This window comes from Triticum dicoccoides, chromosome 2A (assembly GCF_002162155.2).
Source record: "Triticum dicoccoides isolate Atlit2015 ecotype Zavitan chromosome 2A, WEW_v2.0, whole genome shotgun sequence".
Lineage (NCBI taxonomy): Eukaryota > Viridiplantae > Streptophyta > Magnoliopsida > Poales > Poaceae > Triticum > Triticum dicoccoides.
Window position 1 is genome coordinate 766,496,395 of NC_041382.1, and position 62,617 is coordinate 766,559,011.

Consider the following 62,617-nt stretch of genomic DNA (forward strand, 5'->3'; position numbering starts at 1 on the left):
TCCTTTGGCTTCGGCAGAGGAGTGTCAGTGAGTTGCATCACGACCTCAGGAATCTCAATCGCAGGTTCTTCAGGCTGAGGAATTTCTGGTTCTCCTCAGTGGCAGTCTGCATTGTTGGTTGTTCAGCAGCAGCAGTTTCTTCAGCGCTAGTGGCTGGAATTTCCTCATGGACAGATGCAGTGGGATGAGTTTCTTCAGAGCCCGTGTGAACAGTTTATGTGGGGGACTGAGGAATTTGCTGTAGAGGGGTGAACATTGGAGAGTTTGGATGCTGACTCTTCCAGAATTCATCACTGATTACAGGTGTGGAGCAGCCAATGTCCACATCTTGATCTTCCATTTCTTCAACGCCAGCCTCTTCAGCTGTGAACTGAGGCATAGGCGAGGAGATGATAGGTGTTGAAGGGATCGCATCCACTTCAATTTCTTCATTCAACGGTTCAGACAAAGCAGCAGAAGGAGTTTCTTCATCAGATCCGTTGGGGATCACATATTCTTCATCAAAAGGAATAAGGTCCTTTGATGGCCTGGTTGAGATGGGAACAGCATCGATCGGATTTGCAAATGAACTTGTCATAGGCTTCATTTTCTTCGGAGCTGAAGAATCTGAAGTAGTTGATGCTTTCCTTTTCTTCACTGCACCATACTCTGCAGCCTTGGTCTTCTTCACATCTGATGCAGATGGAAGGATTAGAGTTGAAGTTGGTGCAGGAGCAGTTGAGGAATCTGGTTGATTTTCTTCAGGCACAACTGATGCAGTTGCCCTGAGTTCTTCAGTTTCTTCAGGCACACCACTAGTGGGTGCCCTGGCAATTTCTTCAGCGGCTAGATTGCAGTCATCAGCCCTGGAACTCACATTATCTTCAGCAGCCTGATTGTCATCAGCGGTGCTGGCATTTTCTTCAGTAGGCTGAGCAGATGCTTCAGCCTGAGGAATTTCCTGTTGCGTTGGGGCTGCAACATTGGAGGTGAAGTTATCCACAAGTTTCACAAAATGAACCTTGGCTCCAAGCCAATCAGCGCGATATGCGTCAAAGTCATCACTGAGTTTCTTAATCTCAGTCTGAATAGTGACAAGTTCTTCAGTTGTCATAGAGACAACGTTTTTCTTCAGATAGCGCTCTTTCTTGTACTGCGCTTTCTTGATCTGCCTGGCCTTCTCAAATTTCCACTTTTCTTCTTGAATGAAGTGGGTCAGCATGTGACTCGGGCCAGGAGTCAGCTTGAAGTCAGGCAAGGGAGTGTTGGGGTCCTTCTGCCAATCATCAATGTAGTCGAGGATCAGCTTGGGATCCAAAAGCAGTGGCACTTCTGATCCTTTGTCTCTAGCGGCCCTGACTTGCCTGTCTCTGATGATTTCTGCAAGTTCATCATCATCAGCTTCGTCTTCATCAGACGGCACTTGGAAAGCGACTTCCTTCTTTTGAGGACTTGAGCGAGGACCTCATCCAGCAGTGGCCTTTGTCTTCAGCAGTGAGGGGCCAACTGAGAAACTTGGTGCAGCTGAGGAACTAGCTAAGATACCTGAGGCAATGGAGATGCCGGCAGTCCTTTGGCACGAGGCGAGATGCACAGGTGTTGAGGATTTAGGCAGAACAGCTGAAGGCTTTGGCGGAGGAGCTGAGGACTTGGGAGGAACAGGAGCAGCATGAGGAATTGGCCGTGAGGGCTTTGATGATTCTGGCCGTGAGGGCATTGCTGATTCTGGCCGTGAGGGCATTGCTGTGGAACTTGGCCTGCGTGCAGGCTTCTTAGACATAGCCTTCTTTGGCTTGACAGCAAAGGCCTCAGCAGAGGCAGCAGCAGCAGCAGAGTCTTCATTGAATTTCCTCACTGCTTCTCTGGCTTGCTTAGCCAACTTAGCTTGGCGCTTGGCCCATTCATCAGGATAGTCCTCACCGCGCTTGAGGCTGGTGGGATCTGCTATTTGGCCAGGTACCAATGGAGCCCTTAGGCATGGAGGATTGAGTGCGAATTTCTTCATGTACTTAGGAGTGACATATCTGTACTCCCTCCATTCTCTTGCCCATCTCCTCTCTATCCTCAGTTTGCGCACTTTGCGCTCATTCTTGGTTTCCTCAGTAGGTGTGCAGTACCCAGTATATATGTCATCAGGGATCTCAAACGCTGCATTTACCTCAGGCCTCTTTCCTCCTTTCTGTGGCCTTTTACCATCAGCCATTTTCTTCAGTTGAGGAATTTGAACAATCGAATTCTATGAAGAAGTATGCAACTTTTCTTCGAGGAACGCTGCAAATGAGTTAAGTTGATGAGAACCTAGTGATTCAGCAGCTGACATGTGTACCTATGAACAGAGTATAGTTGCGAGGAATTTGGAGAGGTCATATGCGTTCTCAGAAGGTTTTTCAAAAAGAACAAGTTTGAGGAATTTGACCAGATGAGTCTTGAAGAATTTCACTAAGCGTTCTTTGTCTTAGGTTCCAGAGTTGTATAGATCGAAGATCCACACAATTGAGGAATCTTGAAGAAAAATGATGCTTAGAGAAACGAATCAAGAACAGATGACTTGTGAGGTGTTCAGTGTGTGAAGGTATGAAGAAAAACACTTTTGAAGATTTTGTAGATAATCATTCGAATCAACGAGGGCAGTAAAAGTAACTTTTAATTACCCTGGACGAAGAACATGACGAACTGGAGTGAGGAGATGTGAAGTTCGTCTGTGCAGATATTCCACGCCCTAACTCGGCGGAGGAAGACGGCTACGGCGGCGGCGGAGTGAAGATTTCCGCGGTTGGCGCGAGTACGTCGGCGACGAGGTCGAGGCAGTGAAGCTCTTCCTCACCGGCGGCGATGAAGTAGCGGCGGCGCTAGGGTTTGAGAAGCTCGAGCTGGAGAGAGAGGTCGAGCGGTGTAAAAGAAGTGAGGAAGGGAAGGAGGGGTATTTATAGCCACGGTGAAAAACTGCTCGCCCGAAGAAATTGGACGAACGTGCCCCTGACCCTTCTCATTCGCATGACATGTGTCACCCACGTAGTGAGAGGTGGAGATCGTGTTGGGTGACTGGATAAGTGTATCGTGGGATGCGGAACGGTTTGAGCGGCAAAGCCAAAAATTTTGATAAGATAGGTTTTAAAGTTCCGTTCGCAATTTCTTCAGCTGACAAGTACACAGTGAAGATTTTGAACGAGTTTCAAATAGAACGCACATGAAGAATTTGTGAACAGATTGGGTTGAGTATAGCATAGAGGGGGAAGGGTCCGATCACATTCACTTAGCAGAAAACCAACTTGAAGAAATAGCAATAAGTGAATGTTGTAGAGGACATAAACTCATATATATATAGCCAATGAAGAAAAACGTCGGAACCAGTGAAGACTATGCAAAGTTGAAGAATATGAATAATTTGAGGAATTTTAACTTTCGGTGGTGGCGTGACCCACCGTATAAGAATGATGATTTCAGACACCGCGTACAATTATCGTAGGGTTCTGAGAATCAAATTCTTCATTAATTTCTTCACACTAAGAGTGTTATTCTTCATTGATTGAAGAAACACGTTTCTTCATGTGTTGCACATCTAAGTCATCAATTTTGCATAAGTGTTAGGATGAGTGTCCTTTTCAAAGAACATTCAAAGATTCTAGGATATTTAGCTCACACCGCAACTTGCTAAATCTCTTCTCATCCAAGGGCTTTGTGAAGATATCGGCTAGCTGTTCTTCAGTCTTCACATGCTCAATAGAAATGTCGCCCTTCAACACATGATCACAAAGAAAATGATGACGAATCTGAATGTGCTTTGTCTCCGAGTGCTGAACTGGGTTGTGAGCAATCTTGATGGCACTCTCATTGTCACAGAAGAGAGGCACATTCTTCATGTTGATGCCGTAGTCCTTGAGAGTTTGCTTCATCCATAGAAATTGGGCACAGCAAGAACCAGGGGCAATGTACTCAGCTTCAGCAGTAGATAGTGATACGCAGTTCTGTTTCTTCGAGGACCAACAGACCAAAGATCGTCCGAGGAAATGACATGTACTAGATGTTGACTTGTGATCCACGCGATCACCAGCATAGTCAGAGTCAGAATATCCAACAAGATCAAAAGCCGAGCCCTTGGGGTACCATAATCCAAGTGTTGGTGTGTGAGCTAGATATCGAAGAATATGCTTCACAGCCTTATGGTGTGATTCCTTCGATGAAGCTTGAAATCGGGCACACATGCAAACACTAAGCATTATATCTGGCCTAGATGCACATAAGTACAATAAGGAACCTATCATGGAGCGGTATACCTTATGATCGAAGTCAATACCATTTTCATCAGTGCACAGATGGCCATTTGTGGGCATAGGAATTTTGACGCCTTTGCAATCTTGCATGCCGAATTTCCTCAGTACATCCTTGAGGTATTTCTCCTGAGATATTAATATGCCATTGCGTTGTTGACGAATTTGAAGACCTAAGAAGAAGTTCAACTCTCCCATCCTAGACATTTGATATTCTTCACTCATCATATAGGCAAATTCATCACTATAACGTTGGTTAGTACAGCCAAAGATAATATCATCAACATATATTTGGCACACAAACAATTCACCATCATAAGATTTAGTGAAAAGAGTAGGGTCGAGTGAACCGGGTTTGAAGCCTTTCTTCATGAGGAGTTCCTTCAAGGTATCATACCAAGCCCGTGGGGCCTGCTTGAGGCCATGGAGGGCCTTGTTGAGTCTGAAGACTTTGTCAGGATTCTTTGGATCTTCAAAACCTGGGGGTTGAGCAACATAGATGATGGGGAACGTAGCAGAAATTCAAAATTTTCCTACGTATCACCAAGATCTATCTATGGAGAAACCAGCAACGAGGGGAAGGAGATTGCATCTACATACCCTTGTAGATCGCTAAGCGGAAGTGTTCAAGAGAACGGGGTTGATGGAGTCATACTCGTCGTGATCCAAATCACCGGAGATCCTAGTGCCGAACGGACGGCACCTCCGCGTTCAACACACGTACAGCCCGGTGACGTCTCCCATGCCTTGATCCAGCAAGGAGAGAGGGAGAGGTTGAGGAAGACTCCATCCAGCAGCAGCACAACGGCGTGGTGGTGGTGGAGGAGCGTGGCAATCCTGCAGGGCTTCGCCAAGCACCACGGGAGAGGAGAAGGACTTGGGAGAAGGGGAGGGCTACACCAGAACATTGGTATGGCTGCCCTCCCACCCCCCACATATATATAGGGGCAAGGGATAGGGGGAGGCGCAGCCTTGGCCCTTCCTCCAAGGAAGGGTGCGGCTAGGAGGAGTCCCTCCTCCCCAAGGCACCTCGGAGGTGCCTTCCCCTTTTAGGACTCTTCCTATCCCTCATCTCTTGGCGCATGGGCCTCTTGGGGCTGGTGCCCTTGGCCCATGTAGGCCAAGGCGCACCCCCTACAGCCCATGTGGCCCCCCGGGGTAGGTGGACCCACCCGGTGGACCCCCGGGACCCTTCCGGTGGTCCCGGTACAATACCGATGACCCCGAAACTTGTCCCGATGGCCGAAACAGGATTTCCTATATATAAATCTTTACCTCCGGACCATTCCGGAACTCCTCGTGACGTCCAGGATCTCATCTGGGACTCTGAACAACATTCGGTAACCACATACAAACTTCCTTTATAACCCTAGCATCATCGAACCTTAAGTGTCTAGACCCTACGGGTTCGGGAGACATGCAGACATGACCGAGACGTTCTCCGGTCAATAACCAACAGCGGGATCTGGATACCCATGTTGGTTCCCACATGCTCCACGATGATCTCATCGGATGAACCACGATGTCAAGGACTTAATCAATCCCGTATACAATTCCCTTTGTCTATCACTACGATACTTGCCCGAGATTCGATCGTCGGTATCCCGATACCTTGTTCAATCTCGTTACCGGCAAGTCTCTTTCCTCGTTTCGTAACACATCATCAGATGATCAACTCCTTGATCACATTGTGCACATTATAATGATGTCCTACCGAGTGGGCCCAGAGATACCTCTCCGTTTACACGGAGTGACAAATCCCAGTCTCGATTCGTGCCAACCCAACAGACACTTTCGGAGATACCTGTAGTGTACCTTTATAGCCACCCAGTTATGTTGTGACGTTTGGCACACCCAAAGCACTCCTACGGTATCCGGGAGTTGCACAATCTCATGGTCTAAGGAAATGATACTTGACATTAGAAAATCTTTAGCATACGAACTACATGATCTTGTGCTAGGCTTAGGATTGGGTCTTGTCCATCACATCATTCTCCTAATGATGTGATCCCGTTATCAATGACATCCAATGTCCATGGTCAGGAAACCGTAACCATCTATTGATCAACGAGCTAGTCAACTAGAGGCTTACTAGGGACATGGTGTTGTCTATGTATCCACACATGTATCTGAGTTTCCTATCAATACAATTCTAGCATGGATAATAAACGATTATCATGAACAAGGAAATATAATAATAATCAATTTATTATTGCCTCTAGGGCATATTTCCAACAGTCTCCCACTTGCACTAGAGTCAATAATCCAGTTCACATTGATATGTGATTAACACTCAAGGTCACATCCCCATGTGACTAACACCCAAAGAGTTTACTAGAGTCAATAATCTAGTTCACATTACCATGTGATTAACACTCGATGAGTTCTTGGTTTGATCATGTTATGCTTGTGAGAGATGTTATAGTCAACGGGTCTGAATCTTTCAGATCCGTGTGTGCTTTACAAATCTCTATGTCATCTCCTAGATGCAGCTACCACGTTCTATTTGGAGCTATTCCAAATAACTGTTCTACTATACGAATCCAGTTTACTACTCAGAATAATCTGGATTAGTGTCAAAGTTTGCATCGGCGTAACCCTTTACGACGAACTCTTTTACCACCTCCATAATCGAGAAAATTCCTTAGTCCACTAGTTACTAAGGATAACTTTGACCGATGTCCTGTGATCCATTCTTGGATCACTCTTGTACCCCTTGACTGACTCATGGCAAGGCACACTTCAGGTGCGGTACACAACATAGCATACTGTAGAGCCTACGTCTTAAGCATAGGGGACGACCTTCGTCCTTTCTCTTTATTCTGCCGTGGTCGAGCTTTAAGTCTTAACTTCATACCTTACAACTCAGGCAAGAACTCCTTCTTTGACTGATCCATCTTGAACACCTTCAAGATCATGTCAAGGTATGTGCTCATTTGAAAGTACCATTAAGCGTTTTGATCTATCCTTATAGATCTTGATGCTCAATGTTCAAGTAGCTTAATCCAGGCTTTCCATTGAAAAACACTTTCCAAATAACCCTATATGCTTTCCAGAAATTCTACGTCATTTCTGGTCAACAATATGTCAACAACATATATTCATCAGAAATTCTATAGTGCTCCCACTCACTTCTTTGGAAATACAAGTTTCTCATAAACTTTGTATACACCCAAAATCTTTGATCATCTCATCAAAGCATACATTCCAACTCCGAGATGCTTACTCCAGTCCCTAGAAGGATTGCTGGAGCTTTGCATACTTATTAGCATCTTTCAGGATTGACAAAACCTTCCGGTTGTATCACATACAACCTTTCCTCAAGAAAATCGTCGAGGAAACAATGTTTTGACATCCTATCTGCAAGATTTCATAAATAATGCAGTAATCGCTAATATAATTCCAACAGACTCTTAGCATCGCTACGAGTGAGAAAGTCTCATCGTAGTCAACTCCTTGAACTTGTCGGAAAACATCTTAACGACAAGTCGAGCTTTCTTAATGGTGATACTTACCATCATTGTCCGTCTTCCTTTTAAAATCCATATGTACCTAACAGCCTTACGACCATCAAGTAGTTCTTCCAAAGTCTACACTTTGTTTTCAAATATGGATCCTCTCTCGGATTATATGGCCTCGAGCCATTTTGGAATCCAGGCCCACCATCGCTTCTCCATAGCTCGTAGGTTCATTGTTGTCCAGCAACATGACTTCCAAGATAGGATTATGTACCACTCTGAAGTAGTACGCATCCTCGTCGTCCTACGAGGTTTGGTAGTGACTTGATCCGAAGTTTCATGATCACTATCATAAGCTTCCACTTCAATTGGTGTAGGTGCCACAGGAACAACTCCCTGTGCCCTGATATACACTGGTTGAAGAGATGGTTCAATAACCTCATCAAGTCTCCACCATCCTCCCACTCAATTCTTTTGAGAGAAACTTTTTCCTCGAGAAAGGACCCGATTCTAGAAACAGTCCCTTATTGCTTTTGGATCTGAGACAGGAGGTATACCCAACTGTTTTGGGTGTCCTATGAAGATGCATTTATCCGCTTTGGGTTCGAGCTTATCAGCCTAAAACTTTTTCACATAAGCGTCGCAGCCCCAAACTTTTAAGAAATGACAACTTAGGTTTCTCTAAACCATAGTTCATATGGTCTCATCTCATCGGAATTACGTGGTGCCCCTTTTAAAGTGAATGTGGTTGTCTCTAATGCCTAACCCATAAACTATTGTGGTAATTCGATAAGAGACATCATGGTATGCATCATATCAAATAGGGTGCAGTTATGATGTTCAGACACACCATCACACTATGGTGTTCCAGGCTGTATCAGTTGTGAAACAATTTCTACAATGTCTTAATTCTGTGCCAAACTTGTAATTCAGATATTCATCTCTATGATCATATCATAGATATTTTATCCTCTTGTCACGACGATCTTTCAACTTCACCTTGAAATTACTTGAACCTTTCAATAATTCAGACTCATGATTCATCAAGTAAATATACTCAACATCTACTCAAATCATCTGTGAAGTAAGAACATAAAGATATCCACTACACGCCTCAGCACTCATTGGACTGCACACATCAAAATGTATTACTTCCAACAAGTTGCTTTCTAGTTCCATTTTACTGAAAACGAGGCTTTCAGTCATCTTGCCCATGTGGTATGATTTGCATGTCTCAAGTGATTCAAAATCAAGTGAGTCCAAATGGTCCATTTGCATGGAGTTTCTTCATGCATATACACCAATAGACATGGTTCGCATGTCTCAAACTTTTCAAAACGAGTGAGCCCAAAGATCCATCAACATGGAGCTTCTTCATGCGTTTTACACCGATATGACTTACGTGGCAGTGCCACAAGTAGGTGGTACTATCATTGCTATCTTATATCTTTTGGCATGAACATGTGTATCACTACGATCGAGATTCAATAAACCATTCATTTTAGGTGCAAGACCATTGAAGGTGTTATTCAAATAAACAGAGTAACCATTATTCTCCTTAACTGAATAACCGTATTGCGATAGACATAATCCAATCATGTATATGCTCAACACAAACACCAATCTCGATGGTAGAGGGAGCGTGCGATGCTTGATCACATCAAGCTTGGGAAAAACTTCCAACATGTATCGCCAGCTCACCTTTAGCTAGTCTCCGTTTATTCCGTAGCCTTTTGTTTCAAGTTACTAACACTTAGCAACCGAACCGGTATCTAATACCCTGGTGCTACCAGGAGTACTAGTAAAGTACACATTGTAATGCATATCCAATATACTTCTGTCGACCTTGCCAGCCTTCTCATCTACCAAGTATCTAGGGTGGTTCTGCTTCAGTGACTGTTCCCCTTATTACAGAAGCATTTAGTCTCGCGCTTGGGTTCAACTTTGGGTTTCTTCACTAGAACAGCAGCTGATTTGCCATTTCATGAAGTATCCCTTCTTGCCCTTGCCCTTCTTGAAACTAGCGGTTTTACTAACCATCAACGATTGATGCTCCCTTTTGATTTCTACTTTCGCGGTGTCGCGAATAGCTCAAGGATCATATCTATCCCTGATATGTCATAGTTCATCACGAAGCTCTAGCAGCTTGGTGGTAATGTCTTCGGAGAAACATCACTATCTTATCTGGAAGATCAACTCCCACTCGATTCAAATGATTGTTGTACTCAGATAATCTGAGCACAAGCTCAACAATTGAGCTTTTCTCCCTTAGTTTGCAGGCTAAGAAAATCGTCGGAGGTCTTATACCTCTTGACGTGGGCACGAGCCTGAAATCCCAATTTCATCCCTCGAAACATCTCATATGTTTCACGACGTTTCAGAACGTCTTCGGTGCCTCAACTCTAAACCGTTTAACTGAACTATCACGTAGTTATCAAAATGTGTATGTCAGATGTTCGCAACATCCACAGACGACGTTCGAGGTTCAGCACACTGAGCGGTGCATTAAGGACATAAGCCTTCTATGAAGCAATGAGGACAATCCTCAGTTTACGGACCTAGTCCGCATAATTGCTACTATCATCTTTCAACTAATTTTTCTCTAGGAACATATCTAAACAGTAGAACTGAAGCGCGAGCTACGACATAATTTACGAAGACCTTTTGACTATGTTCAGGATAATTAAGTTCATCTTATGAACTCCCACTCAGATAGACATCCCTCTAGTCATCTAAGTGATTACATGATCCGAGTCAACTAGGCCGTGTCCGATCATCACGTGAGACGGACTAGTCAACATCGGTGAACATCTTCATGTTGATCGTATCTACCATACGACTCATGCTCGACCTTTCGGTCTCTTGTGTTTCGAGGCCATGTCTGTACATGCTAGGCTTGTCAAGTCAACCTAAGTGTTTTGCATGTGTTCCGAGGCCATGTCTGTACATGCTAGGCTCGTCAACACCCGTTGTATTCGAACGTAAGAATCTATCACACTCGATCATCACGTGGTGCTTCGAAACGACGAACTTTCGCAACGGTGCACAGTTAGGGGGAACACTTTCTTGAAATTTTAATGAGGGATCATCTTATTTACTACCGTCGTTCTAAGCAAATAAGATGTATAAACATGATAAACATCACATGCAATCAAATAGTGACATGATATGGCCAATATCATATTGCTCCTTTTGATCTCCATCTTCGGGGCTCCATGATCATCATCGTCACCGGCATGACACCATGATCTCCATCATCATGATCTCCATCATCGTGTCTTCATGAAGTTGTCTCGCCAACTATTACTTCTACTACTACAGCTAACGGTTAGCAATAAAGTAAAGTAATTACATGACGTTTATGTTGACACGCAGGTCATAAATAAATTAAGACAACTCCTATGGCTCCTGCCGGTTGTCATACTCATCGACATGCAAGTCGTGATTCCTATTACAAGAACATGATCATCTCATACATCACATATATCATTCATCACATCCTTTGGCCATATCACATCACATAGCATACCCTGCAAAAACAAGTTAGACGTCCTCTAATTGTTGTTTGCATGTTTTACGTGGCTGCTATGGGTTTCTAGCAAGAACGTTTCTTACCTACGCAAAGACCACAACGTGATATGCCAATTGCTATTTACCCTTCATAAGGACCCTTTTCATCGAATCCGATCCGACTAAAGTGGGAGAGACAGACACCCGCCAGCCACCTTATGCAACTAGTGCATGTCAGTCGGTGGAACCGGTCTCACGTAAGCGTACATGTAAGGTTGGTCCGGGCTGCTTCATCCCACAATGCCGCCGAATCAAGATTGGACTAGTAACGGTAAGCATATTGAACAAAATCAACGCCCACAACTACTTTGTGTTCTACTCGTGCATAGAAACTATGCATAGACCTAGCTCTGATACCACTGATGGGGAACGTAGCAGAAATTCAAAATTTTCCTACGTATCACCAAGATCTATCTATGGAGAAACCAGCAACGAGGGGAAGGAGAGTGCATCTACATACCCTTGTAGATTGCTAAGCGGAAGCGTTCAAGAGAACGGGGTTGATGGAGTCGTACTCGTCGTGATCCAAATCACCGGAGATCCTAGTGCCGAACGGACGGCACCTCTGCGTTCAACACACATACAGCCTGGTGACGTCTCCCATGCCTTGATCCAGCAAGGAGAGAGGGAGAGGTTGAGGAAGACTCCATCCAGCAGCAGCACAACGGCGTGGTGGTGGTGGAGGAGCGTGGCAATCCTGCAGGGCTTCGCCAAGCACCACGGGAGAGGAGAAGGACTTGGGAGAAGGGGAGGGCTGCACCAGAACATTGGTATGGCTGCCCTCCCACCCCCCACATATATATAGGGGAAAGGGATAGGGGAGAGGCGCAGCCTTGGCCCTTCCTCCAAGGAATGGTGCGGCTAGGAGGAGTCCCTCCTCCCCAAGGCACCTCGGAGGTGCCTTCCCCTTTTAGGACTCTTCCTATCCCTCATCTCTTGGTGCATGGGCCTCTTGGGGCTGGTGCCCTTGGCCCATGTAGGCCAAGGCGCACCCCCTACAGCCCATGTGGCCCCCCGGGGCAGGTGGACCCACCCGCTGGACCCCCGGGACCCTACCGGTGGTCCCGGTACAATACCGATGACCCCAAAACTTGTCCCGATGGCCGAAACAGGATTTCCTATATATAAATCTTTACCTCCAGACCATTCCGGAACTCCTCGTGACGTCCGGGATCTCATCCGGGACTCCAAACAGCATTCGGTAACCACATACAAACTTCCTTTATAACCCTAGCGCCATTGAACCTTAAGTGTGTAGACCCTACGGGTTCGGGAGACATGCAGACATGACCGAGACGTTCTCCGGTCAATAACCAACAGCGGGATCTCGATAACCATGTTGGTTCCCACATGCTCCACGATGATCTCATCGGATGATCCACGATGTCAAGGACTTAATCAATCTCGTATACAATTCCCTTTGTCTATGGGTACGATACTTGCCCGAGATTCGATCGTCGGTATCCCGATACCTTGTTCAATCTCGTTACCGGCAAGTCTCTTTACTCGTTCCGTAACACATCATCCCGTGATCAACTCCTTGATCACATTGTGCACATTATGATGATGTCCTACCGAGTGGGCCCAGAGATACCTCTCCGTTTACACAGAGTGACAAATCTTAGTCTCGATTCGTGCCAACCCAACAGACACTTTCGGAGATACCTGTAGTGTACCTTTATAGCCACCCAGTTACGTTGTGACGTTTGGCACACCCAAAGCACTCCTGCGGTATCCGGGAGTTGCACAATCTCATGGTCTAAGGAAATGATACTTGACATTAGAAAAGCTTTAGCATACGAACTACATGATCTTGTGCTAGGCTTAGGATTGGGTCTTGTCCATCACATCATTCTCCTAATGATGTGATCCCGTTATCAATGACATCCAATGTCCATGGTCAGGAAACCGTAACCATCTATTGATCAACGAGCTAGTCAACTAGAGGCTTACTAGGGACATGGTGTTGTCTATGTATCCACACATGTATCTGAGTTTCCTATCAATACAATTCTAGAATGGATAATAAACGATTATCATGAACAAGGAAATATAATAATAATCAATTTATTATTGCCTCTAGGGCATATCTCCAACAATAGACTTCTTCCTCAAGCTTACCATTGAGGAATGCACTTTTGACATCCATTTGATATAAAGTGATATCATGATGGTTAGCATAAGCAAGTAATATGCGAATAGTCTCAAGTCTAGCAACAGGTGCAAAAGTTTCATCGAAATCAATTCCTTCCACCTGTGTGTAGCCTTGAGCTACAAGCCGTGCCTTATTCCTCACCACTAGGCCATTTTCATCTTGCTTGTTGCGGTAGATCCACTTTGTGCCGATGATATTGTGCTTGCGAGGATCTGGATGTTTGACCAGTTCCCAGACATTGTTGAGCTCGAACTGATGTAATTCTTCTTGCATGGCCTGAATCCACTCAGGCTCTAGAAATACTTCATCTACCTTAGTGGGCTCTGTAATAGAGACAAAAGCATAGTGCCCACAAAATTTAGACAAATGTGAAGCTTTTGAGCATGTGAGAGGACCTGGCGCTTTGATGTCATTGATGATATTTTCAACTTGCACTTCTTTTGCAATGCGAGGATGAGCTGGTTGCCGTTGTAGAATTTGATCAGCGTTTTCTTCAGCACCATTTTCTTCAGCATTTTCTTCAGGTGCATTAGCTCGACGTTCTTCATGTTCTGGAATGAATTCTTCAGTAGATTCTTTAGTAGGAATGACATCCTCAGTAGCCTTGAACTTGATAGTTTCCTTAGGTGCTGGTTAATCTATCACAGTAGGTAGGTGCTCTCTTTGCGAGCCATTATTTCCATCGAACCGCACATCTACAGTTTCAACAACTTTGTGAAGAACGTTGTTGAAGACTTTGTAGGTGTGCGAGACCTTTCCGTAACCAAGCATAAAACCTTCATGTGCTTTCGGTGCAAATTTTGAGTTGTGATGAGGATCTCTAATCCAACATTTAGCACTGAAGACTTTGAAATAACTTACATTGGGTTTCTTATCAGTGAGGAGTTCATAGGCAGTCTTTTTGAAGAATTTGTGAAGATATACTCTATTGATGATGTGGCACGCAGTATCAATTGCCTCAGTCCAGAAATGATGAGGTGTTTTGTATTCATCAAGCATAGTGCAAGCCATCTCAGCAAGAGTCTTGTTCTTGCGCTCCACGACGCCATTCTGCTGAGGAGCGTAGGGAGCAGATAACTCATGAGTAATACCAAGTTCATCAAGATAGTCATCGAGACCAGAATTCTTGAACTCAGTGCCATTGTCACTTCTGATGTGCTTGACCTTCACACTAAAGTTGGTTGAAGCCCTCGAGGAAAATCGTTTGAAGACTTCCTGCACTTCATGTTTGTAAGTAACAAGGTGTACCCATGTATAGCGAGAATAATCATCAACAATAACAAAGCCATATTGAGATGCTTCATTTGAAATAGCAGAATAATGATTAGGACCAAAGAGATCCATGTGAAGCAATTCAAACGGGCGAGTGGTGGTCATGATAGTCTTTGTTGGATGCTTGGCCTTCGTCATCTTCCCAGCTTCACAGGCTCCGCATAGGTGATCCTTGAGGAATTTGACATTCTCGATGCCAATGACATGCTTCTTCTTCGCAAGCGTGTGCAAATTCCTCATGCCTGCATGACCAAGTCGTCGATGCCAGAGCTAGCCTTCTGAAGCTTTTGCAAGTAAGCACACGGCTGGTTGTGGTCCTGTAGAGAAATCAACAATATACAAGTCTCCTCTCCTAAAGCCCTTCGAAGACTTTGGAATTGTCAGCTTCCATAACCACAACACAATGGTACTTGTCAAAGACAACAACCATATCAAGATCACAAAGCATTGAGACAGACATAAGGTTGTATCCTAAGGACTCAACAAGCATGACCTTGTCCATGTGTCGATCCTTTGTAATCGCAACCTTACCTAGACCCAATACCTGACTTTTGCCTTTGTCAGCAAAGATGATATGCTTCAGATGCGATGGAGATAATGGAGCATCCATCAATAGATTCTTGTCACCAGTCATGTGGTTTGTACATCCACTATCGAGGACCCACTCAGTGGCTTTAGGTTGATCATCCTGCAGACAAATTAGTGCAGCTTACAAACTCATATACTTCATCAGTGAAGAATATGACATCAATTCATCAGATCAATTTCATCAAGTAAAAGAATTGATAAAGCAGTATGAGGACGTGAGAAATGAAAGTTCATTTCTTCATGATTAGCATGCGTCCTATCGGGCATGCTCAGGTCTCCAGCAAATTCTTCAGACGATTACGTGCGTCTGGAGACCTGACCCTGCAGAAGAGATTAGTTCTTTTTCTTCACCACCCACATCTAAAGGGGTGGCAAAGAGTTCATCATTCTGCGAGCTCCATACGAGAAGGATGGCATAGAAGCCAGTCCATTTCGTTTCACATAAGAGGGGTTAGAATAAGCATAAGAGTAAGCAGAGAAATTCTTCGAGGACTTATGGACATAATAATTTGAAGAATAATGCACATATCCATAATCCTTAGATCTTCCCTGCGAAACAGACGGGTTAGCACGGTGATATTCATATGAGGACTTTGATCCTTTTGAGGAATTTGATCCATGTGAGGAGTTTGGTCCGTATGAGGACTTGGATCCATATGAAGAATTTGGTCCATATGAAGAATTTGATCTGGGGTTCCTATTCTTCACAGGTGGCGTCATGATGACATTCACCTGAAGATTTTCAAGGCATCTTTTGGGAACCCAGATTTTCTTCATAGGGGAGTCGTTCCTGCAGTTAGTGCCAACATATCTAGCAAATACTTCACCATTCTGATTTTTGAACAGTTTATAGTTGGAGTCAATTGACTCATCATCAGAATGAGGAGTTTCACATGCAAATCCAGATAAGTTAGATGGATCAACTGGAGGTCCCTTTGCAACAACCCATGTAGTTTTGGGGTACTGCTCAGGCTTCCAATATGTACCATCAGCATTGAGTTTCCTCTCAAAGGCGATACCCTCTTTCTTAGGGTTCCTGTTGAGGATCTTCTTTTTAAGCACATCACAAAGAGCCTGATGCCCTTTGAGGCTTTTGTACATGCCTGTCGTGTACAATTCCTTCAGCCCTGCATCGTCAGTGATACTAGCAATGTCCTTAGATGAGGAATTAGTGATAGCAGAGGCATGTGAAGAATTTGAAACATTAGCATTATTTGAACATTCAGGTGAAGAATTAGCAGATTCACATTCAATGCACTTCAAGCATGGAGGAACAAATTCTTCCTGAGATGCGCTGATTTGTTGAGCAAGTAATGAATCGCGCTCCTTCTGAAGATCTTCATAACTCACTCTTAGCTTCTCAAGGTCTTGCTTTCTTTGAAGAAATTCATAAGAAAGCTTCTCATGGTCGGATAAGAGAGTGTTATGATGACTTTGAAGATTGTCAAACCTAGTCTAAAATCTCTGAAGATTTTCAGTCAGGGCTTTAGTGCGATCCATTTCTTCACCCAGCATATCATCACTTTTGTCTAGCATGTTTTGAACCTTTTCTAAAGCCCTTTGTTGTTTTACAACAATCTTAGCAAGTTTAGAATAGTTGGGCTTAAGATTTTCATCAGATTCATTCTCACTTGATTCAGATGAGGTATATTTGAGTACCTTGGCACCCTTTGCCATGAAGCAGTAGGTGGGAGCGTAGTCATCATCCCCTTCATCAGCTTTGTTGGTGAGGTTATTTTCTTCAGTGTTGAAGATAGACTTGCTGACGAATGTAGTAGCGAGAGCTAGGCTCGCCACTCCGGATTTAGACTCCTCAGATGACTCCTCTTCCTCATTTTCTTCAGATTCAGCCTCAAAGTCCATTTCCTTGCCAATGAATGCCCTGACCTTCTTGGAGCTGCTCTTCTTGTGATGTGAAGGCTTTGAGGATTTTGATGATGAAGATTTTGAGGATTTCTTCTTTTTCTTCGCATCATTAGAACTGTAAACCTTGTATTTCTTCTTCTTTGATTCCTTTTCCCATTGAGGACAGTCTTGAATGTAATGACCAGGCTTCTTGCATTTGTGGCAGAGCCTCCTCTTGTAGTCACTTGATGAGGAATCATTGCTCCTTGAGGGTCTTCCAAGGCGACTAAGTCTTAAGAACTTTTGGAACTTCTTCACGAGCAGAGCCAGATCATGGCTCAGTTCTTCAGGATCACCAAGGCAGCTATCAGAGTCTTCATCTTCGGACTCAGATACTGCCTTGGCCTTTAGTGCACGTGATCTTCCATAGCTTGAACCATAGAGATCTCTCTTTTCAGCAAGTTGGAACTCATGAGTATTTAGCCTCTCGAGAATATCAGCGGGATCAAGTGACTTGTAATCAGCATGTTCTTGTATCATCAATGCCAGAGTGTCAAATGAGGAATCAAGCGATCTCAGCAATTTCTTCACCACCTCATGGTCGGTGATGTCAGTGGCACCAAGTGCTTGAAGCTCATTTGAGATGTCAGTGAGGCGATCGAAGGTTTGTTGAACATTTTCATTGTCGAGTCTTTTAAAGCGGTTGAAGAGATTGCGAAGAACATCAACTCGAGAGTCACGCTGAGTTGAGACTCCTTCATTCACTTTGGACAACCTGTCCCAGATAAGCTTTGCTGTCTCCAAAGCACTGACTCTGCCATACTGTCCTTTGCTCAGATGGCCACATATGATATTCTTCGCTTGAGAGTCGAGTTGCTTGAATCTCTTCACATCAGCAACATTCAGAGAAGGTGTGACTAAGGGAACACCATTTTCCACAACATACCAGAGATCGTTATCAATTGCTTCAAGATGCATTCGCATCTTATTCTTCCAGTAGGGGTAGTCCATCCCATCGAAGGTAGGACACCCAGCAGAGACCTTGATCATACCTGCGGTCGACATAACTAAAACTCCAGGCGGTTAAACCAAAATCACATAGAACAAGGGAGTACCATGCTCTGATACCAATTGAAAGTGCGTTATATCGACTAGAGGGGGGGTGAATAGGCGATTTTTATGAAATTATTCACTGAGGAATTTGCCGGTGAGGAAATTCCTTAGCGAAGAACTACTAGCAGCGGAATAAGTACTCAAAAGTAAACATAACAGAATACAAGCATAGTCATCATGATGAAATGAAGACAGGCACAGAGTACAGGAAGCGTAATCACAGGATAGCACAGGATGAAGACAAACAAACTGAAGAAATTGAACTGAGGAAATTGAGAAAGTCTTCAGTCAAAGTCTTCAAATATAGATATGAACAAACACACAACACAGTTATGAGGAAATGAAAGAGTTGAGGAAATAGAACCAGTAAGCTTGGTGAAGACAATGATTTGGTAGACCAGTTCCAACTGCTGTCTCAGTTGTACGTCTGGTTGGACCGGCTGAGTATTTAAACTCAAGGACACACAGTCCCGGACACCCAGTCCTGAACACGCAGCTCAGGACACCCAGTCCTCACCGTATTCTCCTTGAACTAAGGTCACACAGACCTTGTCCAATCACTCGTGGTAAGTCTTCAGGCGACTTCCAAACCTTCACAAACTTGGTCACTCGGTGATCCACAATTCCTCTTGTATGCTCTAGACCATGACGCCTAACCGTCTGGAAGATGCACAGTCTTCAAAGGTAACAAGCGTCGGATCCACGCAGGATCAATCTCTTCAGTGATGCTCAATCACTTGGGGTTTGTAGGTGTTTGGGTTTGGGGTTTTGGGTTTTTCCTCACTTGATGATTTTCGCTTAAAGTCCTTAGAGGATGGGTTGCTCTCAAATGACAAGTGTCAGTTTCTCTCGGAGCAGCCAACTAGCTGGTGGTTGTAGGGGCGGCTATTTATAGCCTAGGGAGCAGCCCGACATGATAAGACATAAATGCCCTTCAATGATATGACCATTAGGTGGATAGATATTTTGGGACAGCTGGCGCATAGCACAGCAACGGTCGGAATTTTGAGTAGTAAAATCCTTAGGGCTATCATGTTTCTCACTGTGTAGGCAATCTGCACTTGCGAATTTCTAACTCCTCAGTCAGGACAAATTCCTCAGAGACCAGAAGAACTTCGTCTCTGTCACTGAAGAAATTGACTGAACTGTATGAGATTTTCAATGGCTTCACTCGAAGGGATTGGTAGGTGTAGGATTTTGAGTTGAGCATCACATGGAAATTTTTCCTTAATATTTCCTCGACCCCCTTTAACAGTACGGTGTTTCCTATGACTCAAGAAACAGAAAAACAAAACTATGAAAACAAAAGTCTTCAAGCTTCATATTCCTCGCATGAATATCAAGTCTTCATGGACACACCAATTTCTTCACTTTCAAAGTCTTCAGAAATACCAAAATCTTCAGTCGAAGATATTCATTTTTAGGGGTCGACTTTTCCTGTAAATATCAAACTCCTCATAGACTTATAGACCTGTGTACACTCACAAACGCATTAGTCCCTTAACCTATAAGTCTTCAATACACCAAAATCACTAAGGGGCACTAGATGCACTTACAAAAATCTTCAAAAAGTCTTAAGAGATCCAAAGTCTTCAGTCGAAGAACTTCATTTTTAGGGGTCGACTTTCTCTGTAAATATCAAACTCCTCATAGACTTATAGACCTGTGTACACTCACAAACGCATTAGTCCCTTAACCTATAAGTCTTCAATACACCAAAATCACTAAGGGGCACTAGATGCACTTACACCGGCATGCCGAGCTACTGCTCTGTGTCAACGTCCCGCTTGCCACTGACGATCTCCATCACCTGCCGCTCGCTCGCTCACACCAAATGGGAGGGGGTCGGAAGCAGCAAGGGAAGCAGAGAGAGAGAGAGAGAGAGAGAGAGAGAGAGAGAGAGAGAGAGAGAGAGAGAGAGATGGCCAGCCAAAGCACAAGGAAAGAAGGATGGTGGCATCCGGATTTATAAGAGCAACTCTATCAGACCCCGCAAAAAGCCTCGACCCGCAAAATAACTGCTAGAATGCGGGTTGGTGTGGAAAATCCCGCCCGAACAGACCCCACAAACGCGGCCGACCCGCAAAAAATTTTAAGGGGCGTGGCAAAATCTCGGCCCCAACCCACGAATATGTGGGTTTCCGCCTCGCCCGTACGGTGCCCCATATCGCAGTCAAGCAGTTGGCGAGAGGGATATTTCATATTTCAGCCCACGCCCTTTCCCCATCTCTTTCTGCCGCCACTCTCCCTTGGTTCCACCCATCCGCCGCTTGCGAATCCGGCCAAATCTACGGGCGGAATCGCGTCGCGGGGGCGCCCCCCACCCTCCAGCACCAATACGCTGCACCGCCCTCCAGATCCGGCAAGAAGAGCCGCCCCTCGTCGTTGTCGCTACCGGGGATCAACTGCCCCTCGTCGCCGCCTGGGATCGCCCGCCCCACAAGCCGCCAGTTAGTGTGTGTTTGTGCTTTGTGCCGGGCGGTTTGCATAGTTGATTCACGCGGCGTGCGATTCTTGTTCATGTAGATGGAATTGAGCCCATGCAATAAGTTCTTGCTCTCCGATTCGTCCGATTCAGACGACTCGGATGTTGAGACGATGCTTGCAACCTTTTGGCAGCAGACATTAGTGATGGCACTTGCCGTGAAGGAGCACGAAGACGAGAACCAGAAGAGGCAGCGAGGATCAACCGTCGGGCGTCTTTGCATTCCTCGGAATCGCCACTCGGGAACGAGATGTTGATGCAAGACTACTTCGCGGAGAATCCAACAAATCCATCGCACCTCTTCCGGAGAAGGTAGCGAATGCTCCGATCCCTCTTTGTGAAAATTGTTCCAACTTACGAGAAAAATTGTCGGTATTTTACTGAAAGAAGAAATGTTGCGGGCTTAAAGGGATTTAGTGCATACCAAAAAATCTCCACAACTATGTGGGTGATTGCATATGGCGTTCCGGCTGACTATGCCGATGAGTACCTTCGCATTGGTGAAGATACCACAATTGAGTCAGTGCGTAGATTTGGCAAAGTGAGCATCCGTGTCTTTGGTCCTCAATATCTTCAGGCACCCAACGAGGATGACACAAAGAAATTGATGGCATCTAATGAGAGGAGAGGTTGGCCTGGCATGCTAGGTAGCATTGATTGTATGCATTGGACTTAGAAAAATTGCCCGAAGGCATGGCGGGGAATGTATTGTGGCAAGTCTCGTGATGCAACAATTGTGCTAGAGCCGTAGCATCCGAGGATTTATGGATTTGGCATTGCTTCTTTGGTATGCTGGGCACTCTCAATGATATCAATGTGTTGCAGCGGTCTCATTTGTTTGCTAGGCTCGCTAGTGGTGATGCTCCTGCTTGCAACTACACTATCAATGGGCATGAATACACAAAAAGGGTGATATCTTGCAGATGGTATCTGCCCTCCTTGGCGCACATTTGTCAAGAGCATCAAAGATCCCAAAACTTGAAAACATTGTGAATTCGCAAGCGTGCAAGAGGCAGCCCGAAAAGACATTGAAAGAGCATTCGGCGTTTTGCAATCTAGGGTTGCCATTGTTCATGGTCCTGCTCGTTTTTGGGACAAGAGGAGCTTAAAAATATCATGACATGTTGTGTTATCTTTCACAATATAATTCTTGAAGATGAGAGAGGAATGAACTTGGAGTTCTTCTACGACAATGTGGGTAGCCGTGTCAAACCAGTTAGAGACCCTAACCGCATTAGAGCTTTTCTTCAGACCTACAAGGAGATTGAAAATGCAAACACCCACTTTCAGCTTCGGGAGAATCTCATTGAGCACCATTGGCAAAGGGCTGGACAGTAACAAACTCATTTTTCTATTCATTTGTATTTGTATTTGGAACAAGTTTTGTATTGCATTATTTAGTTTGCTTCGGAGATTTGAATAATTATTTGTAATGTGGATGATTGTTGTATTGTGTTGGTATTGAATAATTATTTAGTTTGCTTCCGTGATTTGAATAATTATTTTGTAGCGTGGATGTTTGTTTTATTTTTGTGGTGTGGTATTGATATTTGCGGACCGCGGGATGCGGGATGCAGCGGCGCAAGAGCAGACCCCGCAAAGTCGACCCGAAAAAAGTATATTCCGCGAATATTCTTTTATACGGGTCCGTTTGGCGGGTCGGCCTCTGCGGCCGTCCGCGCCGGCCCGCAAAGTCGCTTTTTCGTGAACTGCAAACGTGTTTTGCTGGCGGGCGGGATGCAGGGTCTGCTAAAGATGCTCTAAGGTAGCGAAGCAAACCGACGACTATCTTTTTTAACACGGTACAGATGCAAGCGCTCATATACATGTGCATACAATCACCCCTATGAACGCACACACACCCTACCCCAATGAGCACCTCCGAAAGACTGAGCCGGCATATCATCTTAAAATTTACGAAGTCACCATAGGCACCTCGTCGTCGACGGGAACGTCTCTCACACTGAATGCGCATCGCCGGAAATCCTAAAATAAATCCAGGAATAAATGCGAGCACCAACGTTTAAACCCTGGTGGGCTGGGGATACCACAGTCTCTCTAACCATCCAACCACAGGTTGGTTCGCAAAAACCGAACCGGCGACTATCTGTGTGTATGTGGTGTGTGTGTGTGTGTGTGTGTGGTGTGTGTGTGTGGTGTGTGTGGTGTGTGTGGGGTGTGTGTGTGTGTGTTAACGAAGGCTGTTAGAGCATCTACAAACGTGCGCCTCAAACCCGTCTCATACGTCTAGGCAGCCCGCCTGGTCACTGTCCGGTCACGTTTTTTCGATCCAGACGGACGCCTCAAACACCCGGACTGGCCGGCACCCCTCATATCAAGTCTAAATATAGGGCGGATATGAGGCGCCCGGGCACGTCGGACCCGGCTCATGCTGGCCCATCCGACCCCACTTATATTCGCCCCATCTACTCGCCGGAGCAAACCCTAGCCACTCACTCCACTCCCCTTCGCCACCCGAGCTCACCTCCGGCGGTTTCCAGCCTTCTCTGTCATGGCAGGCAGCGGATCGGACTTCGACCAGCCCGAATCCATCGACTGGGGTGTCATCCCGTGTGGGATGGAGGAGGCAATGACGGTCCGCATTGCACTCCGCCACCCCCTGGAGGACAACGCTCGGCCGACGGACGGATCCGTCCGCCGCGACACCATAGTGTCAGCTGACCGGGCGCTCGGGTCCTCTTGTGATGGATCCTCGCGGTCCCGCCAGCCGGAACACCTTTCCTTATCCATCACCGGTCGGAAAGACTATGGATCCCACTAGGAACAGACGGCCCGCCGTGGGAAAGAGAGGATAAGGACCGTCGAGGCCCGTATCACGGTGGAAATGGCGGCAACGGAGGCGGCTGATGTGGCGGCACGGGCGGCCGCAGAGGAGGAAGCCATCTGCGCCCACATTATGAAGGAACGGCAGTGGAGGAACACGCGTGCCCTCTCCCGATAGCAGAATCGGGTGATCCATGCCATGGCAGGACTGCCACCGAAGGAGGAGGAGGACAGCGACGGTGAGGACTGCTCCGGCGATGAGCAGATCCGGCTCGATCCGTACTGCATCTTCGACTGGTACTTCCACGAGAAGGACGGCAAGGGCGCTGGGAGGGGCAAGGGAAGTTGTGGATGATCTCCATCATAGCCAAACATACCAAATTTTGGTAGTCCGATGTCATGTTATTTAGTAGTAATGGAGTAGCCGGACGATGTGTGTGCATCGATGTAGTGATGAGTTTGTATGGATTTGAGATATGATAATTAAGGTGTTCAGATGTGAATTACATTATTTGAGGGATGCCCGGTCAATGCCCGTGGATGTGCCTGGGCACGTCCACGGCCGTTTGAGTGACCAGATTTGCCAAGTCCGGATGTAGATGCTCTTAGAGTTTGAATTGTGTTATCTAGAAGTTGGCATAAGGTAGAGTTGGTTAGTTGATGATAAGCATCCACCCCTAGTTGCACTAAATCGTGGTAAAGACGTTGTGAAGAAATTCATACACTAAGATAACAATATGTCCATATATGGACCAAGCATGCGCCCTTTTATTGAGCACAATGATGCGAATCGGGCTTTAATGAGTTCTAATATGTAGCGCCAAGCACTTCCATTTTCTCGGTCTGAGAAATGCATTCCGATTGAAGTTCAATATGAATCTTTGGGACTTATCATGAGATTTATGCCCACTATCTAATAATGGAAAATAAAAAAATATTAAATGTCACTAAGTAAACATTATACTTTGACATTCAAAGTGAAAATGACATTAATATTAAATGCCACAAAATTCCCCAAATTATAAGATTTAAATATCAAAACAACATCAAATAATAATATTTGGCTAATAATAATTGTCTAATAAATGACAACGTGAGCTTTGGAAAACAAAATTTCTTTGTTAAGAAAATTTATTATAATTCCATACTCATCATTTTGAGTCGTTATACATATTTCAGCAATGCATATCATAATAAAATAAAATGCACCAACCCAAAACTGTAGTTTTGCTCAATAAGAATTTTGCATGAACATTATTTTAACATATAGTGTATTGCGGAAAACCGAACCATGCGACGATCAACATTCTCCTTGACGTGGCCTCAAGCCATTAGAAAGGATCACATCATTTGGAAAAATGCCATAATGAAGACATCACCATAAATTTCACACTCAAATAAAGTTTCCAAATAATATACTAAAAAACTTTAGGGAGTGAAACATCATAAACAGTGATAAAGATAAATATCATTTCACGACATTAATATTTGAACACTAAAATGATAAAAATATATCACCATTTAAAATTCCATAAAGGGCATTAACATTATAAGACATTAAATTTTCAAATAAAATTTCTTATCGACTCTATTTTATTTGCAAATTTTAAACATGAGTTTTGTCATAATTTAGGATGTTTTCAAACATCATCGAGGGAAAACATTAAATTTTAAATAACATAAAACACACTGAAAATAAATTCCCCCCAAGAACATAATCAGGCCGACTGTAATCCAAGGCTTCTCGACTAGACACTTCACTAGAGTTAACATTATTTGTCACATAATTTTGGTCATTTTCTACCTTAAATAGTGCACAAGACTTTTGTAGAAAACTAAAACAGGGCAACTTCACTGGAAAAACAGAAAATTGACCATAAAAATATATTCAGGCCACATTACCCACGGGAGCCTGTTAAAACTTTTAGCCCAGCAGAACAAATTCTTAAAAAAAAAGAAAAAAAAACTTCTTGTGCAGACGAGCAGATCCAGGGCAGCAGCCCATGGTAGAATATGGCCCAAGAGCGTCCCAAGGCCTTTTATCTCCCTGGGACGTTCGCTGGGTTGAAACCCTATTCCCCGTTCCTCCCTCCTCCCCAGAATTTCCCGATCCCGTGTCAGCCAGCGCCGATCTCCACGACGATGTGGCAAGCTTGCTCGTAGACACGCGCGTCCATCGATGGGATCAAGATGCGCGCGGTTCCGCCAAGCTTGTCTTGTCGTGTGATGTGCGTTGCGTACGGTGATGGAGCAATGACCGGGAGCCTTAGGTGGTGGTTTTGTCGGCCCCACCGGCAGCAATAAGAAGGTGACGACGGTGATGCGAGGCATGTACAACCATGAGCTCGCGCGTCTCCTCCGAGGAGCGGACGGCGGTGGCAGTGTGGGCCACGTTTCGGTCGGATGAGAAATTGAGAATGGGAAAGAAATAAGGATAAAATTGGATGTGCCCTAATTATTGCACATCTAAGTGACTCAATCAAGTATAAAAAAATATCAGCGTGAATCTCTGGGTGAAATCAATGACAAGGGATTCTTTTCTTTTTTGAGAAACAGTTACACAGGATTTAGATGTGCCATATCTAGGACACATTTAGATGTGTTTTAGTAAAACTGAAACTAAAATGAGTGAGATAGAGAATAAGGACACAGACACAGAACGTTAATTGTTTGAGTGAAAAACGATCAAGGCCAGAACGTGGGTGAAGTTTGTTTTAAACCCTGAATTCATACTGCCCGTCCAGAATGAACCCTAACCTCTCAATCCCTGAAATCGACACCCCGTACTCATTAATCCCGGTCTTATCTCAACCTTGGATCAGTTCATACGTGTTTGATGCGTCGGGAAAGTAATAATCCCGGCCGGGATCACTCCCTACTCTCACTTACTACATGGGTCCACCTGTCATATTCATCTTCTCTCCTCCGACCACTATTTCGCATGTCTTGTCGCACTACAGCCGTGCCATACATCGTCTGTCGCGACCTCGCTCTACAGCCCTGCTCTGAGGCCGCGCTATGAGGAGTCTCATCATGCTGCGTTTCGGCTTCGTTGTTGTAGCGCCCGTCCGCCACGGCATCAAGCCATCAACAGATGGCACAGCCGCGTGTTTCGATCGGCTGCATCGACAACATGATCATTCTACCTAAAACGCAAGATCAGTTCACCGGTAGTAGATGGACGTACGTTCAATTCAAAGCTAGCTCGGAAACAGGTAAGTAGTTTGATTGATTTCTCTAGCAGCAGTACGTGCGCGTACGTACGGGAACCTCGCTCTGGCCTCTGGCTGCCACTACCAGGCGATGGAACCCGGCCGGCATGCCGGTTGTCCAACACAGCGAACAGGTTCTGCGGCATCAAGGCCAGCCGGGCAGAACGAGCACGTCGATAGTGAACGTGCGTTGCCGTAGCATCCGTCCGGCAGATCCGTTCGGCGAAGGCCCTGAAGACGCTGCTGGAGGCCATGGCGCAGAACGGGAGCGCGTGGTGCCAGGAGCACACGGCGTACCAGTCATGGGCTCATGACCCCAGAAGGCCCCAGCATCCTTGGGCTTTGGCGCGGCGTGGGCCAGCAGCGCGACCGGCTTAATTAGGAGTCGTCGTCGGAGCGGCTCCTCCGACGAGGTCCGGCATCCGGGACGGGGAGGGACGGCGCCGTGAGGACGACGATGCGGACGGGGCCTTCTGGACAGCTGCGGGCGCGCTGGTGGCCACGACGCCGGGGCGGCGGCGCGTGCGCGCCTCGCTTCAGTACAGGAACGACTACCGCGGCGGCTGCTGGTTCGGGTGGCCGTCCGCCATGGCCGACGCACGCCCGTACACGGACAAGCAGCTTCGCACAGCACCGGGAAGGGGATGTTGCGCTCGCGTCGTGGGCTCGTGGCCGTGCGGCGGCCGGCGGGAAAGGAGCCGAAGAGGTGCCAACGTACAGAAGGGGAGGATTGGGATAGGGGATATAACAGGTGGGCCAACATAGTCGGTGAGAGTAGTGATTGATCCCGGTCAGGATTGTTGTTTTCCCGGTCCACGAAACGGATCCAGGGTTCATATTGACTGGAATAAGTGACTTTAGGGTATCAATTTCAGGGATTTAGAGGTAAGGATTTGTTAACATCGTGCTCTACAACTTTAGGATTTAAAATAGACTTCACTCCTAGAACGTCAAACATTTTGAAACAGAGGGAGCACTTTATTATCGCACAAGCTAGAGCCGGGAGAGGTATTTTCTGCATGCGCACGAACCACGCCACACCCACGCACTAGTAGCGATGCACCCACGCACCGCGGAACGGCTAGCTAGCTCAGGCGGAACGAACCGGCGGGTCCTATGCCACGTTCGTATCCATGAGGCCTTGTACAATGAGAAATACTTAGAGAAGGTGTTTAGAGAAATAAATCAGACTTTTCTTAAGCACTGGTGCTTATTTGTACTGGATAGACGCTTAACTAAGTATTTTTCTTGTAGAAATAGGCACCGGTGCTTAGAAAAAAACCGATTTATTTTTCTAAGCATCTCTCTAAGCACCTTTCATTGTACAAGGCCTGAGGGCGGCGTCGTCGGCTCCTTCTTTCCGCGCGTCCTCGCGGGGTCGCGGCTTCAACTGCCCGCGCACGGTCGCGGCCATGCGGCGGGTCCGATGCGGCGTCTACGCGTGAGCCCCATTCCTTCCTTTTTCTGGATTTTCTCTTTTTTGGATATTTCTGCGGTTTAAAAATCGGGGACTTTACTTACTCCTTCTTTCTATCTATATAGGGCTTAATGTGTTTTTCAAATATAACTTTGACCAGATGTTAGAGCAATAATACATGACATACAACTTACACAAAGCATATTGTCAAATTCGTATGTGAAAGGAGCTTCGAATAATATAATTTTCACATTATGCATGTCATGTACTATTAATTTTGTCAGTAATCAAAGACGGTCTTGAAAAACGCATTAGGCTCTATATAGATGGAAGCAGGGAGTAGTCAGTTGATCCACTGCTTGTAATTTCCTAATCAGGGCCTAAAGCAGCGCTAATTCCAACAGTATCCGGCTCCGCGCAGCTTTTTGATGTGACCCTCCGTGACGGAGGAAGCCATCCACTTGCCTCCCGCTCCGGACATATTTGGAGAATGTTGAGGAGAAGGATGTGGACTTGGGCGTTAGATCTCGAGTACGCAAGAATGGATGAGCAAGGAGGAAGAAGGCGTGGGTAGAAAAAGGTTAAACCTTATCCCTTTATAAGGGCGGCCGAAACTATGCGCCCCCACTAGCCTGGTAAAACTCGCTTATCCCCCAAGCGCCGTAATTGATGGCGCGGTTGGGTTACCAACACCCGTATTGATAAGAATCCCGTAATAAGGGGGACACGATCTCTGCTTTGAGAAGACGTATCAAGAAACTGCCTCGCGTTATGTGCGGGGCTAGTTAAAGGAAACGATTCGAATAATCACAGGGTCATGGCATGATGTCATGTTGCCAAAACGTGTCAACAGATTAGATTTGTGAAAATATTATTCTCTCAATGGTAGTATGTGGAACTTATTTTGCAGGGTCGGACAATATCCTTTTATTCGAACTCTTCTGTGGTGTATCCGGAGGAGGAACCCGTCTTGCAATGCCAAAGACAACACTACGCGCTGGACTCATCGTCATTGAAGCCTGGTTCAGGGGCTATTGAGGGAGTCCTGGATTAGGGGGTCTCCGGACAGCCGGACTATATTCTTTGGACGGACTGTTGGACTATGAAGATACAAGATTGAAGACTTTGTCTCGTGTCCGAATGAGACTCTACTTGGCGTGGAAGGCAAGCTAGGCAGTACGGATATGGAAATCTCCTCCTTTGTAACAACAGGTAAATTTGTCCAGACTGACAAAATCACTACTTCTGGATATTTTGCACTGGAAAGACATACACACATATCTGTATATCACATAAATAACAGGTAAATTTGTCTAGACTGACAAAATCACTACTTCTGGATATTTTTGCATTGGAAATACATAAACACATATCACAGACAACAAGTAAATTTCTCCAGAGTAACGAAATCACTAGTTCTGGATATTTTGCATTGGAAAGACATAACTGGTTCAGTTCTACATAGATGCATTAGTTCAACACATATCTGGTACTACATGACCAGAGTGACATAACCAACAAAGTGACATAACCAGCAAAATGAAATAACCAGCAGTTCATTGATATGCTAACTTAAATCACTAGTCCATCATATCATTTCTTTGATTTTTTCTTGGCTTGCACATTCTGTTTGTTTGTAGCCTTCCTCTTCCCTCCACTTGTTCCTGCTTGTGCTTGAACTTCTCCTCCGCTCTTAGCCTGCTGGCTTGCTCTGATCTGAGCATCAGTGTTTGCTTGCTGTTGCAAAATATGAGAGTACATAGGCATGTCATTGCACAAATTATTAAAATAAAAGGACAACCATTTTAAAAAGAGAGTGAACTTGTATTTACCTCAGATGACTTCATTTTCCTGCCAGTTTTCTTCAGGAAGGCATTCTTCTTCTTCCCTTTTTCAGGATTCTTGTTGCAGCCTGTCTTGTTGTGGCCCTTGTGGCCACACATGCTGCAAGTAATTTTAGTGCCATGCTTTGACATTTTCTTTCCTTTTGGTTCTTCTCCCTCTTCCCTCTTTCTGTGATTCTTCCTAGGCCTACCTAGCATACTCACGTACCCAGGTGCTTGTGGTCTAGGTTTGTCAGAGACAGGCCATCTCTCCTGTCCTTCTGCTGGCTCCAAGCAGTGCTCATATATCTTCTTAAATTGCTCAACTGAATAGCACTTGTGAATGAAATCAGCTATGTTTCTTCTACTCTTGTATATGGCACTAATGGCATGGCAGCAAGGCAGCCCTGCCAGCTGAAAGTAACCACAAGAGCAAGTCCATTTGTCCAAGTTTACTGTATAGCTCCTTCCTCTGCCACTGACATGTTTCACCTCGAACCCTTCCTTGCCATTCCAGGGAACATCACAGAACTGAGTCATTTTGATGGCCACCTTAAGCTTCTTGAAAATGTTTGGGCATATATCACTAGATGTCCACTTTGCGCTTTTGCTTCTATTTTCTTGGACTCTGAGTGTCATCTTGTGTCTAATTTTCTCTAGCATAGAGATGATAGGATAGAATCTGGCCTCAACTATAGCATTATTGAAGGACTCACATAGATTGTTATCCACTGAGTCACAAAGGGATCCAACAGGAAAGAATGCTCTTGCCCAATGCTTAGGCTCTGTCCTCATTATGTCCCTTGCACCTTCAGGTGTATCTTGAGCTAACTTGGCATTCCTATACATGAAGTCTTCTCTGTTTGTAGCCTTGGCAATTGCCCAAAATTTCTTTTGCAAAGCATGCTCTCTAAACTTCTTTTTCCAGTTAGTATAGATGTGTCTAGCACACATTCTATGTTGTGCCTTTGGCAAGCAGTCTTGCATTGCACTGATCAAGCCCTACACAGAAGTTGGAATTTTATTTAGCGTTTGTACATAAGACAAATGAGTACACCTAAAAACCAACATAAATGTTTCATGCTTCGACAACATGATCATTTAAAAGCTCATAATTAACAACATACCTTCTGCTGATCTGATATGAACACCCATCCTTCACCTTGATCATTAATACCCAAGTCCTTTATCAACAGGCCAATAAACCACTCCCAAGTTTCGGTTGTTTCTTTCTCCACTACTGCCCAAGCTACTAGATACATTTGATTATTAGCATCTCTACCAATAGCACATAGCAACTCACCTTGACATGCTCCTTTGAAAAAACAACCATCAAGCCCAATAACTCTTCTGCATGCTTTAAAACCCTGTTTCATAGCACTAAAGCACACATAAAAGCTTTGGAAGATATTTTGATCCATGTACTCAGGGTCCAAGCCAACAACGATTGTGCTCCTAGGATTGCTCCTAAGTAGTTCAAGATGGTAATCAAACACCTTGGTGTACTCATCTTTCAGTCCAGCAAGTAGCTTCTCTGACACTATCTTCTTAGCAGCCTTTCACTTTGAAGTTGATACATCAGCAAAGAAATCTTTCAGAATAGTGGCTTTAATGCTACAATTTTCCATGTGGGGTTGGCTCTTAAGATATGCTCATATCTCCTAGCGATAACTTTTGCAGTGACAAGATGATTGTCTCTGTTAGGTGCACACTCATGTTGATCTTCATATGTGATCACCTGGAATCTAGAACACCTGCTAGTATAAGCACCATATATAGTTCAGGGACATCCAGGCCATCCACATTTAGCCCTAATCCTCCCTTCTTCTGACTTCATGAAGTTTATACTTCTAAATGTCAGGAGTCCATATTTTATTAGTGCCTTTCTCATCTGATCCTTGCTCCTGAAAACCATTCCTAAGCAGAATAGTGGAATATCTACCTTAGGGTTATACCTTGGGAACTTAGTCTTCCTCCTAACAAATTCTCCTTCATGATCACTGTCCTCATCATATGAGTAATCTTCGTCATCTGAGTCAAAGTGGTCTTCTCCTACCACTTCTTCCACATTAGCCACTAGATCTATTGGAACGACACCAGATGGATTTCTCTTAGCCCATCTCTTTGAGTCTCTAATTCTCTTCTTAAAAGCCCTTGCTTGTTCCCTTAGCTCAACATATTCCTCTTCCAGTCCACTCTCATCACTTCCTGCCACATAATCACTATCATCTTCCTCACTGTCTGAAATTGCAGAGCCACTGTCATCACTCTCATGTTCATATGTATGTTGATCTGTTGCATTATCTCTATGTGTTCCTGGATTAATGACCTGAGAGGTATGTAGCTGAACCTGAGAACTTTGTGCCTGAATTTGTAAACTCTGTATCTCAACTTGTGCACTTTCAGTCCTCTGTTTCATTCTGAAATTGTGCTTTGTAGGGCTTCTAATAACCTGGGTTATAACACCACTATCATTTGGTACAAGCATACTTTCTGTTGCAGTCAACGATGATGGATTTCCACTAATTATCTAAACATCTTCCTCTGCAGTTATGACTGCATCTAGTTCTGTATCACTCCCTCCATCTAACTCATTGCTCATCTCATTTTCAAAATCACTACCACTATCACTTGCACTTTCATCATCTTGCTCCCCAAAGTACTCCACATAGACCTCAGCCACTCCTCCATCAATTATGCATTCAGACATCTTCATACAGCCAGCATCATCACACAAAACTAATAGGCCATCCACTAGTTTTTTACCAGGGATCAGGAAGTAAAGCTTCATACTTTCTTTAAAAGGTATGTGATCACCAAGAAATTCTTTGATCTCTGGCAAAGATAATTTATCCCTTTCAATCTCTGACATTCCATCATCTCCACCAACATAGTCTAAAGTAGGTCCTATTCGAACAAATTGCCCACGGAAATTAAACCGCACATTCAGTTTGTCTCAAGCATCCATGATGAGAGCACAAACCCTAACCTGCATTGCCACACATTTTTGGACGAAATCAATGGCTAGTACAGCTTTTCCGGACTAAATGTAAAAGTAAATCCAATGTTTTCCAACAAATCAATGCCCTAATTAACCTCATTTTCCTGCCCAGAAACCCTAACCAGAGACAATCAATGGCAAAAAAAATGCAAAGATGAGAAGAGGAACAGAAGGAGGAAGGGGATTACAGGAGATTTCTCCGGCCGCCGTGATCGTCTTGCCGTCCCTGAGATCAACCACCGACAATCGCCATGGCCGCTGCGAGAAGGGACGGGAGGAGAAGCGTCGAGGGGCAGAAACAGGGGAGGGAGCGAAAAGATACTGGGATTTATGAGAACGATAGGACCCACTGTCAGTCCAACTATTTCACCCTCTTTCCGCCACATATTCAATCCCAGTGCAAACAAACGTCTAAACGGCCGGGATAGACCGGGATAACAAAAGATAGGGTGACAATTTCAGGGATTCTGACTTCAGGGTTTGATTCAGACTTGGAGAACGAAATCAAGGTTATTTTTAGACTTTTTCCAAAAAAACTATTCTCCATGTACAAAGGCGGAGAGTTTTGACATATTGACTCTTGATTGGTGAATGTTTGTGATGTATTTCCACCATTTGATATGCTGCATTTCCGCTTGTTCAGTTTGCCAAACACCCTAGGTCAGTCGTCTCACTCTGGTAGAACATCTCTCAATTAGCTTATTGTTTTCTTGTTAAAAAAGGTTGTTATAATTAAATCATAGGTTAACATTAGCTCTATCTGGCTTATCCACATGAGATCAAAATCATGCTCTCTCTGCTTTGCTTTTTCTTATGACCCGAGAGACTGAAGGCTACTCATCCTCTTTCTGATAATTGAGCAAACAAGTTAACATGCATGCATGGGGTAATTTTTATTCAAGTTTCATCCAAATTTCTCACCAGGAAGGACATATAACAAAACACAGATGGAAATGACATAACGAATATTAGCCCTAATCACACACGAACAAACACGGGGACACGTCAAAACACTACACCAACGGCGACGACACGAAGACGATATATCGAGAGGCTACGCTACACCACACATGCAGACATGCAGCTAGCTGCAGCGTGTCCCTTCCCTTATTCCCTTCACCAAAACAACCTAATGATGATCAAGACGGCCGCCGTAGAGCTCAAGGACCCGGCCGTACGTCGACGGCGGCGGCGGGGGGCGCCTAGCAGGTGGCGATGCAGGACTTGGAGCACTTGGCGGCGCACTTGGCGTGGGCGGAGAGGGTGCAGCCCTTGCCGCACAGCAGCCGCTTCTTGTGGCACTCCTCCTTGGTCAGGCAGCTCTTGGCCGACTTCTCCCCCTCCTTGCTGGTGCTGCTGCTCCCCTCCTTGCCGTGCTCGCCGCTCTCCTCCTTCGCGTGCTCGCCGCTCCCCGACGGCACCGTGCCCGGGTCGCCGCCCTGCTGGATCGCCACGCCGCCGCCGGGCTTCATCCCCTCCAACGGCATCGTCGCCGCTTCCTCGCTGTCCTTCTTCTCCTCCGTCCGGACGTACGCCAGCCGCGCGGCGGGCTCCTCCCCCAGCAGGCCCTTAGCCGCCGTGAGGTGGCCCGCCCGCATGCCGCCCTGCGGCTGCTCCTCCGATGGCTGGATCGCCGCTCCCGCCGTGAGTTGGCCCGCCCGCTTGCTGTCCTGCGGCTGCTCCTCCGATGGCTGGATCGCCGCTCCCGGCGTGAGGTGGCCCGCCGGCTTGCCGTCCTGCGGCTGCTCCTCCAATGGCGTGATCGCCGCTCCCGCCGTGAGCTGGTCCGCCCACTTGCCGCCCTGCGGCTGCTCCTCCAATGGCTTGATCGCCGCGGCCGCCCTGGCGGCGAGCACCAGGAGCAACAGCACCGCGAGGGCTCCGGAGCGAGACATGGCTGCTGGATGCGCGGACGCCTCGGCGTCTCGCCGGCTTCGGTCGCTGGAACTGGATGCTGGTACGTGCGTATGCTACCACTACTCGCAGCTTGCACCTTGGGCTGTGTGAGCTGCGAGACGGCGTCGTATTTATACCGCCGCGGCTAGCCATGAGGATGTGGTCGATCGGGGTGCAGCGCGCGGGCGGCGACCATGGCGTGGCGCAACTACCTCCTTCCCCGCGCGCCGGTGCCAGGCGCGAGGCGCGTGCGTGCGTCGTGAGTGGATGCATGGGCACGGTCAGGCATGCACCGACGATGAACCAACTTGCTGCATGCAGCCTCACGAAGGAGGGAAAGCATGAGTCCGTCATGCATGTCTTCCTGTTGACGACGATCGGGCCTAGGCAAGACATGATGAACAAGAAGTCCGTAAAAGAGCGAGACCACGCTCCAAGGGGGGCGTTTAGCCCCTGCTGCTGGTATTTTCGTTTTTCCTGTTTTCCTTTGGGTTTTTGGGTTTTCTTTTGGTTTTATATATTTAAAACGTGAATTGTTTGTGTTTTTAAAAAAGTAAATATTTTTCTAAAAATTTGGGAACATTTTTTAAAAGCCTTGGTGAATTTTTTTTAAAATAATTTTAAATATTTTGAAATTTCTGTAAAACAATTACTACCACGTTTCAGGGCAAACATTTTTAAAAATTCCAAAAAATGGACAATTTTGTACAAATACGTTTTTTATTTCTTTTATTATTCCTTGGGCCCAATTTTGTAGTATTCTGTATGTTTTAAAAGTGGAACATTATTATATATTGTTAGAATATAAAAAAAGAAAATAGAAGCCCACAAAAGCTGAGTAAAGAAAATAAAATTGAAAGAAAACCAGACAGGAACCGTCTCCTTCCTAAAACTGAAAAAACAAACTTAAAAGAAAAATGTTGCAAAACCTGAATGCTTAACTTTTTTTTAGACACAAGATATTATTAACCTGCATATATGCCCTTGCTAAAGTGGGCCGGCCCACCAGAGCATTCACTTTGCTTCGTTTATGCGAAATGCCGGCATTTTGACACTGAATGTGTCAGATAGAACTCGCCTTCAACGTACAGTAGATCTTAATTTTACACTTATATGTTTCAGATTGGATGATCCAGATACTTTTAGGACCCAAACGTTACACCTCATTTATTTATGGTCCGGATCGAAAATTTGCTCAACTCTGGCTCCAAATCGAGGGGTGGAATATGGGAATCAGGAGGATAGGATGGTCCAGCTGCCCCACTCATCTCTTTCTCCTCTCAGTTTGGCTGACCCATTATCACTCAGACGAGCCTATAACCCATAGTTTTTTTTTTCTATCACCCATAGTTGAAAAATTAGAGATACCGTTGGAGGGCCTCCACCCAGCTGGCTCTCTACGGAATGTCCGAACATGTCTACGGACATTTGAGGATTAACATTGGAGATGCCTTAACAAAGTAACATTTAGGTCATCTGCAATGCTGACCTGCATACTGAACACCACATTTGTATGTGGATAGGGGGGCAATCCGTAGACACAGATGTGAGAATCGACCATCCATAGCTATTTGCATACATCCGCTCCTATTTTTCTTAAACTGCACACGCTCAAATAGCCGCATATATACTTATAATTTAGCTAAAAAATGTTCAAATGCAGCAGTAGTTCTAATTTAAATATTACACTCCAACATTGTTATCCCCTTTAACTGCACACAGATACTTAATCAGATATATTTTTTAATTGCTCATGAGTTGCTTGGTGCCGAATTTGTTGTTGCATTTGAACAAACTCATCAAATATGATGTATCTTATTTGGAAGTCATCATCACAAAAAGCACGAATATGCAAAAGAAACTTAATTTAAACTTTTGATTCAAAAGATATAAAAAATGCAAATCAAAAACCAAAAATAAATAAAATAGGACAACAATGCGTGCCACAAATTCCCTCCCATATACCATTGCGTGTTCCTCTCAAGGACAACGACCGTTGTAAATAAACTCTTAACCCACAAGAGTGTTCGATCTCAAAGTAAACCTTTTAGCTGTTTTGATAGGGGCGGGTACACCTCATACGTAAAACACGGAGGGGCGATTGGGGCGACCGCAAGGCGATCGTCGCGAGAGCTAGGGTTAGGGTTTTGCGAGCGGTGGTGGTTGTTTTTCCGGTGGCACGGGAGGGATCGACGGCGATCCTGATCGTGTGGGTCGGTGTGACGCTATCTCTCCGGTGGGAAGACCATGGCGGAGAGGACGAAGGAAGGAGTTGCGGCGCCGCGGAGCGCCACGAAATCTGCAACGGAGGCGGGGACGCCGGGGCCGAAACCGCAGGGAACATCGACGGCAACACCAAGACCGCCGCCACAGAAGGAGACACCCGCTGGATCGATGAGAACGCCACTGGGCTCTCACAGCAGGAACAATTATGTATCTCCAGTAGATGGAAAAGCGACAGTGATCTCGCCGGGACTGACGGCTCGGCTGGGTGGTCTGGTGCTAACGGAGAAGGAGTCCACGGGGTTTGTCTTCAAGGAATCTGAACAGGAACATGCGCGTCCGCCGAAGTGGTCAGCGATTGGGAAAGCTTTTTTCCCCCGCCCAATGAATAAGCGAGCTCTGGAGATGTCAATGTCAAGGGCATGGGGGCTGCATAGGGAAGCCCAGTTCAAGATCATCGGGAGAAATCTTTTCTCGGTGGCATTCGGAAGTGAAGGAGATTGGAGACACGCCCTAAACAACGGCCCATGGCAATTTGACTTCAATGTTCTAATTCTCAAGGATTATGATGGTGTAACTAGACCGTCGGAGATGACTTTCGAAACAGTGGATATGTGGGTTAGGGTTGACGATCTGCCCCTGGACAAACGCTCGAAGGCTTTTGGGGAAGCACTTGGAAATTGGCTGGGCAAGATCGTGCGTGTGGATGTAGAGAAAGATGGCTTTGCGAAGGGCTCCGAACTACGTTTCAGAGCTAAACTCTCTGTCTTCGAGCCACTAGTGAGGGGTTTCTATCTTAAGAAGGATGAAGATGACCTGGAGAAAACATGGTTTGATTTTAAGTACGAAAAGATCCCACGCTTCTGCTTTAAGTGTGGTAGGCTTGTTCATGGCGCAGGTGGGTGCACTCCGGCCGTGGAGCCGGATCAGCAGTGGGGAGAGTGGCTCAGGGCCTCGCCGGGGCGTTCATCGGGATCAAAAGAGGGATCTCATCGTGCCCCTTCTGGAAGTGCAAATAGCTATGGGAGTGTGAGGTCGAGCGACGGTGAAAGGAACGGAAGGAAGACCGGAACAGTCCGCGATCTTCCCACCAAACGTAATCTGCAAAGGGAGTTCACTACCCCGGCTGCATCCCACACTGGTGGGGGCGGTAGAGGAGAATATGAGGGTGTTTCAAGTCCAAACACACAGAGGCATGGTGTGAATGCATCCCGGGAACGGGACCTTCGTGATGACTTGGAGCAGAGAAGGGAGAGAGTGCTGCGATCTGAACTGAGGCAGCGACAGCGGGAGAAGCAGGCGGATATTAGAAATAAGTACAAGCAGCAGGATTCGCGTAACAATGATGTTGCTGAGAGCTCGGACAGATTCAGAGGGCGAGAACGCAGGCAGGGATACTATGTGCGCCAACCTAGGTCTGGGAACTATACGGAACAGCTTCCCCTTCTTAGCCCAAGACATGAATTCAAAGGAGAAAGGAAGAGGTGGCCGAAACAGCAGTGGGTGGTTAAAGGAGACGTGGACAGGCAGGTTGGTAATGATATCTTCATTCGCGAGACGAGGCAAAAAACCTCTTCTGTGTTTGATCGTATCTCTGAGCAACACGACGAAGCGGCGGTCCCTGCCAGGCAGGGCCGCCGGACGCCATGAATCTTCTGGCTTGGAACTGTCGAGGCTTGGGGTTGGACTCGACAGTTGGCGAATTAAGAGACCTGATATGGTCCTACTGTTGGAAATATGCCCTAGAGGCAATAATAAATTGATTATTATTATATTTCCTTGTTCATGATAATCGTTTATTATCCATGCTAGAATTGTATTGATAGGAAACTCAGATACATGTGTGGATACATAGACAACACCATGTCCCTAGTAAGCCTCTAGTTGACTAGCTCGTTAATCAATAGATGGTTACGGTTTCCTGACCATGGACATTGGATGTCGTTGATAACGGGATCACATCATTAGGAGAATGATGTGATGGACAAGACCCAATCCTAAGCCTAGCACAAGATCATGTAGTTCGTATGCTAAAGCTTTTCTAATGTCAAGTATCATTTCCTTAGACCATGAGATTGTGCAACTCCCGGATACCGTAGGAGTGCTTTGGGTGTGCCAAACGTCACAACATAACTGGGTGGCTATAAAGGTACACTACGGGTATCTCTGAAAGTGTCTGTTGGGTTGGCACGAATCGAGATTGGGATTTGTCACTCCGTGTAAACGGAGAGGTATCTCTGGGCCCACTCGGTAGGACATCATCATAATGTGCACAATGTGACCAAGGGGTTGATCACGGGATGATGTGTTACGGAACGAGTAAAGAGACTTGCTGGTAACGAGATTGAACAAGGTATCGGTATACCGACGATCGAATCTCGGGCAAGTACCATACCGCTAGACAAAGGGAATTGTATACGGGATTGATTGAGTCCTTGACATCGTGGTTCATCCGATGAGATCATCGTGGAACATGTGGGAGCCAACATGGGTATCCAGATCCCGCTGTTGGTTATTGACCGGAGAACATCTCGGTCATGACTACATGTCTCCCGAACCCGTAGGGTCTACACACTTAAGGTTCGATGACGCTAGGGTTATAAAGGAAGTTTGTATGTGGTTACCGAATGTTGTTCGGAGTCCCGGATGAGATCCCGGACGTCACGAGGAGTTCCGGAATGGTCCGGAGGTAAAGATTTATATATAGGAAGTCCTGTTTCGGCCATTGGGACAAGTTTCGGGGTCATCGGTATTGTACCGGGACCACCGGAAGGGTCCCGGGGGCCCACCGGGTGGGGCCACCTGCCCCGGGGGGCCACATGGGCTGTAGGGGGTGCGCCTTGGCCTACATGGGCCAAGGGCACCAGCCCCTAGAGGCCCATGCGCCAAGATAAAGGAAAAAGGGGAGAGTCCTAAAGGGGGAAGGCACCTCCGAAGTGCCTTGGGGAGGATGGACTCCTCCCCCCTCCTTAGCCGCACCCCTTCCTTGGAGGAGGGGGCAAGGCTGCGCCTCCCCCCTCTCCCCTGCCCCTATATATAGTAGAGGGGAGGGAGGGCATCCATACCTGAGCCCTTGGCGCCTCCCTCCCTCCCGTGACACCTCCTCCTCTCCCGTAGGTGCTTGGCGAAGCCCTGCAGGATTGCCACGCTCCTCCATCACCACCACGCCGTTGTGCTGCTGCTGGATGGAGTCTTCCTCAACCTCTCCCTCTCTCCTTGCTGGATCAAGGCGTGGGAGACATCGTCGAGCTGTACGTGTGTTGAACGCGGAGGTGCCGTCCGTTCGGCACTAGGATCATCGGTGATCTGAATCACGACGAGTACGACTCCATCAACCCCGTTCACTTGAACGCTTCCGCTTAGCGATCTACAAGGGTATGTAGATGCACTCTCTTTCTACTCGTTGCTGGTCTCTCCATAGATAGATCTTGGTGATTCGTAGGAAATTTTTTGAATTTCTGCTACGTTCCCCAACAGTGGTATCAGAGCTAGGTCTATTGCGTAGATTCTTTGCACGAGTAGAACACAAAGTAGTTGTGGGCGTCGATATTGTTCAATATGCTTGCCGTTACTAGTCTTATCTTGATTCGGCGGCATCGTGGGATGAAGCGGCCCGGACCAACCTTACACGTACGCTTACGTGAGACCGGTTCCACCGACAAACATGCACTAGTTGCATAAGGTGGCTGGCGGGTGTCTGTCTCTCCCACTTTAGTCGGATCGGATTCGATGAAAAGGGTCCTTATGAAGGGTAAATAGCAATTGGCATATCACGTTGTGGTTCATGCGTAGGTAAGAAACGTTCTTGCTAGAAACCCATAGCAGCCACGTAAAACATGCAAACAACAATTAGAGGACGTCTAACTTGTTTTTGCAGGGTATGCTATGTGATGTGATGTGGCCAAAAAGGATGTGATGAATGATATATGTGATGTATGAGATTGATCATGTTCTTGTAATAGGAATCACGACTTGCATGTCGATGAGTATGACAACCGGCAGGAGCCATAGGAGTTGTCTTTATTTATTTGTGACCTGCGTGTCAACTTAAACGTCATGTAATTACTTTACTTTATTGCTAACCGTTAGCCATAGTAGTAGAAGTAATAGTTGGCGAGGCAACTTCATGAAGACACGATGATGGAGATCATGATGATGGAGATCATGGTGTCATGCCGGTGACGATGATGATCATGGAGCCCCGAAGATGGAGATCAAAAGGAGCAAAGTGATGATGGCCATATCATGTCACTATTTGATTGCATGTGATGTTTATCATGTTTATACATATTATTTGCTTAGAACGACGGTAGTAAATAAGATGATCCCTTACAACAATTTCAAGAAGTGTTCTCCCCTAACTGTGCACCGTTGCGACAGTTCGCTGTTTCAAAACATCACGTGATGATCGGGTGTTTTATTCAGACGTTCAAATACAACGGGTGTTGACGAGCCTAGCATGTACAGACATGGCCTCGGAACACACGCGAAACACTTAGGGTTAACTTGACGAGCCTAGCATGTACAGACATGGCCTCGGAACACGGAGACCGAAAGGTCGAGCATGAGTCGTATAGAAGATACGATCAACATGAAGATGTTCACCGATGATGACTAGTCCGTCTCACGTGATGATCGGACACGGCCTAGTTTGACTCGGATCATGTAATCACTTAGATGACTAGAGGGATGTCTATCTGAGTGGGAGTTCATAAGATGAACTTAATTATCCTGAACATAGTCAAAAGGTTTTTGCAAATTATGTCGGAGCTCACGCTATAGTTCTACTGTTTAGATATGTTCCTAGAGAAAATATAGTTGGAAGTTGATAGTAGCGATTATGCAGACAGTAGAAAGCTTATGTCCTTAATGCACCGCTCAGTGTGCTGAACCCCAAACGTCGTCTGTGGATGTTGCGAACATCGGACATACACGTTTTGATAACTACGCGATAGTTCAGTTAAACGGTTTAGAGTTGAGGCACCAAAGACATTTTTGAAACGTCGCGAAACATATGAGATGTTTTGAGGGCTGAAATTGGGATTTCAGGCTCGTGCCCATGTCAAGAGGTATAAGACCTCCGATGACTTTCTTAACCTGCAAACTAAGGAGAAAAGCTCAATTGTTGAGCTTGTGCTCAGATTGTCTGAGTACAACAATCATTTGAATCAAGTGGGAGTTGATCTTCCAGATAAGACAGTGATGGTTCTCCAAAGTCATTGCCACCAAGCTGTTAGAGCTTCGTGAAGAACTATAACATATCAGGGATAGATATGATGATCCTTGAGGTATTCGCGATGTTTGACACCGCTAAAGTAGAAATCAAGAAGGAGCATCAATTGTTGATGGTTGGTGAAACCACTAGTTTCAAGAAAGGCAAGGGCAAGAAGGGATACTTCATGAAACGGCAAATCAGCTGCTGCTCTAGTGAAGAAACCCAAGGTAAAACCCAAACCCGAGACTAAGTGCTTCTGTAATAAGGGGAACAACCACTAGAGCAGGATTACCCTAGATACTTGGTAGATAAGAAGGCTGGCAAGGTCGATAAAAGTATATTGGATATACATTGTGTTGATGTGTACTTTACTAGTACTCCTAGTAGCACCAGGGTATTAGATACCGGTTCGGTTGCTAAGTGTTAGTAACTCGAAATAAAAGCTACGGAATAAAACGGAGACTAGCTAAAGGTGAGCTGACGATATGTGTTGGAAGTGTTTCCAATGTTGATATGATCAAGCATCGCACGCTCCCTCTACCATCAAGATTAGTATTAAACCTAAATGGTTTATTAATCTCGATCGTAGTGATACACATTTTCATGCCAAAAGATATAAGATAGTAATGATAGTACCACTTACTTGTGGCACTGCCATGTAAGTCATATTGGTATAAAACGCATGAAGAAGCTCCATATTGATGGATCTTTGGGCTCAATCATTTTTGAAATTTTTGAGACATGCGAACCATGTATATTGGTGTATATGCATGAAGAAACTCCATGCAAATGGACCGTTTTGACTCACTTGATTTTGAATCACTTGGGACATGCAAATCATACCACATGGGCAAGATGACTGAAAAGCCTCGTTTTCAGTAAAATGGAACAAGATAGCAACTTGTTGGAAGCAACACATTTTGATGTGTGCAGTCCAATGAGTGCTGAGGCATGCAGTGAATATCGTTATGTTCTTACTTCACAGATGATTCAAGTAGATGTTGAGAATATTTACTTGATGAAACACAAGTCTGAATTATTGAATGGTTCAAGTAATTTCAGAGTGAAGTAGAAGATCATTGTGACAAGAGGATAAAATGTCTATGATATGATCATAGAGATGAATATCTGAATCACGAGTTTGGCACAGAATTAAGACATTGTGGAAATTGTTTCACAACTGATACAGCCTGGAACACCATAGTGTGATGGTGTGTCCAAACGTCATAGTTGCACCCTATTGGATATGGTTCATACCATGATGTCTCTTATCGAGTTACCACTATCGTTCATGGGTTAGGCATTAGAGACAACCACATTCACTTTAAATAGGGCACCACGTAATTCCGATGAGATGACACCGTATGAATTATGGTTTAGAGAAACCTAAGTTGTCGTTTCTTAAAAGTTTGGGGCTGCGACGCTTATATGAAAAAGTTTCAGGTTGATAAGCTCGAACCCAAAACGGATAAAATGCATCTTCATAGGACACCCAAAACAGTTGGGTATACCTCCTGTCTCAGATCCGAAAGCAATAAGGGATTGTTTCTAGAATCGGGTCCTTTCTCGAGGAAAAGTTTCTCTTGAAAGAATTGAGTGGGAGGATGGTGGAGACTTGATGAGGTTATTGAACCGTCTCTTCAACTAGAGTGTAGCAGGGCACAGGAAGTTGTTCCTGTGGCACGTACACCAACTGAAGTGGAAGCTTATGATAGTGATCATGAAACTTCGGATCGAGTCACTACCAAACCTCGTGGGATGACAAGGATGCGTACTACTTCAGAGTGGTACGTAATCCTGTCTTGGAAGTCATGTTGCTAGACAACAATGAACCTACGAGCTATGGAGAAGCGATGGTGGGCCCGGATTCCGATAAATGGCTCAAGGCCATAAAACCCGAGAGAGGATCCATGTATGAAAACAAAGTGTAGACTTTGGAAGAACTACTTGATGGTCGTAAGGCTGTTAGGTACATATGGATTTTGAAAGGAAGACAGACAATGATGGTAAGTGTCACCATTGAGAAAGCTCGACTTGTCGTTAAGATGTTTTTCGACAAGTTCAAGGAGTTGACTACGATGAGACTTTCTCACTCGTAGCGATGCTAAAAGTCTGTTGGAATTATATTAGCAATTACTGCATTATTTATGAAATCTTGCAGATAGGATGTCAAGACATTGTTTCCTCGGCGATTCTTGAGGAAAGGTTGTATGTGATACAACTGGAAGATTTTGTCTATCCTGAAATATGCTAATAAGTATGCAAAGCTCCAGCAATCCTTCTGAGGACTGGAGTGAGCATCTCGGAGTTGGAATGTATGCTTTGATGATGATCAAAGATTTTGGGTGTATACAAAGTTTATGAGAAACTTGTATTTCCAAAGAAGTGAGTGGGAGCACTATAGAATTTCTGATGAGTATATGTTGTTGACATATTGTTGATCAGAAATGACGTAGAATTTCTGGAAAGCATATAGGGTTATTTTGAAAGTGTTTTTCAATGGAAAGCCTGGATTAAGCTGCTTGAGCATTGAGCATCAAGATCTATAAGGATAGATTAAAACGCTTAATGGTACTTTCAAATGAGCACATGCCTTGACGTGATCTTGAAGGTGTTCAAGATGGATCAGTCAAAGAAGGAGTTCTTGCCTGAGTTGTAAGGTATGAAGTTAAGACTTAAAGCTCGACCATGGCAGAATAGAGAGAAAGGAACGAAGGTCGTCCCCTATGCTTAAGACATAGGCTCTACAGTATGCTATGCTGTGTACCGCACCTGAAGTGTGCTTTACCATGAGTCAGTCAAGGGGTACAAGAGTGATCCAAGAATGGATCACAGGACAGCGGTCAAAGTTATCCTTAGTAACTAGTGGACTAAGGAATTTTCTCAATTATGGAGGTGGTAAAAGAGTTCGTCGTAAAGGGTTACGTCGATGCAAGCTTAACACCTATCCGGATAGCTCTGAGTAGAGATACCGGATACGTATAATGGAGCAACAATTTAGAATAGCTCCAAGTAGAACAGTTATTTGGAATAGCTCCAAATAGAACGTGATAGCTGCATCTAGGAGATGACATAGAGATTTGTAAAGCACACACGGATCTGAAAGGTTCAGACCCGTTGACTATAACCTCTCTCACAAGCATAACATGATCAAACCCAGAACTCATCGAGTGTTAATCACATGGTAAATGTGAACTAGATTATTGACTCTAGTAAACTCTTTGGGTGTTAGTCACATGGGGATGTGACCTTGAGTGTTAATCACATATCGATGTGAACTAGATTATTGACTCTAGTGCAAGTGGGAGACTGTTGGAAATATGCCCTAGAGGCAATAATAAATTGATTATTATTATATTTCCTTGTTCATGATAATCGTTTATTATCCATGCTAGAATTGTATTGATAGGAAACTCAAATACATGTGTGGATACATAGACAACACCATGTCCCTAGTAAGCCTCTAGTTGACTAGCTCGTTAATCAATAGATGGTTACGGTTTCCTGACCATGGACATTGGATGTCGTTGATAACGGGATCACATCATTAGGAGAATGATGTGATGGACAAGACCCAATCCTAAGCCTAGCACAAGATCATGTAGTTCGTATGCTAACGCTTTTCTAATGTCAAGTATCATTTCCTTAGACCATGAGATTGTGCAACTCCCGGATACCGTAGGAGTGCTTTGGGTGTGCCAAACGTCACAACGTAACTGGGTGGCTATAAAGGTACACTACGGGTATCTCTGAAAGTGTCTGTTGGGTTGGCACGAATCGAGATTGGGATTTTGTCACTCCGTGTAAACGGAGAGGTATCTCTGGGCCCACTCGGTAGGACATCATCATAATGTGCACAATGTGACCAAGGAGTTGATCACGGGATGATGTGTTACGGAACGAGTAAAGTGACTTGCAGGTAACGAGATTGAACAAGGTATCGGTATACCGACGATCGAATCTCGGGCAAGTAAAATACCGCTAGATAAAGGGAATTGTATACGGGATCGATTGAGTCCTTGACATCGTGGTTCATCCGATGAGATCATCGTGGAACATGTGGGAGCCAACATGGGTATCCAGATCCCGCTGTTGGTTATTGACCGGAGAACGTCTCGGTCATGTCTGCATGTCTCCCGAACCCGTAGGGTCTACACACTTAAGGTTCAATGACGCTAGGGTTATAAAGGAAGCTTGTATGTGGTTACCGAATGTTGTTCGGAGTCCCGGATGAGATCCCGGACGTCACGAGGAGTTCCGGAATGGTCCGGAGGTAAAGATTTATATATAGGAAGTCCTGTTTCGGCCATCGGGACAAGTTTCGGGGTCATCGGTATTGTACCGGGACCACCGGAAGGGTCCCGGGGGCCCACCGGGTGGGGCCACCTGCCCCGGGGGGCCACATGGGCTGTAGGGGGTGCGCCTTGGCCTACATGGGCCAAGGGCACCAGCCCCTAGAGGCCCATGCGCCAAGATAAAGGAAAAAGGGGAGAGTCCTAAAGGGGGAAGGCACCTCCGAAGTGCCTTGGGGAGGATGGACTCCTCCCCCCTCCTTAGCCGCACCCCTTCCTTGGAGGAGGGGGCAAGGCTGCGCCTCCCCCCTCTCCCTGCCCCTATATATAGTGGAGGGGAGGGAGGGCATCCATACCTGAGCCCTTGGCGCCTCCCTCCCTCCCGTGACACCTCCTCCTCTCCCGTAGGTGCTTGGCGAAGCCCTGCATGATTGCCACGCTCCTCCATCACCACCACGCCGTTGTGCTGCTGCTGGATGGAGTCTTCCTCAACCTCTCCCTCTCTCCTTGCTGGATCAAGGCGTGGGAGACATCGTCGAGCTGTACGTGTGTTGAACGCGGAGGTGCCGTCCGTTCGGCACTAGGATCATCGGTGATCTGAATCACGACGAGTACGACTCCATCAACCCCGTTCACTTGAACGCTTCCGCTTAGCGATCTACAAGGGTATGTAGATGCACTCTCTTTCTACTCGTTGCTGGTCTCTCCATAGATAGATCTTGGTGATTCGTAGGAAAATTTTTGAATTTCTGCTACGTTCCCCAACACCTACAACCCATCGGTGGTTTTTCTTTGTGAAACAAAGAAAATGGCGTGAGCAATGGAGCGACTCTAGTGGAGCATGGGATTTAATCGAGGGGTAGCGGTAGACTGTCAAGGGAGGAGTGGGGGTCTGGCTCTATGGTGAAGAGATCATCTTCAAGTTACCGTTCGTCCGTGGAGCCAGTACTTTATTGATGCAGAGGTGGTGTGGGAGGGAAAAACTTGTAGGATCACTGGATTCTACGGGGAACCTTGAACGGAACTACGCAAGAAATCATGGGATGCTATTAGATACTTGCGAGCTCAAGACGATCTCCCGTGGATTTGCATGGGTGATTATAATGAAGCCTTGTTTCTTTCTGACCAGATTGGCGGTAACCCAAGACCTTTCATGCAAATGGAAGATTTTTGCGACTGTCTTGCTGATTGTGGCTTGGCAGACTTGGGGTTCTCGGGCTATCAATATACATGAGATAATAAGCGGTGTGGTGTGGAAAATATTCAGGTGCGGTTAGATCGAGCCACTTGTACTGATTCCTTCTTACGGATGTTCCCGGAGACAACAGTTGAACACATCATGACCGAAGAGTCTGACCACCAAGCTTTGCTGGTCCGGGCGCTGGAGACGGCTCCGCGTCGGGATGGGCCAAGAGATAGAGCTTTCAGATTTGAGGAAGCTTGGACTCGCCACGAAACATATCAAGAAATGTTTGAGGAAGCGTGGGAGACAACACAAATGGGCGACCAAGGTATAGCTGCTGTGTGGCAAAGACTCAAAGGCACGACGGGGGCGATGCAAAGGTGGGCACGGGAAGTATTTGGCTCGATCAGAAGGCAGATTGCAAAGTTAAAAGGACAGCTGAGTGATGCCAAGGTGAGAGCTCTTTCGACCGGACACTCACTGGAGGTCCGTGAGATTGAAGCGTAGCTTAAGAAAATCTATACACGTGAGGAGATTATGTATAAGCAGAGGTCACGTGTTGACTGGTTAAGTGCGGGCGATCAGAACACAAAATATTTTCAGAGCCGTGCTACTCATAGGAAAAAGAAAAACACAATCAAAGCCCTTCGAAGGGAGGATGGAACTAGATGTACAGTTGATGAACAAATGAGAGAAATGGCGGCAGGTTTCTACGAGGGGTTGTTTACCTCAGATGGGACGTCAGGTGCCAATGCATTGTTACAGAATATTCATCAAGTGGTCTCTCCGGACATGAACGACGCGCTTACCGCCCCTATCACTGATGACGAGATACATGCAGCTCTGTTCCAAATGGGGCCAACGAAGGCGCCCGGTCCGGACGGGCTCCCGGCTCTTTTCTACCAGCGGCACTGGCCACAGGTCCATGATGATGTGTGTCGGGCTGTGAGGGATTTCTTGGGTGGTGTGGCCGCCCCGGAGGATTTTAATGATACGGTCATTGTTATGATTCCTAAGACCAACTCACCGGAGTTGTTGTCTCAGTTCAGACCAATTAGTCTGTGCAACGTGCTTTATAAGATTGCTATCAAAGTTTTGGCAAATAGATTGAAAGGCATTCTCCCCATTCTTATCTCAGAGGAGTAAAGCGCGTTTGTACCGGGTCGTCTCATCACTGACAATGTCCTTGTTGCGTATGAGTGTGTTCATGCAATACGGACTAGGAAAAGGAAGAAACCGTTGTGCGCGGTAAAACTGGACATGATGAAGGCATATGATAGGGTAGAATGTGTGTTTTTGCGACAGATGTTAGAGCAGTTTGGTTTTGCACCACGATGGATTATGATGATCATGAGGTGTGTCACCACAGCTAATTTCTCTGTCAAGTTGAATGGTGCTTGCTCCAGGAGGTTTTCACCCTCCCGGGGGCTACGGCAGGGTGACCCGCTCTCTCCATACCTCTTTCTCTTTTGTGTTGAGGGTTTCTCGGCGCTGCTGAAGAGGGCACAAGAAGACGCCAAGATCAAAGGGGTGACGTTTGGGAGCACTGGCTCCCATGTAACTCACCTCCTTTTTGCGGACGACAGCATAGTTTTTCTGGAAGGATCGAGGGACAATATGGTGGCCTTAAAGGAGGTTTTAAATAGTTATGAAGCGGCTTCGGGGAAACGTGTGAATTTACAGAAATCCTCAATATTTTTTGGCAAGGGGTGTGGAGAGAATACAAAGACAGAGTTGAAGAGTGCACTTGGAATCGATTCAGAAGCTCTAAGTGAACGCTATCTTGGGCTGCCAACACTCGTTGGTCGTTCAAAGGAGGGCACTTTCAAGTATGTGACGGAAAGTTCCAAGTCAAAAGTGAGTGGCTATAAGGGCCAAGGTTTGTCCAAAGCGGCGAAGGAGGTTTTGGTGAAATCCGGACTCCAAGCTGTACCTACTTTCACCATGAGTTGTTTTCAGCTCACTAAGAAAACGTGCTGAAATCTGACTTCGATCTCTTCAAAATTCTGGTGGGGTGAATCAAATGGTGAAAGGAAAGTACATTGGATCTCTTGGCAAAAAATGTGTGCTGCAAAAAGAGTTGGGGGTTTAGGGTTTCGGGATCCAGAGGGCTTCAACCAAGCATTGCTAGCAAAACAAGCATGGAGGATTTTGCAAGAACCGAACTCATTATGCGCAAGGGTTCTCAAGGCCCGCTATTTCAAGGAGCAATCTATCATGACGGCCACATGCCCTTCCAACGCCTCCTACACCTACCGCAGTGTGCTGCATGGGAGAGATCTCTTAAGGGAAGGAACAATATGGCGCATAGGAGACGGGTCGAAGGTGAATATTCATCACGATAACTGGATTCCGAGGCAGGGAAGTTTGAAGCCATTGGGCCAACTCTTCATACCCGGTGTGACAAGGGTGGCAGATTTGTTAACTCCTGACGGCCGTTCATGGGATGTAGCAAAGGTGTATGCCATGTTTAGTCCGTCTGATGCAGCGGATATCAAACACATCGCTATTGGGGGTCCGGAAGAACAGGATTACATGGCCTGGAACTACACAAAAAATGGGTGTTTTACTGTCAAATCTGCATACCACCTGAGAAAGGCGATGGGAAGAACGAGGACCGGACAGCCGGAGTCCTCTGATACGGTGACTGCACACAAGGGGTTCATGGCGCTGTGGGACACATGTGCACCGGCTAAAGCAAAGATTCATATGTGGCATTTGATTAAAAATGGGCTGGCTGTGGGGTTCGAACTACATCGACGATGGATTAAACCGGGTGTTTTTTGTGTTGCATGCGGAAGAGAAGAAACCAACTATCACCGGTTTTGGGCATGCCAACATTCAGCAAGGTTCTGGCCGCTCTTCCACTCAGAGAAGAGAGTTGCGGTGGCGATCCCACCGTGCACGACGGACTCCCAGAGTGCTCTAGCTCGCTGGCTCCTCGATTGGTTTGCCGGGGCATCTGACGAAGACCGAGAGGTTATGGTGCATTCGGTGTATGGCCTCTGGCTCGCTCGGAATGATGCTAGAGATGGTAAGCCGATCGCCACATCACATGAATAATGAACTCTGTTTTTTCCCACATGAGGGAATGGAGGGAGATACATCCACAAAAGCCGGGTGCGCCTGTTAGGCAAGAACCACAGCGCTGGGAGCCTCCTGATGAGGGATGGGTTAAAGTAAACTCAGATGGTGCAGTATCAAAATTTGGAGCGAAAGGAGGAGGAGGAGCAGTTCTTAGAGATCACAATGGTGCCTTTCTGGCAGCTACCTGTCATCATTTCCCAAACATTGTGGATCCGGAAGCTACTGAGGTCTTGGCGTGTCGACGTGCTTTGCAGGTAGCAGCAGACATTAACGCAACAAGACTTCATCTGGAGTTGGATGCTCAAGCTGTGGTGAATATGCTGAAACATTCAGCGAGGAATCTGTCGGCTTGAGGAGGTGAAAGCTCTTCTTGGGTCCTTCGTCGAGTTCAAGATTTCTTGGGTCTGGCGTTCTGCTAATTTTGTCGCGCATAAATTAGCTAAAGTAGGTGTTGGTGATGAATTGTGTAAGGTGTGGTTGGGGTCCCCTAGACTTTGTTATTTCTGTAATCGCGGATGACATTCCGGAGTTTGAGTTTTAAATAAATGCGGCAATATTTACCTAAAAAAAAAGAGTGTTCGATCTCTCGTATCGGTTTCCCTTAAAGAAGTGTTGGATCCCTCGTATGGCGGGCGGTACCAGACTAGTATATTGTTCCATGGACCGTTGTGAAACTCCTCTGCCCGTGACACGGATGGAGACAGTCAAAGACCGAACCTTTCTTCTCTTTAGAAATTGGGATGGGAGGCAAAATTGAATCGCAAGGTTCCTTCCGCCCGATTGAACCTCTTCTTCGCCTTCCGCAGTGACATGCGCATGGACTGGTTGACCCGACCAAGGGATATGCAGCACACTCTCCGTCCGACGACCGTCGCCAAGGCGGGCCGAAGCGGCCGGTGCAGGGTCCAGAACGAGGGGCGGGCGGGCGCATGGATGGACTACTTCCAAAAACCGGTAAAGAAAACATAAAAGCCGAAAGTCACTTAAAAGGGAAATGCTCGCAAAATCTGGACGCTTTACTACGTACTTTGCTAAAATGGGACTGGCCCATCAGAGCATTCACTTCGTTTTGTTGTTGTGAAACACCGACATATTGACTTTAATAGATTCTCAAAAGAAAAATGACATTTAATGTGTCAAATAAAATTTTCCTCAAACATACTGTAGATGCTTATTTTTACACTTACATTTTCAAATTGGATGGACCAGACACTTTTAGGACTCCAACCCTATACCTTATTTGTTTACATGGTCTGTATCAGACGTCTGAAACCCTCCACTCTGGCTCCAAATCTAGGGGCCAAATATGGGGGTTGATGATCCATGAGGGCCACTCTTAGTCAGATCACATCTTCCAACTTATGTCTCTCTCCTCTTGATCCGGCTGACCCATTGTCACTCAGACCAGCCCATAACCCACAGTTCAAAAATTGGGGGCCTCTGTGTGCTTGGCTGTCCGTGGACACGTTTGAGCATATCCACAGACATTTGAGCAGGGCTGGAGCTGGCCTCGGACACCCCCAGGGCCAGGCTCGGCGCGTGGTGTTTTTACAAGGCTTATTATCTATACATTTTTTTAATTTCGGCCAAGGTTTACACTCACAATGCCCTTTCAATCTTCGAACAGGAGAACGTTGTCTTGCACGTACGCAAGATGCACTGATCTAACACGGACACACCCAGACGAGCAGACACAACAGCCGAGTTGCATTAGACCACAAATGTCCTCCGCCGTTTGTCGTGCTCAGTCCTAGCCATGCTTCTAGCCTCCCCCATCCCCCACCTCGCACTGCGGTCCCGCTCCACTGCTCTCTTGTTGATTATTCTATTAATTGATTAACTTGTTGATTATTCTATTAATTCTTTACTTGCCAGCCAACCAAGCAATTGCCCAGTTAATAATTTCCTCAACAATGAGTACCCTCTGCCTCTGCATCAATCGATGCATGTAACCATATTATTAAATGAAATCGCAACAAAGTCATGAGGTCCAAAAAAGCTCATAAAATGAGCAGAAATCGAAATAAAATCTGAAAGATGCCACAACCGGCGATAAAGAGTTGAAAAATGCCACATCCGGCGCTAAAATAACAAGCTACAATGCCTACACACCTAGCCTATTATTAGCTCGTCATCCAAATCGGTTGAAGATAGCCTGTGCTACCGTCTTCCAACGGTTGCACCCAATAACCTTAAGTTTTCTGAAGTCCACATGAGTGAGTAAGAACCACATACGGATCCAAATTGTAGCTCTGTAGATAACCTTAAAAAATTTATGAATTGTGCCCCATTAAAAATCATATCATTTCTAAGTGTTCGATATAGCCCAGAGTAGTGCACATATTCGTATCCGAATATGTTTAGCTAGGTGTACGTCCACTCCATTAAGCCACGTCCCAAATAACGTGTTTATGCTCCTTGGGTGTTGAACGTTAAAAGCTATATGAATCGATCGCTATAATAATTTTGCTAGAGGACGTTCGAGAAAGAGGTGTTTAACCGTTTCATTTTGATCACAAAAACAACGCCTAGAATTGCGAACCAAATTCCGTTTTGCCAAGTTATTTCTGGTTAGAATGACTTATTTATGGACAAACACATAATAAAGATCTTAATATGAAGCGGAACTTTAATCTTCCAAATGTGCAACGGCCTCGACAATGGCCCGAAATCAATTAGGTCCGAATACATGGTTTTCATTGAGAATATTTCGTTCGTAGTTAACTTGCAGCGAATTGTATCGTATCGGTTTCCCTTAAAAAAAGTGTTGGATATCTGGTATGACGGGCGCTGCCACACTGGCATATTGTTCCATGGTTTTCTGAAGAATAAGGGCCGTTGTAAAACTCTACTACTGCCCGTGACACGGATGGAGATGGAGATGGTCAAAGAAAGAACCCTCTTCTCTTCTTTATAGAAAAGAAAGAAAGAAAGAAAATTGCAAGTCAAAATTGAATCGCAAAGTTCCTTCCGCCCGATTAAATGAAACAAATTCCATGCGCTTTCCGCGGTGACATGCGCATGGGTTCAACCCGACCCGACACACTGTCCGTCGGACGCCAGAGCGGCCGGTGCAGGGCGCATGGATGGACCGGACTCGACCGGCGGAAAGTGGTACCGAGGCTCGGCTATTCGCTCGGGCGGGTCCCCGGTTTTTGACGGGCGTCGCGCCGCTCGCTGGTTTTGCCTTCCGCCCTGCCTGCGCCCACCGGCACGGGCGGCATATGCCATCGCGTGGGGACGAATGATCCGCCCTCCAGATCTCGAATGGCCCCCACCGCGCAACGAGCGCTGAAACCTGAGAGTGCCCCGGCCAGGCACATGCTTCCCCATCAGCGCCCGTGCTCCCAGTCCGAGTGCCGCTGGTTAATTCGTCTGTCGTTATTAAGTCTTTTTAAACCGACTTCGTTCAAACAAGGCCTTCTGTTTTCTCTCTCTATTTCCCACTCCCTCCATTCAACTTTGACCGTACATTACATCAATAATGTGAATTTTTGTGACTTAGAAAATTAGGACTCAACTATAAACCTGATGCCGGATTTTTGACCACGGCAAATCAAAAGTTTTTCATGGAAAATTATGTTCTTCGAGCCGAGTACAACAAATCCGTCCCACTTTATATTTTTTTGTAAGAAATTATTGTGCTTGTAAACTAAATTTGCTATCATGGCGTCAATATAGATTGCCTAAAAAATTCCAGATTTTTTCCATCCCTAAAAAAATCTGATATCAGACTTTTAGTGTTTTCGTAAAATTATAGTACCACCAAAAACTTCTTTTCAATATGAATTCAAAGGTATATGTGTTATGCCATACGACCCACATTTGGTTGGACTAATTTATGGTCAAAGTTAATTTTTAAAATGCGTGTGTACCTTATTCATTAGAATGAAGGGAATACTGTTTTTTAAAGACCAATGGCCGTGTAGTAAATAGCACAAATGCTTTGCACCTTTACAAAAATTGAACTTTTTTTTACTATACACGGTACTACTGCAATTTTTAGAAATTGAAAATTGTGTTTAAATCCTTGCAGGTGCCAATATCTTCTACGTACCGCTATGCAAGCAAGGTCCCGCCGTCCTTGATTGCAAACGACACGAAGGAGGACGTCTACTTCCATCTTCATCTGAGCAAGCAAGGTAAGCGAGCGCTAAGATTTGGCCATCTGATTGCCACCCGACAACACCTCTCAAGGAGGGGGAGGGGTGTTGAAAGGGAACAAGGCGATCCAAAGAGGATCGCAGACTCGCTAAACCGACTTTAGATGAGAGCATCAGGCTCTTATGTGAAACAGGTCGAATGGCGAGAGCAACGAGCACACCTCATGAACCTGCACCAAAGGTAGGAAAAACTAGGACCACTCACCATCATCCTGCCACCATCACCTGCAACCACAGAGTTCATACCGGGCATCACAAGCCAGGTCCAACGCAAGCCGTCGAAGCCATGTTTGCGTCGGATCTGAGCGACACACAACATGCCAGTCCCACCAAAACTACAACGTGCCATGAACACATGTCTCAGCGTTAGGAAGGCGGATCGCAGCCCGACCCACATTTGACGGGGCTAGAGACCAAGCTATCCACCAGCCGGCAACAAAGAGCGCACGACGAGCATCTGTAGGGTCCCGAGCCTTTGGTGCGTGCCCGCCTCCGCCATGACAAAGGCCGGCGGCGAGGGAGAGATCCAAGGGTGGCGGCTAGGTCTCTTGGGTCGCCTAGGGCAGACGACACGAGAGTCGGATGACTAAGATACAAGTACTCAAAATTATTTATGTTTACCACCCACTAGAAATCTATTTATTTAAAAACAAAAAAAATCTATTTATTTGTCCCCTGTCAAAAATCTATTTATTTCTTTTATTTCCGATACGATTTTAAATGCTGGATAATTTTCCTCTACAACTTCTTCCCCAAGAAGAAGACGTGGAAAACGGCTGACGGTAACGGGGCGAGGCACTGGTGGCGGAGAGCGGCCGCGTCCACCTCTCGACTCGGCGGCCAAACCACGTGTCCACAATCCCGTCTTCCTCCTCCCTCCGCCCCTTCGCCCACCGAATCGGCCCCCGAAATCCCCCACTCCCATTCCTATAAAACATCCATCCATCCATCCATCCATCCGCCCCAAATCCAAATCTCATCGCCATCCCACTCTCCCCCACCCCACCCTCGTCTCCCCCGGATCGGTAGCGCGCGATGGCCAACATCGACATGGCGGCGGTGCTGGCGGACCTGGAGCGGGACGCGGCGGCGGACGCCCGCACCCCGCGGACCAAGCTGGTGTGCACGCTCGGCCCGGCCTCCCGCTCCGTGCCCATGCTCGAGAAGCTGCTCCGCGCCGGCATGAACGTCGCGCGCTTCAACTTCTCCCACGGCACCCACGAGTACCACAAGGAGACCCTCGACGCCCTCCGCCAGGCCATGCACAACACCGGCATCCTCTGCGCCGTCATGCTCGACACCAAGGTACTACCATCCCTCCCCCTCCCCCGTCTCGATCTCCCCTCCCCCGCCCCGCCGCCCTGCCCCGCCGCTGGCGCGGCCTCGGTTCACCGGATCGGGCCGTTTTGCGGGGTGGCATCTGTAGGTTTTGGTTCGAGGGTGGGAGGCGTGGTCTCCTCCGATCTACTGATCTGTCGATCGGGAGTTGGATTGGGGTGATCTGGAGGCAACCGCGTGTCAGCGTGGTCGGATTAGGATTGCAGCTTTGGTGGTTTTGACTTTTTGGGGGGCTACATTTAATGGCACGTACGTACATGTGTGGTTGGTTAGATTGGCCTCAGGGCTCTGCCTTGTCGTCGAAGGTTGGATCTAGGATTGATTGGGCTGGTGGACATTTGCGATGCTGGTGAAATGGAATCGATATATCATGGGATGGCATGTAGCGTGGCCTGCGCAGCGGCATCCGTGTTGCGTTGTGTCGTTTTGTCGTCGGCCTACAGATCCCGCCGCCATCATCAGCGGCCGCCGCGCAGCTGATTGCTCAGTGCTGGAGACGGTTGCGCCGTAAGACCCGGCTCCGAACGACCTGCTGTATTTAGAATACATCATGGTAGTTAACACAACTTTTGCATATTGTCGGCATGTTGTTCAGTTACTTTGTCCACTACTGGTTTTACTGACCAGACATTACTTGTAAATATATTTTAAGGACGGTTTGTTGGCTGCTTATTCCAGATCTTGGTGTTACGATATTGCTGGTTCTCATAGGAGCTTTTGTTCATGCGCACAAATAGAAGGAAGCAATTGATACACTTACAGAGAGGTTTTATTTGGTAGTAACAAAACTTGCTCCAGTAGTTGTTTATTACACAATAATGGCTTAATGCTTCATCTCTTTTATATAACTAGCTCTTCATCTTGTGGTGCTTATCTTCACGGATCACATGTTTAAATTTAATGGTTTTATTTCTTATACTCCCTCCGATCACTATTATAAGATGTTTTTTTTTGGATATTTCAATATGGACTACACACAGACTGAAATGAGTGAACAAATACACTAAAACGTTTCCACATACATCCGATTTATTCTAGATAAAAGTTAGTAGAACATCTTATAATAGTGAACGGGAGGAGTACTTCAGTAAGCTCAATGAGACCGGTCCTTGCAATCAGTTGCTTTTATTGCAGTGTTTTCTTTTGGTGACCATTTTATATACTGTTTTTTGCAAAAAGGGAAGACCGTTTCATATGATGTGTAATCTGTGGCCTACATTCTGTTTGGGTCTTGTTAGTAGGTATTTGAGGGCATTATATGATGATCTGTACTGAGTATTTTCTTCATTACTGCAGGGACCTGAGATTCGTACTGGATTTTTGAAGGATGGTAAACCAATCAAACTGACAAAGGGTCAAGAAATCACTGTTTCCACCGACTATGATATCAAGGGCGACACGAACACGATCTCCATGAGTTACAAGAAACTTCCTCAGGATGTGAAGCCTGGGCATGTCATACTATGTGCTGATGGTACCATCTCCTTGGCTGTTCTCTCTTGCGACCCAGCAGCTGGAACTGTCAGATGTAGGTGTGAGAACACTGCAATGCTTGGAGAGAGGAAGAATTGTAATCTGCCAGGAATTGTCGTGGACCTTCCTACACTAACGGAGAAGGATAAGGAGGACATTTTGGAATGGGGTGTGCCTAATGACATTGACATGATTGCTTTGTCGTTTGTCCGCAAAGGATCAGATTTGGTGACCGTCAGGCAGCTTCTTGGACAGCATGCAAAGCGCATCAAGTTAATGTCAAAGGTTTGTATGTTGTTACTCTCAGCTATTTTATGTGTTTTCTTAGTGTGCATTTCCCTGTGCTTGCTAAACTCTTTGATATTCTCTGCAATGATGAAATGTATCTGCATGTTAGTTAAGTACCAGGGCAACCACAGATGATGTTTATTTCTTATACATTGAGGTTGAGCTGCCTAACTGTTTTGCAGTCAAGCTTTTTGTTAATACTTAATACACACTGGATGTGCTCTGTTCCACATGTGCTCCTGTTTGTAAAAACACTGTAGTCTATTCTATGCTGTATTAGGCAAAAATACACAATTGAATTTACTCTCAGCTTTTTGTTAAGTACCAGGGCAACCATAGGTGATGTTTGTTTTTTACATATTAAGCTGCCAAACTGTTTTGCAGTCGAGCTTTTTGTTAATACATACTGGAATTCTCAATCCTGGAACCCATGAATTCTTTGGCTCTTCCCTGTGGCATGTTCCACACCTGCTCCTTTTTGTAAAGACATTAGGCAAAAATACACAGTTTGTTCTCTTCGTGCTATCCTTAATAAGCACATTTTGTTAAACCTTGGGTCAGTTAGATGAGCAAGTTTTGCCTCTTCTTTCCTGCATCTCCCCTGACAAGGTTTTTTCCCTGTAATTGTGAAATTGTTCCGACTACTTGGCTTTGTTGTTTAACAACCATGTTTAGAAAATTATCTACTGTGTATATATACATGCATGCTTGCTTCTGACCATGTTAGTTATGTTCTTATGTATCTGACTTCTTTCTTGAATCTGTAGGTTGAAAACCAGGAGGGCATTGTGAACTTTGATGACATTCTGAGGGAAACCGATGCCTTTATGGTTGCCAGAGGTGATCTTGGAATGGAGATTCCAGTTGAGAAGATATTTCTGGCCCAAAAAATGATGATTTACAAGTGCAACCTTGCTGGCAAGCCTGTTGTCACAGCGACCCAGATGCTTGAGTCAATGATCAAGTCCCCGAGGCCAACCCGTGCCGAGGCTACTGACGTCGCAAATGCGGTGCTTGATGGAACCGACTGTGTCATGCTCAGTGGTGAAAGCGCTGCTGGAGCATACCCTGAGGTGGCTGTGAAGATCATGGCTCGCATCTGCGTGGAGGCAGAGTCTTCCCTGGACAACGACGCCGTCTTCAAGGAGATGATCAAGGCCGCGCCCCTCCCGATGAGCCCGCTGGAGTCCCTTGCGTCTTCCGCCGTGCGGACCGCCAACAAGGCCAGGGCCACTCTGATCGTCGTCCTGACCCGTGGCGGCACCACTGCGAAGCTGGTGGCCAAGTACCGCCCCAGGGTCCCGATCCTCTCGGTGGTTGTCCCAGTGCTGACAACCGACTCGTTCGACTGGACCGTCAGCTCCGAGGGCCCGGCCAGGCACAGCCTGATCTACAGGGGCCTGATCCCGCTCCTCGCCGAGGGCTCCGCCAAGGCCACCGACTCGGAGTCGACGGAGGAGATCCTCCAGGCGGCGCTCAAGTCGGCCGTGAAGAAGCAGCTCTGCAAGGCCGGCGACGCCGTAGTCGTCCTGCACCGCATCGGCATGGCCTCCGTCATCAAGATCTGCACCGTCAAGTGACCGCCATTGCCGGGCATGGTGACCCGAGCGCCGCCCCGGTCCTTGCTGCCGTGGCGAGACCCGGGTCTCCCTTGTTCCTCTCTGGTCTTTCTCCTGGAGACGAACTGATTAATCGCCGTACCGTCAGTATTGCAGTTTGTTGCATAGATCCGATCCGAGCTGGTAAATTAGGAGGGAGAGGACTCCGTTATATAGAGCTCTTTTATTACCTGTAGTATGGTGTTTGGCAGGTGTCATGCCTGCACAAATTTTTCTCTAATTATTATTAGTTGCTGCTGCTGCTTGTTGTACTCTGAACTCTCAAGTACTGGTTTGGTAGTGATGTCGATACATGTGGTGATAATAAGATTTTGGCATCGTCGAGTCGGAAGCTCAAGGACAGTTGCGCATCTCCATCGCAGTCTCTCAAAGAAAGAATTATTCGCTGTGAGGATGCTATCTTTCGAAATCATCTGAGGTAATTTGATTTCTCCAGGGAAATTTGATTGGGAACTGAACTGATGATACATTCTCACACAAGAGATAGGACGAGCCACTCAACTGGACACACCAAATAACAGCGATGCCGATGATGGACACAAGCTGCTGCAACATCAACCTTGTCTGCTTCCATCCAAGCAACCGCAGCATAGCGCTTTCTTTGCTTCCAGTCCGCAGAGCAGAACAAAAGACAGAGGAGGCCCATGGTCCATGGAGCAGAGCAGAACAACCAGCCCGGTGCTGAATGTCTCTCACTATGTGGTAAATATATACTCCCTCTGTTTCATAATTATTGTCGTGGTGGATTTAGCCAATAATTCGGAAATTGATTCTATCTGAAAATTTCACACGGAATTTACATGAACACATAGGAAGAACTGGATGGAATGGAAAAGGGGGAGCAGGAAGCAGCGAGTATGGAGCGGCTCAGTTGACGTGTTAAAACAAAAGGCAAACTTTGTCAAGATTGATCCATTCCGTGGATGCTCGGTGCTCCGTCGTCAACTCTGCGGTCTCCGAATATTATAATTCTATAGACTGGTTTCTGAATTCTCGTTTGTCGCCAAACTTTTAGCATGCCACGACTAGGGACAAGTTAACTTCATAGTTTTTCACCGTACAACTCAACATACCAACCATCAACCGACCAGACCAACTCCGTAGTATGCTAACTCACTGAGTAACTTTGAAAGTGTATTTGGATGTGTTTAGTCATGGCCTGAAACACAATGTTAGGAGATGAATTATCACATTAGCCACTCAGGTTCATAACAAGGTTGAAACTTCACATAAGTGGCTGAGGCTTGAAAAAAGTGAAAGTGGTTGAAGCTGACACAAAGTGATTGAAACAATTTGAATGAGAAAATTGGAACCTTAAGAAAAAACAGGTACGTGTGTTTTAGTAATTTGGATGGAATATATCTCCTCTGTCCTAAAATAAATGTCTTAACTTTAGTGCAATTTTATACTAAAGTTAGTGTAAAGTTGAGACAATTATTTTGAAACGGAAAGAGTACACAACCGTGCATTCCGGCCTGATTACAAAACGGGATGAAAGGGGTCGGATGGCTTGGATAGTTTCTCATGTGCCGTGTGTGTCTAGCACAGAGTTAGATACGTTCATTTAAGCGATAATTAATATGAGATGGAGGGAGTAGATGACACCGCCGGGCCGTGAGAGATCGATCGGCCGAGATGTATGCTCAGTCGTTTGCTCTCAAACTACGTGCCGTCGGACGTGCGCAAGCAGTTGTACTGGATTCACAATTGTTTCATTGTACTGACCGCTGTTGCATGGAGCCCACGACCGCGTACGTACATCCTCCGTTTCTGTGTGTCGACGTACGTCGTGCCGGCAAGCAGATACTCTTGTACGTACGTGACACAGCTAATTAAGATGAAAAGAGATTGCTGCTTCTTGGCCGCTCGGTGCCGGAGACGAACGTGCCGTGTTCGGAGCTGGATCTCGACGCCGGCCATGTGCTCTCAGTTACTGTGCATGGAGCCCATGATCATTTGTCTCGTATGGTGTCGTGTCGTGTAGATACAATAGGAGCACAACATCGTTGCCAATTTAGGCGAGCGGCTGGTGGCGTCACAACTGAGAAGAAGGATGCCAGTGCCTCGTGCTTTAGGGGCGTGTTTGATTGCAGTAGTCAATAGTAGCTATATTGTATAGCCTTCTCAACTCAGTTTGGTTATGCAAATGTAGCCTTAAATGCACCATCTGCAAGTTATTTGGTTGCCTATATGCCCTCTTGCCTGCATGGGCTGAACCACACTGTCTGGTGTTTGGTTGTCTATATGTTAGTGAACAAACCAAAGGCATGGTGTTTGGTTGTATGTAACACCTGGTGACCTTTTTGGCTAGTTGGTGAGGTTACCAACACACTTAGGCACAACCATGTAGCACACCTCATAAGCAGAGCAAAGTATAAACAAAGCATCAGCTACTTAACAGCATAATTTAGATAAGCAGTGCCACACTTCATAACAGTTCCACGCATAAACCGTAAACAGTTTAAAGCAGACTCGATAGTACTTAGGAAGGAGGTGCCCCGGCCCTAGTCCTTGGCGGCGAAGGCTTCGTCGTGCTTCCCGCACTTGTTGACGACCTCAATGCCATCTTCGTCGAAGATGATGACCTTGAGGGTGTCGGGACTGAGGAGCTTGAACGTCACCATGTAGTCGATCTTGATTTGATGAATGGCTGGTAGGTGGCCCAACCCTGATCCAGGGTCACCCTGCCATTCATCATCTTCACGGTCACCTTCCAGGAGCAGCCGATGTTGTTCCCGAGCTTGAACTCCGTCGGCACTGCGACGAAGTGCTTGGTGAAGTCTAGGGGCATGGGGATGCACTCAATCTTCGGTGCAAGGATGACCTTGCAGAAGTGAGTTGGGCCATCCCCCTCATGGTAGTGACCGTAG

General features: G+C 46.1%; 2 protein-coding genes across 2 annotated transcripts; one reads left to right on the top strand and one right to left on the bottom strand.

The window, feature by feature from the left end:
- Positions 1-34,172: 34,172 nt before the first annotated feature.
- On the bottom strand, positions 34,173-34,865 carry LOC119352387. Its single transcript, XM_037619042.1, has 2 exons — positions 34,699-34,865; positions 34,173-34,557 (listed from the first exon to the last, which is right to left on the bottom strand). The coding sequence occupies exons 1-2, from the start codon at positions 34,863-34,865 to the stop codon at positions 34,173-34,175; spliced, it is 552 nt and encodes a 183-aa protein (XP_037474939.1).
- A 21,074-nt stretch (positions 34,866-55,939) lies between these two features.
- LOC119357113 (pyruvate kinase, cytosolic isozyme-like) lies at positions 55,940-59,856 on the top strand. The gene is made up of 3 exons (XM_037624101.1): positions 55,940-56,334; positions 57,664-58,125; positions 58,896-59,856. Exons 1-3 carry the CDS (start codon positions 56,065-56,067, stop codon positions 59,706-59,708), a joined length of 1,545 nt encoding a protein of 514 aa, XP_037479998.1. The 5' UTR covers positions 55,940-56,064; the 3' UTR covers positions 59,709-59,856.
- The last annotated feature ends 2,761 nt before the right edge of the window (positions 59,857-62,617 follow it).

What these genes read in the sequence shown, in the direction of transcription:
- LOC119352387 (XM_037619042.1), bottom strand. Translation starts at nt 34,865, where the DNA reads ATGTCTCGCTCCGGAGCCCTCGCGGTGCTGTTGCTCCTGGTGCTCGCC. An exon ending in GAGCAGCCGCAGGACGGCAA is followed by an intron (nt 34,558 to 34,698) that starts GCCGGCGGGCCA and finishes CATGCGGGCGGG; the next exon opens with CCACCTCACGGCGGCTAAGG.
- LOC119357113 (XM_037624101.1), top strand. Translation starts at nt 56,065, where the DNA reads ATGGCCAACATCGACATGGCGGCGGTGCTGGCGGACCTGGAGCGGGAC. An exon ending in CCGTCATGCTCGACACCAAG is followed by an intron (nt 56,335 to 57,663) that starts GTACTACCATCC and finishes TCATTACTGCAG; the next exon opens with GGACCTGAGATTCGTACTGG. An exon ending in GCATCAAGTTAATGTCAAAG is followed by an intron (nt 58,126 to 58,895) that starts GTTTGTATGTTG and finishes TTGAATCTGTAG; the next exon opens with GTTGAAAACCAGGAGGGCAT.